The sequence below is a fragment of the Apus apus genome, chromosome 5 (assembly GCF_020740795.1).
Source record: "Apus apus isolate bApuApu2 chromosome 5, bApuApu2.pri.cur, whole genome shotgun sequence".
NCBI classification, from domain to species: Eukaryota; Metazoa; Chordata; class Aves; order Apodiformes; family Apodidae; genus Apus; species Apus apus.
This window is the reverse complement of record NC_067286.1, coordinates 57,012,391-57,073,478: the sequence shown is the minus strand read 5'-3', so window position 1 is coordinate 57,073,478 and position 61,088 is coordinate 57,012,391. Positions and strand designations below refer to the sequence as shown.

The 61,088-nt window shown below is 41.0% G+C and overlaps 2 protein-coding genes across 2 annotated transcripts; both read right to left on the bottom strand.

Annotated features, from left to right (window-relative positions):
- Positions 1-16,482: 16,482 nt before the first annotated feature.
- SIVA1 (SIVA1 apoptosis inducing factor) lies at positions 16,483-18,498 on the bottom strand. Its single transcript, XM_051622240.1, has 4 exons — positions 18,009-18,498; positions 17,648-17,860; positions 17,204-17,360; positions 16,483-16,713 (listed from the first exon to the last, which is right to left on the bottom strand). The coding sequence occupies exons 1-4, from the start codon at positions 18,124-18,126 to the stop codon at positions 16,656-16,658; spliced, it is 546 nt and encodes a 181-aa protein (XP_051478200.1). The 5' UTR covers positions 18,127-18,498; the 3' UTR covers positions 16,483-16,655.
- Positions 18,499-28,297: 9,799 nt separating this feature from the next.
- On the bottom strand, positions 28,298-56,685 carry ADSS1 (adenylosuccinate synthase 1). The gene is made up of 13 exons (XM_051621458.1): positions 56,430-56,685; positions 44,559-44,661; positions 43,044-43,106; positions 41,928-41,978; positions 41,537-41,603; positions 40,319-40,426; positions 39,884-39,965; positions 38,735-38,861; positions 37,417-37,571; positions 35,640-35,764; positions 33,647-33,744; positions 32,249-32,398; positions 28,298-31,549 (listed from the first exon to the last, which is right to left on the bottom strand). Exons 1-13 carry the CDS (start codon positions 56,610-56,612, stop codon positions 31,497-31,499), a joined length of 1,365 nt encoding a protein of 454 aa, XP_051477418.1. The 5' UTR covers positions 56,613-56,685; the 3' UTR covers positions 28,298-31,496.
- Between the last annotated feature and the right edge of the window lie 4,403 nt (positions 56,686-61,088).

Sequence of the window (61,088 nt, the reverse complement as noted above, 5' to 3'; positions counted from 1 at the left end):
GCCCTGGTCTTCAAAGTTTTTTGTGTTCCAGTCACTTGGGCCAGTGTAGAGAATATAATACTGCATTTTCTTTCTAGGGACTAATATTAATTGCTTCTCAGAGGTGATTTGTTATACAAGGGTGTACAATTGACTATACAAGTCCTTTTTCAAACAAGACGACAGAGGAAAAAACCAAGAACATCCAAGAACAACTGCAGTATGCTTCAGACTAAGCACAGAAGTCACAGCTGTAGTAAGCTGTTTCACACCTAAAACATGTTTGGGTTCAAGGAACAGGCTATAATCCCCAGAATTTACTGGACATTTTATGCAAGGAGGGAAGGTGAAAGGAGGGATCCGTGTCTCTGTAGAGGATACCTTGCACTGATGCTGGACAGGCTGTCCCCTTCCACAGGTCTGATCTCCTAGCACTCTCCATCTTTGCTTCCAAGCCTTCATCTGAGTTTGCAGCCAGCCCGGGGACAAAGTCCAAAGAACTCTTCTGCAAGTCTACAAGCCCTGACAAGTTCTGAACTAACACACTTCATGCATCCAAATACAGGCAAGACAAATGAGCAAAGGTTACCATAATCTGCCCCAGGAAAATCTGGTCTTTCAAATGCAGGAACAGACATGGATCAGGTTGTTCTGTTGAGGCTGATTATGTCTCAGAACAGTATTTTTCTGCCAGTTGTTGCTAATGGATTTTTGTTTTAACTCCCACAGATAAAGTTGAACTTAAAAAAAGAAACAAATAACAACTGCCAAAAAAGTCTTGAATTCTTGGTACTGTTAGCAACAGTGAGCTGTGAAAGCTGAATGTGGGGTCCCTCATTTAGCCTGGGATGTTTAAAAATGCCTTGCCTGTCTGTAATTGAATGAATGCCAGTGCTACAGCTGTCTACCTGCAAATGCAAAGGGTGTTCTTTAAATTTTGATTTAGCACTGGCAATGAGGAGCAGAAGATGCACCACTGTTAGCATCCTGTTGTCTTTCTGTACCTGTCACGGAAGTTTGTGACCTGAGTGCTGCTCACCTCAGACTGCTCTTGGACCATATGGGCAAAGACTGCTTAAATCTTGCACATTCCTTTAGCTCTTTATTTGAAAACCCCAAACTTTTTTATTTGTATAGCCAAAACCTCATTTTTCTTTCTGGCATTGACACATCATCTTGCTCTGGTGCCATACATCCCAGGGAAGGATGGTGCAGAGCCCTGGTTCGTGTGTTAAGGCCCAGGAGCTTGGTTGTTAACTCAGGTTGGGAGAAAACCGGAAAACAAAAAAACCTTTGCAAGAGCGAATAAGTAACATGCTGTTCTCTGTGTGCTCCTGACTGCAGTCAGAAGAGGAGGTCAGCTGGGCACTGGTCAAAATAGAGACACTGCTGCTTGTGCTGTTGTGGGTTAAGAGATGTTGGCAGAAGCCAGGTTCATTCTGCAAATTCCATTTTTATTCTGCAGTGTAACTAAAATGCCCGCTACAATCCCACTGGATGTGGCAGGCTGTTCTCCCTTCAAACTGTGGGAAGATCACTGTAGTTTATAGCATTCCTAACTCTGCACAAACCATGACCTCTCACCCCTCCCCCCCAATAACATAAACTGCTTTTTCTTCATTTTTCTTTCTGCACAATCACCCCTCCAGCAGGTTATCTCCACGTGCTTTTCAGCTGCTCCACAGCTCTCATGCAGGCCTCTAGTATCTCAGCTGCCATTTGAGTTTGTTCCTGGTTTTCTACCTGAGAAACAAATCATAATAGTTCTTGGAGGTTTGAGGGTAAAAACTTTGATTGTTTGAATGGGATGATCTTTGCTTTAAGTGGGGGTGAATGTTCTTGTCTGCTGCTTTGCATTGCTTATATGCTTTTAAATGCACAGTACAAGAGTGCTCATACTCCTTGTGTTTGTGGGGTTTTTTTAAAATCTTTGTCAGAGAATATACCATTTGCTTTTTACAGGGGATATGCTAAGTCAGATTTTCTTTCCAGTAGCAGGATTTAGGATGGTGTACCCAAAGTGGTCACAACCCATAGTGGGAATGCAAACTCCTGGAAGATGGAGTTGCAGAAGAGGAGCTCCCACATGTAAAGCACTTGTGGGAGTTGCAGAGGTTTTCTGCCCGATGAAGTTTGGGAAATTGTAATTTGGGAGAAAGGTTTGATTTGTTTCACTGTATCTAAAAGAGCTGCAGAGGTAAAAACACATTTGAGGAAATGGGTGTGTGTAGAAGGATCTTATTTATTCAGTGTTGCAAGTGCATTTGTTTTGTCTCCCACTTTTAGCTCAATTTTCTTAATAAGAGGGAGGTTAATTGCCACTAGAAGTAAAATGAAAAGAACATGCAGTGCCTGTAGCAAATGGGAGCTTATTACCCCCAGTGCAGCTGAGTGTACAAGCGTTTGGTAGCTCTATTACAACATATGTTGCATTCTAATCAGGTGATGACTAGTTGCCCAGTGTCTGAAATAATTGTAAACAAAACCCATTTTATTACAGTAATTCTTGCATGCCACTGTTATTTGCCCTTTTGTGTGTGTGTGTGTTTGGTTTAACAAAAAATTTAAACCATCTTGGTTTTGTGACCACAGTGGGTTCTTCCTTGAGGACCAAGTAGCAGATCAAGGATTGGTTTGTGAAAACACTACTTTTCCTCTGTGTTGGATTTTTTTCAGCATGCATGTAGCTTGGTTCTTAGTTTCTCCTTCACCGAAGTCCTGCTTCATGTGGTTGGCTGCCTCACTTCTCACTAGCTGTTTCCTCAGGAATGGGCTTTGTGAACTTCTTCCTATGTTAAATGTAACGCTGGTCTATGCTAAGATTCCATTTTTATGAATTATTCACACTTGATTCTTGATGTCTTGCTGTAACTGCTTGTATTTTGCATCTTCATCAGGTCTTTTGAGTTTGTTTCAGGAAGATAATGGCTGCACAGACAGCTGTTGCTGTATTTTCTGAATTCTGAAGGTCTCTAAAATTCTGCACATTTAAAAAATATTATATGCTTACACCCCACAAAAGACACTGTAGTGATTCTGAGTGAAGGTTCTTCACAGAAGCAGAGGGGATACTGTCCTACCCCAAATGTTGTGATCTTTAGTTATTTTAAACTCTGCCGTATCTATTTCCTTGCACTGTTGTGTTCTTACAGCACTGATTCTGTTAGCCAGAAAACTGTTGTTAAGTACTGACAAAACTGTATCAGAATGAAAAACAGTGATTGTCTTCAGCACAGTGCCTGGGAATTCACTGAAATTTGATTAAACGATGAGAAAATACATGCTTAAACATTACACTGTTTTGGGAAAAAAGCAAACCCAGCAATACTCCCCTTCCTTCAGCTTATTGAAGTACAGCAATTGCAACAAATTGGACTTCTCTGGGGAAGTCCTGCTGACCAGGCTTGCAGCAGGGGCGCTGGGCCAGGTCATCTCCAGAAGTCCCTGCCACCCTCAACTAGTCTGGGATTCCATTTAGTGGTCTAGGTCCTGGATTTGAGAGCACGAGCTTCAGTGAAGGAGGTTCTTCATGGGCTTTTTCTGTCTCTGGTATGTATCTATACTTCAAGACTGACAAGATGTGTCTACCACTTCCATACAATCTATATGAATCAGCACCAGCCTTGCTTTGAGATGCTTCTTGTAGTACAGATGCTGAATTTTTCTCGTTTTACGTCAGTGGCCCCAGTCATCCCAAGTTCACTGTACTTACTGTTTTAAGCAGTTTGTATCTTTGTTAAATTGCACTATTGTTTTGTAAGCAGTTTTTGCAGGGATATGAAGAGTGCAGTGTATTCTAGTAGATTGTCCCCTACTGAAGGGGTGGTGTCAGTACATCCCTCTAAAGCAGGAGCACCAACACTTGCCTTTGCCTTGCTTGAGATGGGCACAGGCAGGCTGGATGCTCTACATTTCTTCCTGGCATAAGCAGGGGAGTAACTAGGAGAGAAAACCCCAAGCAATATCTACTCTTTCAGGTGAAGGATGCTGTCTGTTTTGCATGAGGACTTGCACTCCAAGAGAATCCTCTGGCTGGCTGCGTTAACAGCATCACCACCAGGCACTTTCATCTCTGGTTTTGGTGGTTGCAGCTTTTCCTTCCCACAGTGTCATGCCCAAAATAGATTCCTTTCATGTTCTTTTCACCCATCTGATACAGGTCACTCGGAACTTGTTTGCAGCGCACGCTGGAGCCAGCAGCTCCCAGAGGGTGGCTGGCACCTGGAGCTGTGCAGCTGTACCCTGTGGATTTGCACAGGCTTCCAGTTTGCTGAATGCTCTTGATGATCAATGCCAGTTTGACTTGGGTCTCCTGAGAGAGCAGAATCCAGCAGCTCACCACATGTCTGATGCTTCCATCAGGAGCCCCAGCATGGCTGAGGGCAAGGTCTGCTCTTTAGAAGCTCCTTAGTCTGGAACTGGCTTTTTACTTTTCCTTCAGTAAAGTGCAAATATGCCATGGAAGAAGAAATGTGACACCTTTTCCCACACACAGGCCTGGCACAGAAGGATGATACAGCATTTGGGTGACTTTTTTTAATAGCTAATGAACTTTCCTAATGTATTTGATAAATTGCTCCAATGATTATTTTAAAGGCTTTCTGGAAGTGCAAAAAGATTGAAACCTAAGCCCTTAAATGAACTTTAATAATGAAAATGGAGTGATACTATTCTTAAGATGGTTGCAGCACCCAGTCAGCTTTCCATACACTATCTTCAGCTGCTGCAGGTTTTGCTTATTCTGATATTATTGGAGGAAATGAAACAATGCAGGAGGACAGGAGTAGCTGGTACAGACCAGTAATGAGTATAAAATGGAACTGAATAAAAACAAAGTGGAAAGAGCAAGGTCACTTGGTGCAACTGCAGACTGGAAAGTTGCAGAGGAAAGGAAGTATAAGAAAGCAGAACAAAATGTACTTATTTACACAGGTGAGGTTGTCATAAATTTAATGTGTAACTTAGATAAAGGGATTAAACTTAGTATCTCCCTTTACTGATTGGAAAACTTGAAATCATGTCACCTTTTCAGAGTTTTACTTTCTGTGCTCATTTGCTCAGCTGTTAAGGAAGTGGAGATCAAAGGTGACTGCTTGTTATTTAAAACGGAGTTATATTTTTTTTAATTCTAGTAAGCAACTCTCAGAGTTGGATGAGAGTGATGCTTCCTGGGCTGCCCAATAGTTTTCCAGGTAAAGCTGACAACCCGGTCTCAGCTGTGCTTTGTTGGAGGTATCCTAAAAAAAGGTATCCTGACATTATAGGAAAGGACTGAGATGGACTGATGGAGTCAGTGTGAGTGAGGCAGCAGTGTCTGGGGGTCTCCTGCGCTGAACAGTCATGTCAGCTTTCTCTTCAGATCAGGGCTGGTGGCCCAGCTCTTACTAGCAATCTCTTGACAAATGAAAAAAACAAAACAACACAGGCATATGTTACAAGAAAGGAAAAGTCAGCAAGGATACTTTTCAACCATGGAGAAAACCCTGGATACAAATACATCTATTTTTGTAAAAGGTTCAGCTGAATTTTTCCCAGTACTAAGAGGCCTGTGTGCACGGGTCTAACTAGCATATGACACAGGTGTGCAGACTGGCAGAGGCCCCAAGCACTCGAGGGCTGCTGGAGAGGAAGGCTGTAGCAGCACAAAGAGGCTTCCAACTCCCCATCTGGGAAAAAAATCCCCCACAGGATCACAAGCAATGGCAATGCCATCTGTCTTTCTTCCACAGAGCGGATCTCCTCTTCTGGGAGCAGGAAAAAAGCTGGCACATAGAGGTGAGCTTTCACTTCCCTGCTGAATGGAGGTTGGATGCAGATTGCAGGGTGTTACCTGTAGAGAGCAGGCTGCTCTACTCCATCCCCTCTCCCTTTTAAAAGTCAGTTTTGTTTGAATTCTACTTCTTTTTATTTTACCTTTTGACTTTACAACACCTTCCTCCTTCCCATCTCTTCCCAGCAGACAAGAAACAATGGATTTCTTCCTCCTTTTCTCCCCTGCCGTTTTTCATTCTTTTTCATGCTGCCTTATCCCATTTCTTATCTTCTGCAGCCCCTTCTAGAGCATGTGCCATGAACCAACTTATCTCATACATCTGGGCAGTGTCCTGATGCTGGATGCTCCTTGGGTCACTATGGAGACTTCACAGACCTAATATACAGCTAAACTCCCTTTTAAATGGTAAAAGGAAGCTGCAAGACCCTCTTTCCTTGGTGTCTCAGACAAGTGCAGATATAATGAGCAAAAGGAGGTGCAGTGGTATTTAAAACCTATAGTGTAGTCCTTTCTCCTCCCAGTCAGCACTTCTGGTGTGGTGCATGAACTGGGAGAGTCCTGGCCCCAGCCTTCAGCACAGGTCCGGTCTGTGCCCGCTGCTGGTCTGAGCATGGTGGCTTTCCTGGAAGATAGAAAATACTGAAGATAACCAAGTATTTGACTATAGGGATGGCTATATTAGCTGTACTCTATCAGTGAAATCTCTGACCCAAACCTAAAGGACCTATTTACATTGTGTATATAAACCTGCATTCTCAGCGTTTCCTGCAGAGTCTTGACTGATACATTATGGCATGAAGTATTTCGCTTACCAAAGAAAAGAGCCTATTTCCCACAGAGTTTTAAGGTGATTTCCTATTTCTATTGCTATTTTTCACAGCCTTTCTGCTGCAGAAACACAACTTGAAATCACTAGGGTAAGAAGAGGAGATCACTGCCCAGAATCTACCATCACACACTCCTATTTCTTTATGGTTGTCTTCAATAAAAAGGAAAGAACTAGTCATCCCTCACTGGTATCCATTTCTCTTTCCAGGGCATGCCTAAATTAGGGTGGTTTTCCAGCTGGTGAATGTAAGAAACCTGGGCAAAGCAAAACAGAGTGTTTCTCTGCCCTATATCTAGCTTATCTTTTCATTGTGGTATGAACTATCAAGTTTAACTTACCCAGAGTTCTCTATAAAAATACGGTTAAACCCCTGATAAGACACTGAGTTAAAACTGCTGATGGAAGACATTTATGTATTTTCTTTAACTCTTTCAAACTCTTGTAAACTCTTAAGAACTCTAAAACCTGGGAAACCAACACCAACTTCCTTCAGCATCCTCAAGTTCACTGCCTCAGTCCACATCCTGAAATCTATTTAATCCTCTTTTCTAGTGATGTGGAAGGTTTGTGGTCCCACTCAACAAAATGGATTAAACTCCTGGATATGAGACAAGCATGTCTTTTCCCATCCTACTTCTGCAGAACCACTGAGGCTTTATGTTTCTGGCACCCATTCCTCATTATCCCCTGGGAACCAAGGGGAAGTCCTGCCAGGCAGCTCTGTGGAAGTTGCCCAAGAAGTTTCAACACCCTATTCCTGGATGATACTGTCCCATCCTATAGTTACCCTGCTTGGCTCCAGCTAGTCTGCAGATGCAGCTTCAAAATCAAATCAAGACAATATAACCTCCATATTGCTCTTTCCCCCCCTTATTTAGGTAGCTAAAGGAAATACAAACATATGGACTCCACAAATTCTTTTGTGAATGGCCTTATGTTCAACACTCAGCCGAAGCAAACAATGACAACACCAGAGCCTAACACAAATGATCTGCAGGACGAGCTCCTCAGCTGTGTAGCTCAGTTTGCCCAATGACACTTGGCTGATTTACACCAGCTCTTTGGGCTTGGTGTTAGTGCAGTCAACTAACCAACAAGGAATCCATGCTATCCCTCTCACAAACCTTAAAATAAACGTTCTTGCAGCTTGCTAAACTCTGAATGAAATGCTGGTTTGTAGTGTTTGCACTAGAACAGTACATGAGAGCGAAACTTTCAGTAAACATGCAGCATAATCAAGAACGTACCCACAGCTAAACAAACCAGACTAAAACAACTGAAATAAAATACTGCTGGAGACAGGTTTAAATATAGACTGGCTAAAAAGCATGTGAAGAGCAGTTCTACTGCTGGGGCAAACTGTGTGTCAGTAGTGCAAAGTGCCATAGGGAATGTGTCAGAAGTTTGCTATTAACACACATGCACATGCCCCCCAGCCTATTGAATATACATTCTTTAATTAATGGTAAATTCTTAAGTACGATCTAGGTATCCTCAAAGCTTTCTGAACAGTAATCAAAGTTTAGAGCACATTACATTAAAATAAGTATCAAAATAATTATCTTCAATTTATATCACACCTTCTGAGGAGTTCAATACCACTTTTGCTTGTGTGGCATCTGACCAGATTGTCAAAACCCATTCTTAGAGGGTGCTGCAGGGTACTATAACTTAAGTGATTCATGCATGCAGCTGTTGGAACTGCTTGTTGGGTTGTGAAAAAGCTCAAGGTGCCAAGTGCTGATCTAAGAGAACTCAGATCTCCATCAGCCGTCTTGGCTGTAAGTAGTAACTGAACAACAGATGGTAGCATGAGTTAAGCAAACTAAGAAAATATTCTGATTGGAGGACTAAAGTTAGAAGCCTCGCAAGAACTGAAATTCTCAAGAAAATACAGAGAGCAAGTATTGAGGTTTGAACTAATTTTCATGCCCAAGTGGTGAACCACTGAAGACTAAAGGGTAGTCTCATGTCTGACAGTGTTTCTGAAGCACCATTAAGAAAGTTTTCATTTAACTTGGGCAGAAGACACAACTTGTGAAATTTACTGACCTTTCAGAAACAATGGGAAGCCACAGCTCTTGTGTATTAAACTATACTTACACTGCAAAACACAACCAAAGACAGTATCTGGCACTAAGGAAAAGATGAAAGAACCCCAAATAACATAATTTTGGAGTAGATTACAAGCACCAGCAGCAAGGACATGATGAGCTTGGACAATCTTCAGCAGAGCAAGGACAGCACCATGCTTCCACAAATGGAAAGCCTCCTAGTGTTAAGGAGAACAGAAGTGCACAAGCTCTTGCTGTATCCATCAGCACAGAAGGGACAATGTCAGTACAAGATGTAAGAAAAAAGAGTTATAGCAATGATCCTAAACACAAACACATGGACACATAAAAGTGCATGGAGTAAACTAAGAGTGGGAGACTTGTACCAGTGAAGAGGGAAAGTCCCTCAAACTTGGTTTACAGTAACTTCTAGTTCTTGGTCTCACTGAGACAGCGGAGAGGCGAGGAACAAAGATATCTTCAGGATTTACGGATGCCTGTGTTGAACAGTGCTGATATGAACTCACATGGATGAAGCAGTTTTCTATAGAACTCTACTAGCTTAGGAAAGCTCTTGCATTCATGTGGAAGATCAGACCCACCTAAATACACAGGCATCTTAAGCCAGCTCTGTAAGTAGTAATGCATGTGACTACGCCCATCTGAGAACAAGTTTCCTCAGAGGAGTGAGAACTTCCAGAGCAACATGGAGTTAAACCACTCAGGAGACTACGAAGTAAGTTATGAAAGAAGTATTTGAGCTGGCTTTCTTAACATTTTTGAGGAGAATGAAAATTTGCATATGGACTATGTATTTTCAGCCTTAGATTTTACTATACTTTAATTCCTCACACTGTTCATCCAAAATGACTGCAGTCCCAGGTTTCTAAGCTTGTTTTTACTGGGTTTAAAAATACTTCAAAATCTAGCTTAGAGCAGTAAACAATCTTGCTATCATGAAAAGAGAAATCAGAACAATCAGATTACTCATTTAAGGAGGTATTACTCAGTACAAGAAAGCGTGGGAGAATCAAGCTCCTAAAACGAAACTTGGTGGGACTGAGATAAATAAAAGTGCATTAATTTTTAAAATGTAAGTTACTTGGTTGAAAATTTAATTAATTTTTTTAGGCTCAGTCATCTATATTCTGCAAAGTGCTGCACTTTACAGCACAGCCCACCAAAACACTTGAGGATATGAGTAAAGTTTCATCATATCAGTAGTTCTAGCAGAGTAAACAGGATGCAAGAGTGGACACACTCAGACCACACATCCTTTTACCAGTTCCTCATTTCTGACAGCCAGCAGTAATCAATGCTTAGGAGAATGGAGGAAGAATGCAGCAGGTCTAGGAGTGCTGAAGAGTTTCAGCAGTACTATAAATTCTTAAGTGTATTCAAGAACACCACACTTGAAGACATAGCCTTCGAATCCCTAGAAAAGCCATAAAGTACTTGTGCTTCTGACACTCTGAAGGCCACAGACATGCCCCATCTGTGAGCTGGAAGTCACCAGGCTTCCTGTCAATGTTGTCTCTCTGCACTTTTAGGGTCTTCAGGACAACTAAAAGCCTCCAAGTGCAGCAGTAACACCTCTGCACCTCACACAGGCGGGTCCCCATGCTGCTTACACAGCCCTGCATGACCTTTACCATGGCAAGGACACGCTGTGCCTCAGGTGCAACACATTCCCCAGGACACACAGGTTCTTTTCTGCAAACCTGTGTTCTAGTCAGTCAGCACCCAGCCTGGACTGTGGATGGCATGGCTCTGTCCCCACAGCAGGACTATGCACTTGGAGACCTCTCCCAACCCACTTGTAGGGCTTGCTGGGACTCCTGTGCTGACCCCCTTCAGGTACTGCCCCCAACCCAGAATCATCAAGGGCTGGCTCAGGGCCTGCTCTGTCCCACCATCCAGATCATTAGCTAAGACATCCAGTAGCATCAAGTTCCAGTAACAACCCCTGAGCAATGCTACTGGTAATTAGCTGCTGATTGGGTTTATCCTGGCCTGTCACAGCTCCTTGTATCCAACGGTCCAGCAAAGCTTCTACCCGCCTTACAGTTTACTTGTCCAAACCATACCTTTCCAATATACCTCCTACAACAGTACTGTGGGGGACTGTGTTGAATGTCAAGGTGAAGAACATCCATTTTTTTAATCTGGTGATGCTCACTTAGCTTGGTCAGACACAATTTGCCCTTGATAAGTCTGTGTTGACTGTTCCCAATTATGTTATTGCATTTCACGTGCTTGGATGCAGTGCTGGACACAGCTTTTGTGAGGATTCACATGACAATCCTCCTGTGGAAGTCCTATCAGACTGACCAGTCCCTAATTCCTCAAAGAGCAGTATAACCCTCACCTTTCCTCAGCCATCAGGACCATCCCCCAAGTGCAAACTGCCATCCAAAGGTCGGATGGACAGCAGGCTGCTAGGGATGACAGCAAAATGGTCTATTTTAAATTTCAGGCTATATTTTATGAACAGTGGTAAGTATTCTGGATAAAGTCAGGTTTGGAAGCACTTGGTTTTGACCTACAGATTTAGGAGGGCGGTATTTTAAAACAACACCCCCAAAAGTAGCTGTCCAATTGTAACAGTATCAACCAAGCTGTGAGGAAGTGAGAAAAAACTAAGAACTTGGGTAACAATCTACACAAAACTAACATGGTGATGCCACCCTGTGGCTGCAAGATGAAACTTCTACCGAATAAACAGGATTTATGTTTTATCCTGTCTCTGATCAGACTAAAGTGGATTTGTACACAAGAAGCCACTGGTAGTTTTCAGTACTTCAGACCTGGTTTAAGAGTATATGTATGTAGAACAGATCAAGACAGTACCTGCTGAAACACTGTTGATTTTGACAGTGCTGTGCAGGTTACCAAGTGGATATTCTGGCTCTACCACCTACAAACATGTTTGTCAGGGAAAGAAGAAAAGACAAACACATCCGTATCTTATGGAGTAAGTGACAACAGGAAAACTGAGAAGGGAATCATGACTTCAACTATCACATTTGAATAAAGTCATGTAAGAAAATACAATTAAATATATCCTAAAGTCTAAAGTAAATCCCACAACCACCAAATGTTTCAGCCATAATAAGCTCTGAAAGAGATAAGTAATATAACATCTGTCCCTAGATTTCAATGGAAATCACAACCATGAGAACTGAAAACTTTTAATAAAAGTGTAAGCTGTAATAGTTTGCTTCCAGCTGAGGCTTTTCCTTAAGGAAAAAAAAACAAACACAAAAGCCCAGAATACACAACACTAGCAACTATCATTAAAACTTATATTACAAGGAAAGCAGTTAAAAATGCAATCAACTATAAAAAGTATTGTATTTCAATATCTTTAGAAATAAAGTATCTATACAAAAGAAGTTTTAAGTATAACTGTGATAATTATTAAAATATTAGAAAGCAGTATTTTCCCTTTCACTCTATTGCAATTTTATGAATGTAATAGAAAGTAACATTTTAGAAACGTTTTCTTCCATCCACAAGCAGTGTTGATCTTTGCATTACATAGCTTTGAATTACATTGTTTTCTGAAACCTCTTGTTTACTTTTAATAGATTAACCAACATGCTTCAATACAAAACGGAAGTTCAAAACTTTGCTACCTTTCCCTGTAAGATTCAGTAATGAAAAACCCTAGAGACTGGAAGAACCAGCACAAGGAAACTCAACATCACATGTCAGAAAGATGCATGGTCTTTCTGAGCCTTACCTGTCCTCAGGCAAAACCCTGCTGGAAAAGAAATGCTCTCTTGGAAAAGCTTCCCAGCAACCCTCTCACTTGGCTACACAACCTTTGGGCTGCTGCAGCAGTTTTGTTCTGCCCATCAGCAGAGTGATTCCCTTGGATGGTTTGAGGCTTTCTTCCCTTTGCTTGGACAACCCCACATGTTTCTACAATAGCTTGGGATCTCAGCTTAGTCTGACAATTGATGGCAAGCCAGTGCGTAGAACAGAGGACAAGCCTGACACATACAAAATAAACTGCCACATACATAACATGCTGCTACACTCCATGCTATCTGGAGTTCTGCCAAGCACTGAAGACTTTATGGCTAGGTAGTCAGCACTACTGGAACCTAGATGGAAGGTAAACGTGGAAAGTGCTAATAGTTGCATCATCTGCCATGATGAATGTTACAACTAACAAAAAATTAGAAGAGAACAGTATATCTAAGTTTGCACTCCTACAGCACAGGTGAAAGTTTAATAAGTTAGTTTTCCCTAGGGTTCAGTTTTATAATCTCATCTGTTCTTATAAAAATGCAAAACCATCATGGAACTGCTAGTAGGGTCCTGCATGGTGAAAGAGAAGTGGTGGGAGTCAACATCCCTGAAGGTATTTAAAACACACGTAGATGTGGCACTTAGGGACATGTCTTAGTGGTGGACTTGGCAGTGTTAGGTTCGTGGTTGGACTCAATGATCATATCACCATAGTCACAGAACAGTTTGAGTTGGAAGGGACCTAAAGGATCATCTAGTTCCAACAGACCTGCATGGGCAGGGACACCTCCCACCAGGCCAGGTTGCTCAGAGCCCCATGCAACCTGGCCTTGAACACTTCCAGGAATGGGGCTTCCACAACTTCCCTGGGCAACCTGTTTTCAGTGTCAGACATTATCTTTTTCTTACACTTAAGTAACTTGGGGTTTGTGCTCTGTCCTGAGATAAAATACAGCTGCATCTAGTTATCACCAGCCCAGAAAGAAGAGGAAAAATACCCAAAATGACAGGTAGGAGTAGGCTACAAGTCAGAGTCTAAATGGGGAGGATGCTAGAACAGAAGGGGAAGAGGCTTAGGTCCTGCCTGTTTTAAAGAGGTACCAATCACACAGTGGCACTGGTTAGGAAAGATTTCCACCCCACTCCCCTTTTTGTAGGGTGTCTGGATATCTGTGCAATGGCTCACTTTGCTCTTAGAAAACAAGCAGGTTTCTGAGCTGTTAAGCAAAACATACAGGAATTGCTCATTCATGCACACACAGGACTAAGCTTATTTGTGTAACCACCAAATCTCATCTCTCACCAAGAACACAACACTACTACAAGGAACACATGTCATGGATAAATGCCATTGAAGGAGATAACCTAAGTGCATTTCATATTTTTACTCAAATTTTTCAGAATATTGTGTGGCTTTGCTCTAATGCAGACTGGAGTTATTTACCACCTTAAATTGTCCCTAAAGGAACATTTGGTATCACTGAAACCACATACATTTCTAGTATTTACTCACATATTAGGGTAAAAGGAAATGGTTTTATCCTGATCTTATCAGTTTACTTCCTTTCAGACATAAAACTGTGTTCTCTGAGATTATTTCACCAGTAATAACACACTGATCTCAGAACAAGTTTCTCATCCATCTGTAGAATCATTATTGCAGGGTATTTTCACCCATCAATACGCTGGCTCCTCAGAAGATCTCCTTCCTTCTGAACACCAGGCACACTTTGGTTTTTGACAATTTGCACTGAATAGGTGGGGAGGAACATAGGATAACAAAACCAAAGCATAGTATAAAAAACAATTTCCTGCATAATTAATAAGCCAGACAATTTCTCTGGCTCTCCTACACAGTCCTAGGAGTACCCAAAGTACAGTTCTATGACCAGTGACAAGAGACAAGGCCTTGTGTGTAGGAGTTAAAAAACAAAGAGAAAAATCTTGGCCCTCTCACCCAAAGATTCTTCCCTTCCCACAGGTTTTCTCTGTAGGCAATATAGATTCAAAACCAGTCCCCAGTCCTACCTCCCTTTATTCATGTAAGAACCACAGGCCTAGAAAAGGAACTTCCCTCAGGAGTGAGATTTGAGTCTTTTGGGAGATACAAGCACATGAGAAGCAGTTTTTCCCACCTTCTGAAGCCAGAGAAGCAAATGAGCTGGTAACCACTAAAAAAAAACATCTCTTAGATATACGATGCACCACCCTGATGTATGAGCTGACCACACTGCTCTGTGCTCCTCCTGCCCAGCTCCTCCCAGCCTCTAGACATTCTCTTCAGCCCTCAGGCTTTTTTCTTCTCCCAGTTCTTCACTCTGCATGGGATACCTGTCCTAATGAACCACCTTCCAAGGGGCAGGCTAGAGGATAAGTAGTAAGAACTTTTAGGTATTAGATCCATGTTATTGTTCACAGAGGATGGCCTTCTGTGGAATGCAGCAGTGACTATACAAGCAAAAAAACCCCATCAACTGCTTTGAAACATAAATCATTTGTAAACAATATGTCTCATCTCTCCAAAAGCCTAGAAGCTAAACAGTATTTTCAGTCTCTGAAGAGAGAAGGAGAAAAAGCAGATACACACTTGAAGGTTTCAGTTTGAAAAACATGCCTGAAAGAAAAATATTTTTGTCCACTGCTTAGAGCTTCAAATGAAACAAAGCCAAGTTTTTAAATTATTTCCTAAAACTAACATTTAAATGCAGTAACCCACAGATTCTTCCCATTCATAAAACTCAGCTTTGTTTTTAAGAGGATTGCCACAGGAAGAACATTTTTATCTGCTGATGTACCCAAAGCCAAACAACATGAAGCTACGAAGTACTGTTCAGCAATAGCTATGGCCCCACCCTTTGCTAAAGCCTTCACTGTTGTGTTTGGTTACTTGCAGTATTCTGAAATGTAAAAGTACTCAGCATGTTTTCAACAGCATGTCAAATAAAGATGTCCTCACAAGAGTAGAAACTCTCTCAACTTGTATTGCTAAGGCCTTTCAAGTCCTTCAAATAGAAATTGCTAGAGGGAAAAGGAAAAGGTAAAAAAAAAAAGGGGGGGGGGGGGGGGGGGGAAGGGTAAAAAAATAACACGGTAAAAAAAAAAAAGGGTGGGAAAAAAAGTTACTCCACAGAAAACATACTAATCACAGTAGGGAGGACTGGGAATAATTTGGGAAAAAGGGCATTGTCTGAGTGCCATGAGAATTTCTTGTCTCTCATATCTGTTCCTTTTTCCCCTACAGTCTGAAATCATCCACTTAAGTAATAATTTTCCTGAATTAATGAACACTTTGTCTTATGGTTGTTTTGCAAGGTGAAAAGTCTGGTGTTTTTTCATTTTTAGAAACATAGCAAAAATAGTAAAACAAAATTACTTTGAGGGGCTTTCCAGAAGTAGTATTTAATGAAAGTCTCGCTCCTACAGCACAAATAATACTAAGCAAACTGGTCTCTGTTTGAGATGAGGACTGACCTAGTTAGTAGAGACATATACTTGAGTGCTGACAGTTTTTCAGACCACTTCTTGAGTGATTCTGGAGTGGGTATTCAGGACAATATGAAGTTTATAGGGTAAGTGATCACTTACACAAACAAGCTGCTTTCCCAGAAAGACCTTGCAAGGAGAGTCCATCAAAATGGTCTTTGACACTTAACTTTTTGGACAAGCTTTTTTGCTCCAAGCCTAGTATACTGTTGTCCTTTCTATCAAAGTTACTATGGCATGAACGACTAAAACCATTACAGCTAACAGTAACCCTAAGAAAGAGAGCAATTTTTCAAAAAAATAATCAGAATTCAGCTAATTCTCTATTTGAAAAAGCCCTCAGGCCAGGCTGATTTTCCTAGTTAGCTCACAAGAAAACAGCTGTATGTCTAGAATAAATTTACCCTCCCTTGAAAGCACACAAGGAGCAACTCATCTATTCTGATCCCACAAAGCTGTGTCCTAACATGAGCAACAAGTGGAGAGCCACTGAATGAATATTCTGAATTCTGTATCACATAAGGAACACAACACAAAGTGGTCCCTCCAGACAGGCATATCATGACTAGTGAAAAGGAGAAAGCTGACTCAAAATAATCTAGAAATCATCAAAATATAAAAGTTTATTTAGCGACAATATTAAAAAGTACAATATATAGATATAAAACATAAAAATTCCATAATTAATTCACACACTAAAAAGATTAACTGATCAGCCATAAGGAAGAAACTTCATGAAATTACGGACATCTCAGCCATAAAGATAATTCATCAAGTTTCAGACTGGAAATATTGAACAACCATTGCAGAGAACTTGCTCTCCCACATCACCGTAACTAGGAAAAAAGAAAAAAGAAAAAAAAGACCAAAAGAAACAACATCAGTTTGTTAACTGTTTCTGGAACACAATCAAGAATGCCATCCTATTCCATTATCAGTGGTAACCATGGGACTCCAGCATGACTCAATGCTCATATTCCAACAACACTCAGTATTTATTTATATCACAGAACTGTTATCAATGCTGGCAAAAACTTAAGATTACTCCCTGGGTGTGTATTCACTGTCCATCATAATACATTGCTGGCAGGAAAGCAAGAGGATGTTTTGCCTTCTAGAACATCTAAACTAAGCCTGATTAGACTACTACACGTAGGCATGCTATTCTCCGTGTTTCAGACAGCTTTACTGCTGCTAAAGCAACATGGGGAGCTCCAAGTCCACCAAGTGGATAAGCTAGGTATCTCCTTGGGTCTTCGCATACTACAGCCAAATTTCAGGGCATATATGACTAAAAACAAGTTCAAAGACTCAAAAGGCACTTACTCAACAGTGGAGCAGAAGGAACAGGCGAGCGCGTTGCAGGAGCTGCAGAGCCTGCCGCAGTCCCGGCAGACAAACCGCTCGCACTGCGCACACGCTTCCTTAACGTCAGCGGTTCTTACACACGAGGAGCAGGCTTTGGAGGCTCCCGCGGGTGCAACTGCGAGGAAAAAGACGCAGCTTCAGAAGAGAAGCCCTTCACGGCAGGACGCGCGGGGAACTCCCCCCGCGAAGGGCAGAGCGCGGCAGCCCCGCCGCGGCGGGCCCGGCGGGCCCTGGGCCCGCCCCACGGCAAGACCACCGAGGCAGCCTCAAGCAGGAGCTTCCTAAACCTACCGGTGACGCTCAGATCTGACCCTTCCCCCCCCCCCCCCGAGGACAACACGGAACCAGGGAGGCTGGCACACGCCCACAGCCCGGCTCGCCCCACGGACCGCGGCCACTCACCCTTCCCGGCGGCGGGGCCCTGCAGCAGCTTCCCGCCCTGCCCGATGACCAGCTGCCCGCTCCACCGCCGCCCCGCAACGCCCTCCTGCTGGGCCTCCCCGCCCGGCCCCGGCCCCGGCCACCGGGCGGCCGCAGCCGTGGCGGCGGGGCTGGCGGGCCAGGCGCCCTCCATGTACGCCCGGGCCCCCCTGAAGAGCAGCTGCCGGGTCCTCTCTGCCGGCGGGAGAGGAGAAGAGAGTGAGCGGCGGCTTCCCCGCCGCCGGGCCCGGGCGCAGGCAGAGGCGGCCGGAGAGGCCGCAGCCCAGGCCCGGCGGGGCGGCGGCGGCTCCGACGCTTCCCCCCCTCCGGCTCCCCGCCTCACCGTAGATCTCCCGGCGGTACTCCTCGCCCCGCACACCGCGGCTCAGCTCCCGCAGCCCCACGCGGGTTTTCAGCTGGAGCGGGGCCGGGCGGCTGAAGGGGCAGGAGCGCTTCGGCATGGCGGGAGCGCCGGGCGGTGGGCGGGGCAGGCCCCGCGGAGCCGTCCCCTGCGGGGCTGAGGCGATCCGGGGCAGCTGCTGCTCGGTTCTCTTCGCGGGGAACCGGTGGCTTCGCCTTCGGGAAAATCTCGCCCGCCTGCGGTGCCCGGCCGGCCCTGGAGTCCTGCTCCGTGCGTCGGGCCCTCGGTGTAAAGCACCCGGCAGAACACAGCAGAGCAAGGCTCGGAAGCTCCGGTTCGTCGATAAACCCTCTTTCCCCCGGTAGCGTGGTCAGGCTGCTCCGTCTTTCTGCAGGTCGTGCGAGTCACGTTTGCGTTCGGACTCGCCTCGTCCTTCCTCAGGCTTGAGCTGCCTGCAAGTTTCAGCTGTATAAATGCAACAATTAAAAATGTGTGCGAGGGCAGGAGTTTGTTTGGGGTTTCCTTTTTTTTTGTTGCTGTTTTTATAAACCAGCAAGGAGGCTGGAGGACCTGCGGTGGCCAGGGGTGCTCCTCGGCACCCGCCAGCAGCAAGGGAGGACCCAGCACTCACCTTCGGGGGGGGCTTCAGGGGCTGATCCGGTTGTTTCCAGTAAACCACAGAACTCCTGAAGACCTCCTGCCGCCGTAGCGTGTGACAAGGAATGACTGCAAGCCATTAGCTGTTTTATAGGTAAGTTGTTGCCACACGAAGGAAAAAAAGCCGGGTGTGTGAACAGGGTCTGTAGCTGTAAGATCAGTGGGACACAGATATGTGGTTGAGGGGGACCCTCCCAGTAAAGCCACGGGATTTCAGACTACAGCCCCCTTGCTATCCAGCAACCCTCTTATGCAGGAGTGGAACTTGTGGGGGTCTTTTGTCCCGTGGTTTATGACTTGAGGATCATGTGTGTTTATATGTATGACTCCTTAAGCACATCTGTGTGTCCCACTGTCCTCGTGAGGCCTGCTGTGAGAATGGATTTACAAAGTGGCAAATACGAAGTAGTTAGACATAAAAATGTAGGGTAATTTATTAAGGCAAGTTCGAAATACCTGTTGATAAACGCACTGACTACAATAGTGCTACTAATAGATGTTAATACTGCTAGCAATGGATGCTTTCACCCCTACCCTACCCAAGGAGGTGTCCCTGCCTGGGAGAAAGAAAGAGTGGATCAGGCCCATCAACCCGTTCCAGCAGAGGTGCTCTTCTCTTCCCAAACAAAGGATCCAAGGACTAATTGAACATCTCTTGACGAGGTGGGACTTGGGTCATAACAAGTGTACTGATTGGTTCTTAAAAAATTAATTATGTTTATTAATTTGGGAGAAGTTAAGGGAGACTCCCAGTGCTCGCTCCACATGTAGCTTCGATAGCGCCCAGGGCTCACTTTGCGGGCAAATCACCAGGTGAAGTCACACAGGCTTGGATCCTGGGTTTAACCCATAACCTCTGGCCGTGGAGCCTTCGTGTTGCTTCACTTGCAAACCTCTGGACTCGTGCCTGATGATAAGTAGCCAGAGTCTTGGCCTTTATCACAAGACCTCTGACCACGGAGCCTTCGCTTTGCTTCACAAACTCATGCACAGACCTGCCACGTAGGCAAGGACAGTGACATCTCCCTTCCAGCCAGGCCTGCTCTCCCTAACAGACATCAATCAGCCTATTTGTTGTGTCCGAAGGTCTAACACCCAACCAAGCACTGCTTCTCTCCACTCCTCTGCACTGGTCCTTCCAAGAAAACTAACAAACTAAGCACTATACAAGTTCTGTTTTCCCACAGCTGTCTGTAGCAGTCTAGGTATTGTTTTATAGATTAAAACTGTCATGTTCAATTCCAAGTAGTAGTCAGTCTGGTTACTATGTATATTTTGAAAATACATTGTTTTCCTCAAGGCAAATGAGATGTTTAAAACTGGTGTTGGTGTTCCTGGTGCAATGCTTTGCTGCATTAGTTGAATGTGACCAGTCACAGCAGTTGCATTTCTTCCAGAGAGGTTTTTGAATTCAAACCTTCACCTGTATGTGTGCTAGGATTCTGGAAGAAACAATTATCAAATATAGGAGTGATTCTTCTATCAATGAACACCAGACTCCTGCTTCCACTGGCTGCTGACCTGCTACTATTTTATAGGTATGACCACTCTGAATTCATACAGCTAAATGCAATTTATTTATTTTTTTCTGTAGAGCTGATCAGCCCAGCCTTGTGGTCTGTAGAGTGGAAGCTGCAGTTTCAACGCACAGTAATTCACAAAAATCTGTTCTGAGCTGCAAAATCTGACTATTCTCACTCTTTCTTTAGCTGCAAAGATTTCTAATTTGACTTTTATTGCAAGTACTTGCAAATGCCTACTTAAAGATGTTCAGTGGGCCATTTTCCACCTCACATTGAAAACTCATCATATTTTCTTTCCCTCTAGGGCATTATTTTGTAAATATTAATTAAATATACACTCTGATGTCCCTGAAGCTCTCTGGGGAATATGGGTGAATCAGAATGTAACCCTAGTCAGACAAAGCCCAGTCAGGAGAGGGGGCAGAAGATCACACATTTCATTAAAATGGCACAGGAAAAATGTGAATGGAACTCAGCTGTCTGAGAATTGTATGAAATACAAAGAAAAAAAGTTAAAAGTGCTGTTCTGCTTGTGAAGTGCTCTGAAACACTGATCTCAGAATATGGAGTAGGTTTGAAGGTGAGCAGTGTGTGTTGCAGCAGTTCTGCTGGTGCTATTGCCAAAGGATAAATTTGAGCACACTTTCATAGAATCTTTTGGGTTGGAAAAGACCTTTAAGATCGTCGAGCCCAACCACTAACTTAACTCTACCAAGTCTGGTACTAAACCATGTCCCTAACCACCAGATCTACACATCTTAAACTCTTCCAAGGATGGTGATTCAACCACCTCCCTGGACAGCCTGTTCCAGTGTTTGATAACCCTTTCAGTCAAAATGTTTCTCCAAATATTCAATCTAAACCTCCCCTAGTACAACTTGAGGCCATTTTCTTTTTGTCCTATCACTTGGGAGAAGAGCCCAACCCCCACCTTGCTACAACCTTCTTTCAGGTAGCTATAGAGAGCAATAAGGTCTCCCCTCAGCCTGCTTTTCTCCAGCCTAAACAACTCCAGTTCCCTCAGCTGCTCCTCATAAGACTTGTTTTCCATTTTTCCTGAGGGCTGATTACAGATTACACTTGACATGTGCATCCCCACTGTAGGGCAGATGCAGAAGTCTTTTTGCAGCTGAGTCAGCCTCATGATGGTGGTGACACCTCTTAGTTGCTTTTCAGCCTTAACAACATCTGTTACTGATCAGCTATTTCCTATCTGTAAACTATGATGGAAAATAATTCTGTCTCATCTGTACCAATGTACCTTAGCATCCTATAGGGAGTGAATTGGTTCATCTGCCAGCCCATTGGCATGTTATCCAGTAGAATGATTCACAGTATTAGTTTCACAGCAGTAAGCATTGAGGAAGAGTCACTGGGGAGTTGGAAGTAGAAGAAAGTCTGAGATCTGATCTGGCAAAGCTTGCTGGCATTAAGCATTCAGGAAAATAAATGCTGACCATTTCCCAGGTTATTTAATGAGATTATGTGGCATGTTTCACAGCTTCTGAATGTGGAAAAGCAACCCAAACAAATCCCTAACCATTAATGGTGATTGTGAAATATGAGGATTTTGGTTTATCCTTGAAACTATGTTTGTGGGGAAAAAAAGCAGAGAATAAAAATGGCAGTCTCATCCTAGCTATTTTTCTTCTCCTTTGCCTCTGTGAATATTACATATAATTGTGGTTTACTTTCAGTTTGCTGCCTGTTAATTTCCTGGGGTGTCTCCTGTATTTGGTTTGGGGTTTTTTTTGTTTGTTTTTTTGTTTGTTTGTTTTGTTTTACATAATAAATAACCATTCCCTTTTGACTCTCTGCATAACATCTATGACTATAAAGATGTCTGTAATATCCTCCTTCATCTTTTATGCAAGCCAAAATATTTTGTCATGTTGAAGCACTGTTTTGCAGTGTATCCCAATCCAGATCAACTGTGCCACATCCCAGTGCACAACATGGGAACCCTGAAATGTGGATTGTTGCTCTGGAAATGGCCTGGGCTGGGAAGGGAGGGAGCCCTAGGTACCCCAAGAGCTCTGCATAGCAAGAGATTAAGTGACCTGGCATACCCAAGCTGCAGGGTAAGACGGAGCTGAACAACAGTAGACTTTGCCTACAAAATATGTAGATTTAGGTTTTAGACACTCCAATAAACAGTAATGTTTTTTTCTGATCCATCTGTAGCATAATAATGGCAAATGCTTGCCTGTCAGCCAGTGCTTCCAACTACTCCAAAATATAATTAGAAATAAACAGGTAGACTGGAATAAAAATCACAGACAGTGTATATCACAGACATTGCAAATCAAGACTGGATGCTTTCTTAAAAGGAAAAGAACTTCCAAAGTTGGAAAAGAGCAAACTGAGGAAAATTTTGCCTTCTGTTAAAGACAAAGTCAGACAAAATATCAGTGATGGCTGATTTGGCTTTGTGAATCTAAATAGTCATCAGTCTTCTTCCTGTCTATGCCTTGTTTTGCAAGCAACTTTTATCCATTTACAGTAACAAGTGTTCCATTTTAGGAACAGGTGGCAGATGAATACCAATCCAGAAAATTATACGAGCTTTTAAACTGTTTCAAATGCCTAATAGTAGGTTCCCATTAAGCACTGGAGGGCCTGAAAAATACCGTGTCCTTCTCTCCAGCTTCATTTATACCAAAGCCCTCCCCTCCACGTGCTTGTAGTAAAAATTCAACACCATTGATTCTATTTTTTCATTATTAGGCTGTTTAGAATTAAATTGAAACACATTAACTAGAGGTGAGACTCTTTCAATAAAAAAAACAAACAAAAAAACCCCTTCAAATCAAGTGTTTAATTAACAGTTTCTCTCGATTTGTTCTAGTATAAAAATAATGGGGTTTGCCCACCTCTCTGGTTCTTTTCTAATATTTTAATGATGAAACAGTGAAAAGAATATTCTGGAGATGCTTTTAAGTGGAATATATATTGTAGCAGCTGTTCTAGTTGGCCGTGTGCCAGCGTGCAGCCGGGGTATCGGGAGGCACACACATCCTCTCTGAGGACTGGAGTAAAGCACTGTGCCCCATGCACCCAGTCCCACCATTCCCTTCTTTCTGTGCTCTACAATATGGATTTGAAGATAAAAAACCCACCTCCTTGAATAGAATGGCTCAGGGTTGCTTCCTTTCTTCTGTGCCCTTTCCTTTTCGTATCGTAGCACGTCAGCCTTAACAGACAACATGTTTACAACTCGGATCAAAGGGCTACATGCAGTGCAGATGTTATCTGTTCCCGAGTGCCTGTCGCTTCACTGTGGCTTGTTAGCAACAGAGTTCATGCCCTCATCTTGATGAGTTGGTTCACACATCAAAAAACATTTGATAAGCCAGTGATGCACAGCATTAAGGGTTGGCTCTAGAAGTATGCTGCTGCCAAGCCAAGGTTCAGCCCTGGTGGCACAGCAGCCAGTGCTCGCTCTTAGATTAGCATTGGTGTGGTTGAATTCCATAGCATGTTACTGTGCTGCCAGCTAGGAGATACACCAGTTCTGCTCATCTAGATCAAACCACTCAAATGTCCCACTTACACTAGAGGGCACTCTCAAGACTGCAAATGGTTACTGCTAGGAAACCAAAATGGTTGGATGGGTGTTACTGTTCTGCTGACAGCCATGTGCAAGGTTCACAAAGGGGCTGCTTTCTTCCGGTTGTTGTTGTTTTTTTTCTGTGGTTGTTGTTCCTGGCCTTTCCAGTTATGTGCTTTCATTTCTGCTGCACATGGTTGCCTTTTGTTTTGCCTCTTCCCAGACTATTTTAATCTATAAAGAAAAGAGGAAATTGAGCTCTGGCAGTGGTAACTGCCCTTCCTGACCTAATGTGGTGCCACGGTGCTCTGACCTCTTGCTCTGCGGGTGACAGTATTTTTCATTTAATACTAGGTGATTGTCCTCAGAATTCTTTACATCTGTGTCTAAAAGGTGCTATTCCATAATTTAATGTGGAATTACCTGGGAGAGGCAATGGGTACCTCTGCCGTTGCACAAGCCCCACACAGTACAAAACACCCTCCACTTCACATGGCATGGGAAAGACTGGGCAGAACCTGCTTCACTCCTCTCTGCAGCTGCATCCAGCACTGGTCTTGTCATTTTGCTGTGGAAATGAGCCTTAAGAGCTTTTTATGTTGTTCATTGCATGCTGGCCTTTATTCACTCCCCAAAGAGCAGTTTTTCTGGAATAACCCAGAGTACCTCCATTCATCTGGAAGGGACTATGTCAGCACATGCTGGCTAAGAAATTGGCTCTTTGCACTGCCTGTATCTAACCAGCAGCTCCCCAGCATCAGCCCACGAAGTGTGTTTATTTTAAATGTCTGCCTGTATTGTCAATGCTGGGTAGAGAGGATCTCTGTCCAGAAAACAGGAGTTGTTCGGAGTCAAAGTGAGCCCCTGAACGTTGCCAGGATAACATGCTACAGCTACAGGGACCCTCACTGGAGCTAATGTGGACATTTTCTCAGTACAGCCTTTTCAGTTGAAATCTGTTTACACTGGGAAGTCTTGAAGGCACTCATTCTCTTTGCTCTCTGCTGAGCAGTTTGCATGAGTAGTGTGCTGTAAACTGTAAAAGTGATGTGCAGTCCTAGGCCTACCATCCAGGGAGCCAATTAATAGAATGACACTTGTTTGTGATGCTGGCATGTTTCCTCTGGATGGAAATCAATGATACATTTTGTGTATGGCTCAGACTTCCATCAATACCTGCTTTGGGATTTTAATTATGTCCTCTGGTGCAAATCAATCTCTAATAGACAAAATGTCTTATCCCATTTTTAACACCTTAACTAGCTGACATCTTCTTTTTCTTCCACTTGACCTCTTTTTCATGTATAATAAAATGCATTATAACTTATTCTATATATTTATGCTCAGTACATTCCTGATATGTATATTAATTTTCCTTTTCTTTTTTTTTTTTTTTTCCCCTTTCTATTTTTTTTCCTGCATGAGACTTTCAGAGAAGATAGAGATGTGACATAATCATATCTTCTTTTCTTCTCTGTATCTTTCCTGTCTTCAAGATTTGGAAGATCTCCAGATTGATGGAGAAGGTGTTCAGCATTGCCTCTGTTTTTAATACTGATTCTTTATCATTACCTAAACTTGAGGAAGGACTACCTACATATATATATATACATATGTGTGTATACACACACACAAATATATCACCACTGAAACTGGTGCAAATATAAAACTGTAATACTGCCATTGAATAATTGACTAAATTCCTCCCAGCTCTTCAAAATCCATAGCCCTCCAGTGTTTGTCCCAGACACTGGTTCTTCTTTTGGATGAGTTCAGCACTCAGCACTGCTGTGCATGGACTTGCTGCCATTTAATTCCAACTTCAGCTCTTCTGAAAAAGTTGGAGATGCTTCTTTGTCCAGCACTCTATTTCACTACAAAGCACAGACAAGTACAGATCACTGATCATTCTTATTTTGTCTGCAGAATGTACATACTTAAAATCAGTGGAACAAATCCTCAGGAAATGGGTTTGATGTATGAGTTACCTTTTCCAGTACTCTTATTTAGAAGATATAGATAGAAACTTAATGCTGTTTCAGAATGACAAGGCAAACCTTTAGTGAACTTACTCAATAAACATCTTCAAACTATTTTCTCACAGAGACATGATTAGGGCCCTGTTGGTACAACTATAAACTGCATTCCTGAACTGCAGGGATTGCAGGGCAGTAAGAAATACTTCTAATAACCTTTTGAGTTGAGAGTGGTATTGTATTATCTGAGAACTGAAAACCTAGTAATTTAAAACTGAAAACCTAATACTTTAAAGTGAGGCAGTGAAAAAAATGTAGCTGACAACAGAGGGTTAATCATAGACCATATCAACCATAGGGTAATAGTCTAAATTCAATAGTTTGCAAGACTTCAGCAATGTTTCCAAGGAAAGGCTCACTAAAAACATGGAGGTAAATGCAAAATGGGATAAAATGCAAAATGCACTTAAAAATAGATGGCTCCTGAGTATCTTTGCTAATAGCTGATTTTATGAACGAAGAAAATGCAGTGGCTATAATATACTTAAGACTTCTTTAGGCATTTGATATAGAACCATACAGGGTATAATCAGTTAATAGTTAGGGATTAGTAGAAAGTGAACAAGTAAGTGGATAAGGGGAGATGGAACAGATGATGTTCACAAGCTGTGTCTGTATTAGCAGGCAGTGTAGACCTACAGGAACAAATAAGTAAAGCAGTTGGTGCTCAGGAGCCAGTCTGTACTGTAGGTGGATTGTTGCTTCTAACCAGTTTTTGTGTGGTCCCGTGGACTGAAGTCTGAGAAGCATCTGGAGCATTACTGGAGAGCACCTTTGGTTCAGTTCCATACAAAAGGAATTCAGTGTCCACACTGGGTGCACCTCTTCATAGTGCAAACCAAAGTATGAACAGTGATAAAAGTCACTGTAGTGAGGGATGAAGCCTCTACAACAGCACAGCCTCAACGGCTGGATCAGCTGAAGCAGCAGAAAATTACAGTCCAAAATGCAAAGTTCAAAATTGGAACAGCATTGCCTGTTTATGATGCTGTAGGATGCTAAGTAAGCAGTAAAGTTGTAAGTGTGGAGCTGACGCACATGACTGTGCAATGGGACTGTAGCTAGTCTTATCTGTAGCAAGGCAGATTCTTGAGACAAGAATGTCACACTATCTCCTCAGTTTTTCTCTTCTTATTCACTCCTTTACTAAGGACATAAAACATGCCACCACAGCAGACAGCAGTGAACATTTAGCATGAATCAGTGGTACTGCTCACCAACATGAGTAAAGGGAAATGCCTTCCCTCCATCTCTTGGCCACTATTCCCCTGGTATAGCCCAGTAGGCCATTTGCTTTACCACCACTAACAAACTCCCTTAATTAAGTATTCAACAGCTCCACAGGCTACTCCCTTCATGCAGTGCCTGTACTCCAAACAGGGGCCTCCTCTAAAGACAAGGTGGTTGGAGTTGGGTTTTTATTGCCTGATGCCTTGTTAAGAGTGATGTCAGTTCATCCTTTTTGCAAACATCCAGCACTTAAAACCAGCTGATGGATATGACATTACTGTAAAGGAAGCTGGGCCTCTACCATGAGGACTAAGGAGTGGGCTAGAGCTTGACCACATGAAAAATATTACCAGAGAGGGCAGGGGCAGCAATGTCTGCTATTTATTGCAGCTCTCCAGAGGCAAGACAGGCACATTGTTCCCATTTTTACCAGGCTATCATATTCTTTTCTCCCTTCCAGTCATAAGACTCAGCTCTCCAGCTGGCAGATAACAGACAGACCATTAACCAACCAGCATCTTCCTGGTGGGTCATTTCAGCAAAGGGAGGCTCTCTCAGTTTTGAAGTGTTTTTGCCTTTGGCAATGCCAGTGACACATGGAGTTGGATGAAACTTCTTCAGCTACCAAAGACCATTCTACATGAATGTACATACATAACTGATGCAAAGGAAATGAAGAAACAAATTAATTAGCAGACCAGTTCTCATACAGCTCTCAGACACTGTCCTGAATGGTGTATTAACCTGCTGTCATTTACTGGACAGGTGATTTCTAGGAAGGCTTCTGAAAGCCCTAACAGTATTTGTGTCTGAAGTCCTCCCACATTTTGGTGTGATAATGATGTTATCTGAGCCAGTATCTACCTTTCCTTCCTAGCACTGTGCTGTCGATAAAGAGCTACATGGAGTTCACATCAGTTGCTCTGAGCCAGTTGGTATGGCAAATACATTTTTGCATTAATTAGATGGGGTTTTTTCTTCATAAAACCATTGTTGACTCAGATGAGCTAACTAAAGATGACTAACTATGAATCCCCAGTGGTGAAGGTGGATCCCTGCTCAGTTAGTAAATAGGAAAGTGTGACAAAGTTTATAGATGATGTATTACAGAACAGACCAAACACTGAGAAGCTGTAGACTGAAAGAGCCATTCACTCAGTAAAGCTGGTAGTTATTTTTTAAAATCTATGAAATACTGAACCAGGTTTTTGTATGAAGTGTATTTAAAAAGAAAAAAAAAAAAAAAAAAGTAGAGAAATACAGACCAAGCACTGCTACTTTAAATTTGGTTTAATGTGTATTTTAGGACAAAGTAAACACTGTGGATTCAAAATTCATCTGAAAAAGTCTGCATAAGGTTTAACTATAGTTTGCACATTACTATGGAAATGCTTAATTTTATTTCCTGTTATAAAGTGCATTATGCCATAACTGTAAGACCATTTATAGCCAAATGAAAAATTACAAAAGCTTCAGAATCCTACACTGCAAGTGTTAGGAAGTACACACCTGACTATGAAGGCCACATCAGACAGGTGTCAGAAAGTATGTCAAGTGCATTAATGTGCATGAGTGAATCTGTAACTGCTACTTTTTTAAAAAAACCATAATCTTTACCACAAATTATGGCATTTTGGAAGATGCTTACCCTTATTCTTCCATCCAGGTATCTCACAGGATGGTACACCAACCAGTTTTAGTCATTATTATCGTATTTGGCTGGAGAGAAAGACGTCGCAGTGATTTGTTAATAAAATGAAATTCCAAACAATACAAAATAATAAGTGAAACAGCCAAAATGAAAGCAAATTTATATTAAAATGTTCTCTTAAAGATTTGTGTCACTCAGTAGATTAAAGAGCTTTTCCATAAAAGCCTCAACTTATTCACATTTAACTCAATGAAATTCAATAAAAATAGAACTGTCATTAAAAAAATCCATGCTATGAAATGAAATGCATGATCATTTTTTTATGGTAACAGAGTAAGTCATGGCATAATTGCCTATTACATCATGCCCATTGACAACATCACTGGGCTTTTGATAAATCTTTTAAAGCAAAGACAGGCAATGTGGATCTAAAGGAGACTTAATGGAAAAATTATGTAATGGAAAATAAAAAGATTAGGTGGACAAGAGAAAGTAATCCTGTGAAAATTAAACTATAAAACCTATTTTTTTTTCAATATGTCAAATACTTCATTTAGAGTTGATCATTTAATCCAGTTATTCAGCACACCACGTGGCTTGTTAGTCATTGTGGCCTTTGCTCATAAATCAACCAAAGCCTAAATATAGCAGCAACCTCCTAACACAACTGCACTGATGGGGCCAAGAAAAGGAACAGTTCTAGATCATCTAGTAGGAAAATGTCACAAGGTTAAGCCATGTGAAAAAAAAAACTTAATTACTGTATCTCCAAGCATCTTTATGCTTAAATGACCTCATATAAATGAGGCACACTTCACAGTGCTTGTAATAACTAGCACTTATCAAGCACCTTTCAGGAGTGCTTTGCAAACATCAGATAAGGTCAGAAATCTCATCACTCTCTCATTAGAACACCCATAAATCCAACAGGGAGAGCTTCCTCATCAACATCAGAGCAAGGACTGCAGGGCTTGACCCATTAATACCCAAAAAACAGTTTAAAAGTGAGGCAGTATTCCTAATGGACATTTTACACGCTAATCTCCTTGCTCCTGTTTTGCAAATTAGTTGGAGCTGTAGTTGAATTAAGGATTCAAGGCATTGGGCACTATGTTTGTTTGTTTGTTTTTAAGAGATAAGTAATTGATAGTGGGATAAAGCTGATGATGACCTGGGGTATGAAGAGACTGCACTGCAGCCAGAGGGTAAGAATTCTGCCCTACAAGCAGGAATACATCTGTAAACAGGTAACTTTAGTGCCTGCTATGTGCTCGTATCAGTGCTTTTGTAACTACTTCTTGACACTAATGGGTTTGAACATCACCAATTATTTAATATTGAGTGAGAAAAGACAAAGGGGATGAATATGACAAGATATGCCAGATAGGTTTTTCTTTTTCCCCATCTCTGATGCAAAGAATGTAATTTTGTACCCTTAGAGTTCTCATCTCAGAAAAGGGACATTTTCACACACTACATAATGGCATTACTGGGGTTGAGATGCCATTTCAACAGCCCCTGGGAATGAAACAAGAATATTGTTATAGCTCTCTGGGACATCTATAGAAAAGCAAGACTTTATGTGGAAAATTCCACAGTTAGGGAATAACTATTTCTAGTGTATTGTTTTTCCTCTACAAGATGCAGGCCTTTTTTTGAGAGCTCTTGAAGTACAGCCATTATAAATCAGAAGATCCATAAAGAAATCCAAGTGTATTCTTGAAGGTTCTGGGACCTCTCCATGGCTTCTACACATCCCAACCCAAGCTGCCACATCACCCCTTTCTATAAATAACCATTACATTTTGCTGAGGGAGGTCAAAATGGGTGAGGGGTGTAAATGCTGCAACAGTCACCATGAAGTCATGTGTTGATTTATTCTTGGAAACCTAGAAGCTGTGGAAGCAAGTGTGCCTTCTGGTGCTGCAAGTCCCAAGTTCCTCAACAGATAACTAGAGTAAAACTTTGGAAATTACAATAACTCCATTAGCAGGAAGAAATGTCTCAGGTTCACTGAGAAAACACAGCATGCTGTCTTGGCTTCATTCTCCCTGTGTGTTTTGTACCCTGAGGACCCTCATTCTCCCCCCTTCACTCACTCCCTGCCTACTGCATAAAATAAAGACAGCACACCCAACAGACTCCACCGGGATTGTCTGTTAGTACACAGGGTATTTGAAAGAATCCTTAGACAAGTCAACTTTCTACAGATGTTATCTCAGTTACTAGAACAGGGTGTGATAAAAAAATACTCCAGCTGCTCTCCATTCATTTTAGTGGGCTATTAAAAGTCATTATATAAAAATTAAATAATTGTTTTTGTTTTGTGCAGTCAAAAATACCTAACTTCACTGTATTTTAGAAAACAAAAACCTGTATAATCCAAACAATTTAAGTGTGTATGTCTAATTACTGCCAACCCAGATACATAGACATTTTAACAACTGAAGTTGAAAAACACATCCAAGCTTCACAATTCTAAAGCTGCCCAGTAACTACTGGAAAAGGCTTAAAACTGGTTTCAGCAAGGAGAATAACTCTATATGGATGTAAAACACTTTCAAATAAAAAAAATATTTTTCCCTTATTTTGTTAAGAATACTTTCTTGATTTTTTTTATGATGGCCACCAGCAAGATTTTACACTGAATTTGCAGAGAACTTAAAGATAAATAAAAAGTTACAAGACAGAATATATGTTTTGTTTCTATTCAACTCCTAGAAGAACATGTTGGTTTTAATTAGCATCTCCATTTAAAGTGGAAGCAGTAAGGAATAGATGAAGGCTAAATTGTGCTTCTCATCACTGAAGTTCTTCATTTGTTTAGAACAGCTGGATCATCGACTCTCTTGACTTTCCAACTCCGACCCATTTAACTAAGGAGAAAAAAACATCTATTAGATCAATTACTGAGAGAAAAAATTATAATCAATGAACTGGAATCATTTTCACCTTTCATCACACTTCACTACAAACCAGCCAACTTTGTTCTAAAGCACAATGCTAGGAAGCATTACTGTCAAAAAATCACTTTCCTCCTGCTGCACTACCAAACTAGAAGAGCAACACATTGAAGTTTGAAGGCATTAAATAATTATGCCATTGTAGATGGAAGGCCTAACAGAAGGTCAGGCATCTTCTTTGCAGGTTTGTCACTGTCTTGAGTGATAGAATGTCTAGCTAAATCTCTGCAGAGATGAAGTGAAAGCTCTGACAAACTGTGAAATCTTCTTGATGTGGACCTGGAGACAGTGATGCACACATGCTATAATATTGTTAAATGTAATGCTGCAACTAAAAACATTATTAACAGCCACCCCAAATACCATATTATAATGGTTCCACTGCAGTTTTTATTACCCATGAATACCACAGAACTGACTGCAGGTAGGTCTCCCTCAGCCATCAAACCCCTCAAGACACCTTGCCTTCACACTGAGAAGCAGAGAAATAAAGTGAGGGGAACTTTATTCATCTATCCCACAGCCACTCCCTGACTAAAGAATGGAGCAATTCTACAGAGCTGTTCCTGCCTACTGTGACACTCTCATATTCACATCTGCAGAAACATTTACCTGGCACCCCAACATGGTTCTCCACACAGCGGATGTAGTTCTGGGCCTTGGGTGGGAGGTCCTCCCATTTTCGTGCACCAGTTGTGTCAGTCTTCCACCCAGGCATTGTTTCATACTCTACTTCCACCTTCTGTAGTATCTCCTGATTAGCTGTGGGAGAACAATTTTTATCACAGTTGGTTCTAGCTGGTCCACCTTAAAGAACACACCTATGGTTCTTGACCAACAAAATCTTTTGACAACATTTAAAATCCGATAAACAAAACAAACAGTATTTTTATTGGTTGGTTAATTAATTTCTCTTAATTTCTGTTACTGAGGAAGAGAACTCTTATTCAAGAGGATCCAGTAATCCAGTTGCTTCTTGTCAAAACCCTAGGATTTGCTCTATGTTCTCAGAAGACTATGGCAGTATTTTTAAGGAAACAAATTACTTGAAGTTCACAGTAGTTCCACTTTTTGATTTAGATTTGCACATAATAAAACAGAAATTCTCCTGTCAACAAGGCACAACTTTTGCATAAAGATTTTCACCTTCATGGAACAGAATTAAAACAAGCTTGCTAAAAATGTGTATGTCTGCAAGCTTTTCCCCACTGGAATTCTCACTGTGCTACCATCCACTGCCAGTAACTCCCATCAGTGGTGGGAAAGCTGGTTGCTGTCAGCCCTCCCTGTGACTCTAGAATCCCTTATCTTAAAGAGAACAAACCCCTCCATGCTGGCATAGACTGTCACAGGAACATCAAAAGCATCATTCATGTATGAAAATTACATATTACTACATCTTAAAAGTAATCTGAAGGCCAGGCTGGATGGGACTTTGAGCAACCTGGTCTAGTGGAAGGTGCCCCTGCCCATGGCAGGGGGGGTTGCAACTAGATCTTAAATTCCTTTCCAACCCAAACCATTCTATGATATTCTTGAGACGTTGTACATTTTTATTAACCAGCAATGCATATTTTTATTAATCACAAAGCTGCCTATGGTAGCCCACAGGCAGCTTTACTCTGCTTGTATCCCTCTCATTTTTGCACAGCTTAAGAACTGATGTGATTTTTATTTTAATTCATCAAAGGCTATTGACAACGATACACAGACACTGACTCAAACCTTGCTGTCTTTCAGACCCCTTGTGTTGTCAATAAAAAAAAAATAAAATAAAAAATCTAATGGGAAAAGACAGAGGCCCTAACACAAGATTTTATTTGCTCTGAAGTTCTTGTCATCATACAGACAGATGCAAGGTCTTTATAATGATATCACAGTTCTGCAAATTTCTACAGAAGGCCTAGCCAAAAAGAAGTCAAGCCTGATTTTAAAAAGCAAAGAGTCTTTCCCAACAGGTATGACTTAACATGCAGGAAAGAGAAAAATGAACACAGATATTTAACATACCTGGAAAATATGGAATTCTTTTTCCACCCAGTTTGTAAGCAACACCAATTTTTATCTCATCCAGAACATCAAGAATATCCAGTTTTGTTAATGCCAAACTGTACAGAAAAACATTGGTTAGTTACACATGTGATAAATCTCCTCTTTAAAACTTTCTAACTGTCTTTCCCCCCCCCCCCCCGCCCTAGTTTTTTATTCACAAATCCAGCTCAGGCAACCCAGCAAGCATAAATACAGAAATACATTAAACTATGAACATTGTTAATTGAATTCACGTCTCTTGGATGACTGAGTTACTAAGACATTTCCAAATGCCTGGCTGCTCATACAGGTGCACAGTGTTCAGTTCAGCACATGAAAATGCAAAGCTCTGTACAATGGCCCTCACTGGACTTGGTTTGGGTGTGTATGATGGCATGTCATTTTACGCTATTAATCACTATTAGTGATTATTTCTGTTATTCCTACTGATTCAACAACTATAAGACAGATTTATTTACTGAATTACACTTTTAGAACAGATGTCACAAGCATAATTTTGCTATTAAAATCAGGTATACAGTTAATTAGGAAAGATCCCAGCCTGACTTCCAGTGCACAGAATGTGCCATCAGGGTTGCCAGTTTATTGAACCTTTTTCATCTTTTGAATGAACACACTGGAACATGACAATGGAACCTCAAGAAGACACCATAGTACTCACTGATCAGAATACAACTGCATTTTAAAACTAGTAAAATTCTCTAGAAACAATATGGCAGATCTTACTTGGTAAAAATATGAGTAGCTAAAGATTTAGACAGGTATGTGTAATATTCCATGCTACATGTTCTCAGTATAATGAATGCAATAATTAAAAGACCTTTTTGGAAAGAAGCAGCATAGAGCCAGTTCTTCGACTTTTTTCCAAGTTTTTATCTCCCCATGTTTTTTAACTGTCACAGTTACCAGACATGACATAGTTTTGTTGATACAATAACAGTAACATATAGAACTGAAATGGAAGGAAACATAATGCCCTCCTAATACTATTTCCACATAAACCAGCTCTGTGGAAGTCACAGCAAAATATAAATCCAAGTAAAAAATATTGTAAAAATCCCTCTGATAAATTAATGAACAAAGATCTTTGTTCCTCTATAACATTAGCAGCATAAACAAAATTAAGTCTTAGTTTATAAGATTAAAAGGGGCAGGGTCATGCGTTTGCATGTATGAAGAAGTTGTCTGAATGCATGAGTGAGGCTACACTTCTTATTACAATTTTGTTCATATAGGTTTTGCAACTTGTTCTGACATACAGATTGGTAATTGGTTATAAATTAACGGCTTGTGATAGTTACTAGCATTTTAGCATTACACATAAGCTAGCTTGATGACATTATGGCCTTGAAAAGTTCATTTAAACAGCCACTTTTCCTTTAAAATGTCAATTTAATATATATTTTGAATTACAAAATAACTTACTAACCAAGTAAGTTACTCAGTCCCAAAGAAAATAATACTCAACCCATGAGAAGCAGAATTTATAGTACAATATTAGACTACAGTTTTGTAACTAAATTAACCTGTTGGGACCGGAATGAAAGCTGTGCCAGTTGCTGCACAGTTTGTCTCATCCCTCTTATTTCACTTCAAGAGATAATTGTTTCAAATGATGCAGAATGGCTCTTACAAAGTATGATCCACTAGACTCAGCCAAAGCTCAAAACCAGTGAGTTTTCTACATGGGCCATCTAAATTAAGTAAAATGGAAATACAGGAAAAAAAAAAAGTCACTGCTATGACATGATACAAATCACTTGATCTGAAAGAAAAAGTCAAAGGGATTAGATTATGATGAGCATGAAGACAATTCTCAGTTGCCCGCTGTGAATTATTTTATTGCTTAAAACGTAACACTACTGGACTGATATTAATGTTACCTACATATTTATTCTGCGAAGCACAAAATTATCACTTCCAAATGTAGCTCAAAATCTGTGATGCTTACGCAGTGAATCCGTTGATCATATGAGCATATTTCAAAATGACAAGATCTAACCAGCCACAGCGCCTCTTTCTGCCCGTCGTTACTCCCCACTCGTGGCCACGGTTCTGTAAAAGATCTCCAATTTCCTAGAAAGGGACAGAAAGAATGCTGATGGTATTTCACTGAGAAACATCAGGCAAACAAATGGCAGCAAATATGGATGAACAGCAAGAAAAATACAGTTGTTCAATTCCAAGGCTTTTTGTAGGAAGGAAAAAATAAATGAATTTTCTTAGGAGGGAACTAATGCAGAGAATGAAGCCCCTCATGCAGGGGATTTCTGTATTGCCAAAATACTTGTTTCATATTCCAAGAAGATACTTTTCTTCCTTCTTCACTGATAGGAAAATCTCCTTGACTATTAGGCCCTGTTTTTAATTTTGTCTGCATTTTACTTTCTACATCTGGTCTTTTGGCATCTCTTATTTTTGGGGACAAGACTGTAAAAGTCTGGGACAAGCTCAATGCCTGTACAATGTCTAGGTCAACAGACTCCTCGACCATGCCTAGGGCTGCTAGGTTCTGCCACAGCATGGGACTGTCAATTGTTCCCTTCAGGCTGGGAGCATTTATAAGAAGTTAAAAATGAAAACAAAAGAAACTTTACGTTCACAATTCATAGCACTAAAAAGTATCACCAATTAATTTGAGCCATTAGAGAAAGGACTTTAGGGATTCAAGTTAGATTCAGACCATTGAGCTGAACATTGCCCTGTGCACAGGGCACAATCAACACCCTGAGCTTTCTAGTTTCTTGAGAATGAAAATACAATAGATAGTTTAGAAGTATCCAAATCTCTCCCCTTCTTTTTATTGATCAATTTGTGCATGACTGGCTGATGCACACTCTGCATTTTTTCTATAAATGACACAAAACACAGGCTGTTCAGCACAGAAACTGCACCTTGTAATTTAAGCTTTCCTGCAATCCTAGAAAGCTTTGTTTTGGAAGGAATCTTAAAGATCATCCAGTTCCAACCCCCCTGCACAAGCAGGGACACCTTCCACCAGACCAGGTTGCTCAGAGCCCCATCCAACCTGGTCTTGAACACTTCCAAGGATGGAGCATCCACAACCTCCCTGGGCAACCTGTTCCAGTGTCTAACCACCCTCACACTAAGGAATTTCTTCCTAATGTCTAACCTAAATCTCCCCTTTTCCAGTTTTAATCCATTACCCCTTGTCCTTTTGTTACAAGCCCTTGTGAAACATCCCTCCCCAACTTTCCTGTAGGCCCCCTTCAGATACTGAAAGGCTGCTCTGAGGTTTCCCCAGAGCCTTCATGCTTATTTATTTTGGTTTGGATTATGCAGACAAAAATGACATGTAACGCTATTTCAACAAGGTTGCTATTTTGCACGTAATACTATATTCAAATATCCATAAGCATAATCATGAATGGTGTTCAACTGAATCATAATGCACTGACAGTTGCAGTTGACAACAAAATTGCCACTGAAATGCACCTAACAATATTACATAGAGTTTTGAAACCTGTTTTCACATCATTCATTACAACAGAAGTGTGGTCACTGCAGTATAACACCACCACACTTGTGTTTCCTTCCTCTAAGGAAAAATACCTTTAATTTATAATGTAATTCTCCTCTCTTTGGGAGTGTGATTGCCTGGCATTACTATTATGGTGCTTATTTATGGCTGGTATTACCCTTATCCCATTCCATTGACGTTATGTTTTGGCAACTGCATATATGACATTTTGTAACATTAAACCTACATTAATCTGCTCAGTGGGGAAGGCTCCAATTCCCACCCGGGTAGTATAGGCCTTCACCACACCATACACATCTCCAACATGCTGGGGAGGAACTCCAAGCCCGGTGCAGACACCCCCTACGGTGCAGTTTGATGAAGTCACAAAAGGATACGTGCCTGTTAGGAAAACACAACAGAACAACCCTGTTTCAGCGTGATAAGAAACAAAGACTGTTTTTCCTTTATGAGTTGAAAGGATATTTTCATCTCTGTTTTCCTTTAAAGCTAAACTCAACAAGCAGGGCAAATTCTTTTGGTTGCCTAACCCCATTTTGTTTAAGGGAAAATATTAAGCTGTTCTCCGAATTGCTTCCTCCTGTGGTGAACATGTATTTAGATTTCTAAACCTCCACAGAAATCCCTCCAAAATGAAGGATTTTTTTCCACTCAAATAGCTGACCTATCCTGGCTATTTGTATAAGCATATTATTAGTGAGCAAAATATGAAAATATACTACTTTCTTATACTTAAAGAGGTATCAAATAGGTGTTATCTGTTCCAAGGTGTAAGCTCTTCTGCATTCAACCTTTGCAATTTTCACTAAGGATTACCCACAGGGGAGAAATTTAAAGCATCTCAATACCACTTCCATGAGGCACTGGATCTATTACAGGATGTTGCTGCTCTGTAAAGCTTTTTTCACTGTCTTGTGTATCACAGGAAGTATTTCCGCAGCATCCATGGAAAGCCTGGTGTAAAGGTAACAGTCTGACATTCCCAGTGCCCTACACAAGTTGTTCTGAGTATCTGCAGCAAATTTTCTAAGCCCCAAAAGGTTATTTATGATCCTTACACTGTGACTCTGGATTGAAGCATCTGGTTCTTTGCTTCACCTTCATGGAGTCCTAAGTAGTTTAATTAGACTTTTGGTAGGACAGCAGAGATCAACTGCAGAAGCTACACTTACAAGTTATGTGCACCAGTTTCATCTTCCCTCCACTGCTGAGGAATTACTTCAGCAGCACTGCAGTGGGTGCCTGGAACGTGTGGTAATGTGCACACTCATTTAGAAGTAATAAAGACAAGAATATCTGGAGTGAAATTTCAGCTTCACTGGAATAAGCTTCAGTAAAAAAATCAATATTGAAATGCTAAGCACTTAATCCTGTTAATGATACAATCTCTGGCTTACTCTGCTTTACTTTTGGGGGGTCTGTTCCTATTAAAGGAAAGACTATTTTGTTTCTGTATTCTCCTGCTCTTTACAAAGCTGGTAAAAACACAAACCAAAATAAAACTCATCTCTTAGGAGTTGAGTTGATCTTATTATTTGACTTACCAAAGTCAATATCAAGTAATGCTGCATTGGCTCCTTCAACAAGAATCTTCTTTGGGGAGCCATGAAGAGCTTCATACATAAAATACACACCATCTCGAACCATGGGTCTAATTTTTTCAGCATATCCCTGCAAATTTGAGTAGATACATCAGCTTCCCCAGACAACAGCACGAAGCAGGGAACACTGTGTTCACTTTTGAAACACAAAACATACAGATAACTCTAACACTCCAGATTGAATAAATGTGTTTTAGCTGAAAAATACAACCATTAGCTTATATGATACTGAAAAAAAAATCAATGTATCAAACCACTCATGAAAGAAAACTTGACTTGTTATGGCATTTGAATGCCACAATTTATGATGCATTTCTAGTCAGAGAGATGTTGTTGAGACCTGCCTCATTTTGTTGATATAGTCTCTATATCATGTGTCTGTAGTCTAGACACACTGACAGTGGGAATAAACTACTGCAAGCTCCAACATGAAAACAACATTATTTAAAAAAATATATATATATCACTACTCACAAATACTAAGAAATACCTTTAAAGGCAAGTAGCAGCTCTGAACAAGTTCCAGACAAAACTTGGGAAAGGTAAGAGATCTTTTAGTAGCATTCTGTTTTCTTACATATTCACAAAAGATGTTTCACACCAGTGGCTCTTCTGAATTTATTTATAAAAGCATATTTTTCTTGTAATACCAGGATCTTGAAACACAGTTTCTATAAACAACTCTTCACTAAGGATGGAAATCTTGCAGACAAACTAGATCAGTCATGGATGGAGACTGCTAATTGTAACTGTCACCCTATGTTCCCTGGGCTACTTTAATGCAACAGTTATTTTATGTCAAAAAGCAAAATATTTTAGAATTATAGAATCCACAGATTATATGATTAATATTTTATATATTTTTATATATTATATTATTACATAGTTATTTTAATGCCAATAATAAGATAACATTCCAATACAAAGCACAGCTACTGCTTATTAAAAGGTTTTATATTAATTAATATATTAAATTCATTCATTATTTTAACAATTCGTAGTTCTGGTAACTCATATTTCACTTTTTAAATTAAAATAAATATAACTGTTTCCTTCTCTTTGTTTCCTGAAACTGAACTGTTAAATCCTTACCTTTAGTTTTTTCAGTTGTCCTTCTATATCTACTTCCAATGTGGGAAACATCGACTTGTATTGCTGTGCCAGATTTTTAAATCTGTAAAATATTGAAACAGTATCTATGAAGAACACTCTTGAGTTACTGTTCATAGAACCTTTGGCAAGAACTCAGCTTGTGTTATACACAGTATATACTGAGAGCTACAGGGAAAAAAATACCCAGAACTTGGATACCTCAACCAGGGCATTTCCTAATGCACAAAATTACACTTTAAATTATGAGAGACTCTGAAGTACAGAAAATGCACATTCTTTCCAGCTTTCTTCTCCTTCTAGACAACTTATATACAAAATTCAGACACGTATTTCAAAACATCTCCTTAAAAGCAAATCTGTCAGCCAAAATGTATTGCTCTTTAACATAATATTTAGAAATGAAAATGGTTGTACCTTGAAGAAAATTCATCAAAGTCAGAAAGGAGGTCACAAATTCGAAGGCCTGTTCGTGCAGCTTTGGAAGAATATGTTGGTCCAATCCCCTTCTTTGTTGTGCCAATACTAATTAAAAAGAAACCCCCCAAATACATATAAATATATGCAAAAATATGCTTTATGCTAAGCAATTTGGTTAAAATTCTTCAATATACCGTATGTTGGGCAGAAGATCTGAGACATTAAAAAAAAAAAGACTAAAGTCCTGTAATATTAAATATATAGTAGCTTTCATGGAATTGCATAAACATTGTTAATATTAATCATATGCAGTAAGGCTCAGCCAAACTTAATTGAAAGTATGTGTATATATAGACTATATTATACAGTAATTATGGTTACTATACTATCTTGTGGTAGTAGTACTATTACTACTAGAAACAGTAGGAAAGAAATGTCATTTTCACAGTTGCAGCACTATCTATGGCTGTAAAGAACCACCAGTTCTGTGGGTGATCAAACTGGCTTCCTATGGCTTTGGCATTATTCACACCATCTCTGTCCCTAAGAATTGTTGCTGCAGCCTTTACCTTGATATAGATAAAAATTAAACTGTTTCCCTACCCACAGGCTTAATTTTCATGCCCATTTTTGAAACACACTAATTTTGAGATCGCTATTTGTATGTTAAGTTTGGCTGAAATTGTCCAATGGAATAAAAAACTAACAGACTAACAGACAGAAAAATAAAGCCTTCGTTTTTTCAGGAACCAGAATAATGAAGTATGAATAGTTACATACTGTGCTTAAGTATAAGATTAAAATTAAAATAGAATCTAATATCTGCATGAAGTGTGAGTGAATATACAAGAAACAATTGGAAACTAATCACACCAACACTTCAGACTTGACTCAAAAGAGCATCAGTAGTCTGATATTAAACTGGATTGGAAACATTTTAAAGGGAATGAGTTTTGAGGAACTGGTAGGCATTTCAAAATGTTTCTATATGTTTCGGAGAACTGGAGAAGGGAAATGTGTAAGAATTCATACCTGCCTGCTTAGTAATACCTCTTGAGTTTGTTCAGTAACGTAAGCAGGGGCAGAACAGAACCACAGAACCAGGAACTTCAGTAAGGCTCTTCAGAGATACATTGCATTTCTGTTTTCCAGAATTACACCCCATTTTCAACTTTGAGTAATTATTAATGAAATTAGGATGCAGAAAATATTTACTTTTTTCCTTCTTGTGCTTGACGTTGCACTTCCTGGAGCCCATCTACTGCCTGGTGAAAGTCAAACACTGCAATGGAAAACCAAATTGACATAGTGGGAGACCAAAGGAGAAGAACATTGTTTAAATCACAGATATCTGTAATTCCAAGACAAAGTTTTTCTTGCTAGTGTACAGGCCTCCTCATGTGAAAACAGGGCTAGCGTTCCCTAAAGATTATGAAAACAAACCATCACTCTTTAGCAGATACAAATTTCACTACTACAGATACACAACACAGAAAGAATCCTTATTAGATCAAATACATGCCTGCCCTGTGAGTAACAATGTAGTTTAGCACCATGAGCTAAGCAATCATTTGTGAGTGTTTCCAACCCCTCAATCATTACTTACCTATATGTGCTCTATCTGATATAATCAGCCTCTTCTCCCAGTCTTTTAAACCTGTTAGAAGATGAAAAGAAAAGCAGGATTTCTGCAGTGCTGACTGGTGAAACTTTGAGATTTGCTTTCAGTTTTTCTATCTTTCTCTTCTAGTTTATACAGCCTCTTGTTAAGAGGACTGTAGACAAAATGAATAAAATGTTAGTGAATATAGAGACATTGGAAGGGCCCTTAAAGGTCATCTAGTCCCGACCCCTTGGCCATGAACAGGGACACCTCCCACTAGGCCAGGTTCTTCAAAGCCCCATTCAATCTGGCCTTGGAACACTTACAGGGATGGAGTATCCATAACTTCTCTGAAAAACCTGTTCCAGTGTCTAACCACCCTCACAGTAAAGAATTTCTTCCTCAAATATAATCTAAATCTACCTTCTTTCAGCTTGAATCAGTTTTCCCTTGTCCTCTCACTACAAGCCCTTGTAAAAAGCCCCTCCCCAACTTTCCTGTAGGCCCTTCAGGTACTGGAAGGCTGCTATAAGGCCTCTCCAGAGCCTTCTCTTCTCAAGTATCCAGTTACAGCAATGTTTCTCTTAGCAAATTTCTCTCACTTTTTACTTTTTCAGCTTTCTCATTTTGGTATGGACCAAGACACTCACTTCTTCTTGAGGCCAGAATGTTGTGGCTTACACACAATTCTCACTTTAAGGAAAGACTCTTGTTTAACTTACGATATGATACATCACTCATTCCACTGGTACCTCAGAAAGCCTCGCTCAGGGCAGAACCAACTGAGTTTATCCTCGGGCACAGAAATCGGGATACAGAAACTCTGGGTTAAACCATCTCAGTCTGAGGCCAGAGTGTTTTGCCACACATTTTAGGATTTTATTTTCTATCTAATGTGGTATCAAATTCCATATAACTTCCTGAAAATCCATAAGAAGATTACTTTAGAAAAATCTGTCTGAAAACTACAACACTATTCCATACTTTAAATAATGTTTTCCTCATTATTTAAAATCCAGAACGGTGTTGCACTGAATATTTAGTCAGAAACAAAGGCTAAAAAACCCCCTCCACCTGGCTCCTAAGGTAAAGAAAGGTTAAAAATTACTTGATACCAACCTTTCTTTTCATTCTTTTCAGCTTCTTCAAACAGGCCTGGTAAATGTATAACCACTCCATTACCTTTGGGAACATAAATTATTTCTTTTAGAGCAAGAAATAAAATACTCATTCTTAGGATGTAAGGCATGTAAACACTTGCTCTCCAAAATTTTGTTTCAAAAGCACAACTCAGTTGCACACATTTCTCACCATGTGATCTTGAGAGCTTTTTGGATAAATCCTCAATTTGGGTAAGTGGCTACAAGCCTGCTAAAAATCAGAAAAAACAGAGCTTGCTTGTTTCAGACGTGAGTGCAGAGCCTGCTCTGAGGCCAGCTGAGGTAAGCAGATTCTTGACTCTGTTTGTGGTGGACTTTGCACCACCACTTCAGCCTCCATTGTTCACTAGTAAAAGCTCAAAGTAGTCCATGACCTCACAACACTGAGAAGTCTGTGCAGCAGTATTTCAGTTGTCTTCAATATTTCTTCAGTATTTGTTTTAAGCTCAGCTCCAACTATGCTGTAATACACTAGCAATGCCTTCTCCCTGCTTTTGAGCTAAAATATAGAATCCACAACCAATGCAGAGTATTACTGATGAGACATGGAGGATTAGTGATGTAGTGGGCTGGAAACAGCTGCTGCTTCCTTCTTGGGAGCATCAGAAATATCAGCAAGAGTCTGTCTCAGCCTAAATTTAGGATAACTTAAGTTACAATCTTTACTGACAAGGGAGTAAAGTGGAAAGCAAAACAATACAGCATATTTAGCAGAGAGGAAAAATAATAATATATCTTTCATCTTTCAATCATCCATTTGGAAATTCTCAAGTGGAACAAAACTGCAACTACAGTTCCATGACTCACCAAAACTTACACTCATTGCTTATACTGTCTGTATGTGTTCTGTAAAAAAAAAAAATAAAAATCCTAATTTTGGACAAGTATAAGATTTAAATTTGCCTAGCACTTAAATATTAGTTTAATGTCCAGAAAGCAATATGAACTTTGAAATGCCATTTGCATCAAATAACTTTACAGTGAAATATATCATCACCTTAAACAGCTATAAATGTGAACAAAAATGAGATTGGATGATGACCTTCCCAGTAGAGCTCTGTATCCTGGGGCCTAATTCTGGAAAGTCAGGAAAGAGATGCCAGTGATAAATGATGGTATTTATTTCGCCTAAGTGCTAGGTTTTGTGTCCTAGAAGTATAGAACTTGTATTTCTGAATGTATAAACAGAGCGTACAAGTAGAGAGGGGTATCCAAACTTGTACCGTAGAGTATAAGTAAGAATAACACAGAAGAAAGAGGGGATTCTTACTTTGGTTTTATAGTAGCAGACTCTAAAGTGACACTGAACACAGAGTAACTCATGTTAATTTGAAAGAAAATACAGACAGCTGACACTAAAACAAATTTGGTTGACAGTCACCTACACATTTTTCTGTCTGCTACTATAAAATATGGTTGCAGCTACCCACCAAGTAATGTTACTTTATTATAGCAAGTTCCATAATTGTCTTACCAATAAAAGAAATTGCCTTCTGATTAATGATGCCACTAGGAAACAGGTGAAAATCATACTCTTTCCCATCAACGACCACAGTATGGCCTGCATTATTCCCACCCTGCAACAGAAACATCAGGAGATTATTGGTTTTATACCAATGCTCTAAACTTTCAGCAGATGATTTGGGCAGATCACCTTTTGTTTATTCACACATTCACACCTTTTGTCACTGTTTTCTCCACCTTACAGTTCGAGGCACAACAATATTGTAAGAAGGGCTCAGACAGCACAATTTGGGGGCTGAAGGATTTCAGGAGGACTGTGTAGAATTAGGAAGCGGAATGGTATTCAGAGTTAAGGAAAGACTGTAGCAGAGCAAGAGTAAACATGGGAGTGGTGGCAGAAGCTACAAGCAAACTGAAGCTTTCTGGAAGCAAAACTAGACTGAACTACCACCCACCAAGTCCTGTCTCTGACATGCCTACACAAGCCCACCCTTTTGGGCATCTTCTGTGCATGATCATTTCTTTAGGATTGAGTCTACAAAGCCAAATATTTCCTTTTGAATAGAAGCTCTTCCTGCCTGTTGCCCCATGAACAGCTACTGCTTCTCTAGGTGTTCTACACGGAAGATCTGCATAAAGTTGGGAGCATGTGCCAGCCTTTGCATGTTTACAGAATCTCCCTGTTAAGGGATGATCTTCCAGTTATCACCACCATCCCTTTATGGAGTCTACTACAATTCACACTTTATATGAACATCCACCAGATCCAAAGAATGGGAGCTGGTATTTTCCTCACAAAACTGGTTTTCTGCAAACAGCTTTAAAAGAGAACGATGAGACAACACACAAACTTGGGAAGACATGAGTAAATCAAGGTCACCAGTCTCTCTGAACAGAAACAGTAAAGAGCTGTAAAAATTACAGGTCCAGTTTTCTCACCAGGCTTAATATTTGTTGCTCTTCTGTCAGGATGTAATTTTTTCTCTGACTGACAAGGTTGGGAAATCTGACTACCTGTTTACCCTCATGCTACAAATCTTCAATTTTTAAAAATTATTACAAATCTTTGATGTGAGGTCTGAATGATGTAGAAGTATCAACAATGAGGGCATTTACTGGAAGGAGAACCAAGACTGTCACTGGTTATTTGCAAATAATGAAGTGTTGGCTGAATGAGTGGAGCTGTTACAGGACAGTAATTTATAAAAATTAATAAAGTAACACATTCTTCCCTAGTTTCATTTACTCTTAATTTACTCATTTGCAGATTTGTTTGCATATAACACATGGGCAAATGGCAACCAGCATTTCTTTTGAAGTGTGGATATAACCTGAAACACAGCATTAAGAAAATAAAAGCTATTTGTTATAAAAAAAAGTAAATGCCAATTTTTTTAAGCAGTAGGGTGGAGGAAAACATTAAGAAACATACCCTTAGATACAACACAAGTAATTTTCATGTTTTAGAAGATGTGAGCTCAATAGTGAAATTTAAACAGATAACCTGCAAAGAGAGCTGAGTAGGAGCTGTAACAGGAAAAACTGGTGCACACACAAACTTCCTCTGACTTAGTAAACTGCTGGGTAGCTCACCCTTGGGCTGGCAAGGATTTCCAAGTGTCTTGCTAATGCAAAGTTATAACTTGTCTGAAGAATCCTGAAAGAAGCAGCACTGTCCTGGATTATTTAGCTTGCAACCTAAATACAAGCCACCAGTTGTAGGAACCGGGATCTAATTAAAGGTACTGATTTATCTAGGAGGCTAATATATCATGCAGGATATATGGTATTCATATGGTATTTAAGAGGTCTGAGACTGGATGGATTGCACTGGTTGACATGCTAATTTACTATAACAGTATCAGGCTTAAGAAAGAAGCTAGCAACTTCTGAGACAACCACCTTTCTTTTTCTGCTTGCCTATAGATGACAGCAAGATGAAGAATGAACTCCACGATTTAACACTGATTTAATATCTACTGCAAACAACAACTTTCCCATTTCCTGAGAAAATGGGGAACCAGGCTCCTTCAAAAGCACTTGTCACTAATACTACAGTTATATTCTGCTTTTCTTAATCTACACGAACATGAACAGAAGAAATCAGGTTTCAGGGTTCACAATCTGAGATAACAGCACTCCGAAGTTATAATCAGAAGTCCCTTCTTGTATCCTAAAATTCTAGAAACTGGGATAGACCAGTATGAGAAGGTTTATGAAAGATAGTTTATGCTTTTGGAAATTTTCCTGAACAACAGATACCCAGACAAATGCTGTTTCTTTCTTTAACAAACACTTAAAAAGGGACATTAATTAATCAGCTGTGAACAAGCACAGAAACATCAGCAGATATGATGCAACCTTTAATTGCCAGAATCTCTGAATCCACTTTCAGTTCCACTGGACAGACAATATAAATCAATAATTCAGTGACAAATTTTATAAAACACCACTTCTCTAATTTAAAGCTAGCACTGACAGCTCTAGAACTGTTTTTGTGCACTGCTTACGTTGGTCTATGTTTCCTAAACAAGTGTCTTCTGATTATGTTTTTACAGCTCAATTAATTACATTTTTAGAACTGTAATTAAAGTGGTAGCAGAGAACTTCTATTCAGAGCAGCCATGAGGCAGTTCAGTACCCGCAGCAGGAACTCATTCCTCCCACCCAGCCTTATGATACACGTTTGAATACAAATGTGTCCTGACGCTCAGATGTGTTTCTGCCTGCTCTTCCCAGCCAGTTAGTGCACAGGAGACTGCATTCTGCACATGTGGGAGGACTGTTTTCAGGTGCTCAGCTGGCTTCCATTGGTTGCATCTTTCATTTGCTCACTGCTTCCCACAATGCCCAGACATAACTTAACAAACTAGACTGATATGGGCGAAAAAAAATAAGTCACATATAAAATGCCTTGAAACCCAATTATAGTTTCAAGTTATAAGCAGAAGATGAACACAGAACAGGTATATTTCTGATGGATCCCACAGCAATCAGTTCTCACCCCTTTTTGGTTAGCAATGTTAATGAGTGCAATGGGGAAAAAAACAAACAAACAAAACACCATACCAGAAACTCACTGTTAAAGATCTGCAGCTGACACAGCCATTGTTTTACTGGTGTACCACCAGTATGCAGCTGGTATAAGCACTTAGCCAACTGGTATAAGCACTGAATGTATAAAATATCATGACCAGGTTTAGAATAAATAGAAACAAAAAGGTAGGCAAGATTTTGAATGGGAGCTATCTATGCTAGGAAGTGTGTGGAGGTGCCTGAATACAGTTTCAATACAGGCTGATATGCCCAGTGTGAACTTCTCATGTATAAATGGGAATATAAGGTAGGAGTACAGAGATTGTATTACCTCTCCTTTTGGCAGTGGTGCAACTGCTACTAGAATTCCATGTCCTTGGTACTCGGAAAAGATTACAGCGTCATCCCCACCCCTCCCAATCTATGAACTTTTAATCTATGAATTCTATGAATTGGAATGCCAGCTACAAATCAGTAGTTTGTGAAATCTGCATTTGAAAACACAGATGAACCCTAGCCACCTCTTTCATTGTAAGCGTCCCAGCTCTACTTATTCCACCCATCAATGGAACAAAACATTTTCTGAAATTCAACTGCATCTGGGAGCCAAATACCTCTTGTCATATTATGAAACAGACTATCTGGATTGAGTAATTTTCTTCCATTTATAGCATTTCATATGTGGCACTGAACAAACAAGAAGGAGCATTGTTACAGAAACTGTTTCTTCTTTCTCTTGACATTTAATTAATGATGGCTATTTCTAACTTACTGTAGCAACTGCCTGGAACTAACTTGGATAAATGTAGCTAGCAAGTGTTACCAGCACAACTGGCTTTGGCATGAATTTTGTAACAACATAGAACCACTGCCTTTCATGGTATTTCTCTGAATTTACACCATTGCAAATAGGTTTAGAAAATCACTGGTTTAAAAAATAAAACAGTCCAACACAGACATTTAAGTGCTTGGAGCACTCAGACCCTTAGACAGAATGTGACAAAATCACCTCTGTGAGACAGCTTATGTCAGATGTCTGGAAGTACTGTACATTTTGGTTGACTGTTGCCACAGGTGCTTGTTATAGTTTTCTTTACTGGAAGTCTTTTGTTGCCCATTTTTCCAGCTAAGCTATGGCCTGATAGCACCCAACTCACCCCAACTCAGTTGCCACAAGCAGATCATAACTTTTCTTCCATTTTTTTTTAACCCAAGCAATAGGAAAGAGTTAAAGAATAATCAGAAGTATACTTTGACCAGAAGAACTGAGAGCAGCAGTGACTTTTAAAGCTACAGTGATGACAAAGTGTGAGTTTCAAGTATTTATCTCCTGACACCAATCATTATCAGCCAAGTCTAGTTTGCCTTGCTCTGCTTCCCAAAAAGTATGTTTGCAATGACAGTCTGGAGCAAGAACTCTGCAGAACTGCTCTGGTTCCTGGATGTGTTCAAGTGTATTCCTGCTGCTTCCCTTTTCACTGTCTCATAGAACAAACAAAATCCACAAGATTCTACCTTCCCAATTAAAATAGTGATCCCTTCAAAAACTCCTGAATTCCCATGAAAGGAGACCTTTGAAGGCCTAATAAGATAATGAGTATAATTACAGACACAAACACTCTTGAGAAGAGCTGAGCAAAACTTTTAGCTTTAAAAAAATATATAGGAAATACTTCCAATGCAATTATCCAAAACTGAAGCTTACGTCATATTTTGCACTAAGAATGTAGTATTTTTCTTTTACTACAAATGAAAAGTGACCCTAATTTATATGGGTACCTTGGTCTTCTTAAGAATTTGAAAAATACAACTGGAAAAGCCAGGTCTAATTCATTCAGGTTTTAAACAGCAGCCAGTGTGGGCAAACTAGACATTGAAACTAGTTATTTTCTCTCAAACTGAATGTAAAGATTTGTCAACTGTGTGAAAACAATCTACTGTGACAGACCACTGCAACAAAGCACACACTTAAATCCAAGAGAATATGTAAGGAAAATCATCAACTCAAGGTATATTGATAAAAAAATGCTATAGTGGAACAAAACATTCTGACTGGTGTTAGCAGAATCTCAAAAGAAAGGAAATTGAGCATGAAAAACCTAGATACGTCTGCTCATCTTTAGTCCTCTCTTGTGAAGAAGCACAGTCATGTCCCTGTGGGAAGGAATATGATCCAAGGATACCTACACAGCTTTTCTTATATCTGTAAACAAGTTAACAACAGCTAACAAGTTAAAGCAGGAACAAAATAGAACAGATGCCATTTCACCTTAATTTTCAGCTGCTTTCCTTTAGTGCTTGTAGAGGATAATAAGTTTATCAGGCTTTATGAAAGGGATTGAAAATTAAGCTTGCTTTCTTATGGAGATTTGGAAACTTTAAACCTGACCTTCTCACACAGTATTTATAATCCTGGTGGTCCTGAGATGATCTCCCTGATGTCCAAAGCAGAGGCTAGTTTAAAATAGCAGTGTCACAATGTTGATCTAAACCCTAAAACGATACAGTGTAGCATGTAAGCATGCCTAAGCAAAATGAAAGGTAAAATTGGATAAAATATCTTACAAATGAAAGACTGGTTTCAATTTTGAAAGGGTGAACTTCTTTATTACAGCTAAGGAAACCGACACTCAAACTTAATGAACCCTTTCCTGTGTCGAACAACAAGATAAAACCTATTTGCTTTTAGCAGGAAATCTTGCAAAACATTACTTACAAAGCAATCTGCCTTTATGAATGTACATGTGCATACAATGGGATTCTCAACTTTCCCAAGAGATACAGAAATCAAAAATGTCAGTCCTGTACTCACTGCACACTCATGACTCCAAGGTCATTAATGTCTTCACTAAAGATCATCAAGCACTAAATCATTAAAGTCTCTACATGCTACTTTATCCTGTAAGGAGAATACCAGGGTTAAATCCCACTGAAAGGAGTGCAACACATGATACATACACACAGAGAAAAACAGTAGCCAACAAGTCCCTGTAACTCCACATCATAGTCACATCAAACTGTCCTAATTTAATCCCCATTGCAAACAGTTCAGCATCCCATGATCAACAGGGACAGTCATAACAACATGTGGCTGCTTTGTCCTGCCATGTCAGCAGCACAGCAGAGGGAAAAAGGAAAGTGCCCTGTCTCGCACCTAAACCACCCAGAAAAACTTCTGGTATGGCATTTCTGTCACGTTTGTTTTTTATTACGCAATCACTTGCCCACAGAATTTTGCCTTGCATTTCTCAAAGTACCATTTCTAGTATGCTTGGTATTCACATTGCATTCATTAAAACACTAGAAGAAGGAAACAGACAGTATGTAAGTTATTTGTATAGTAAATGTTGTGTACTACCATTCACCCTTTCCTAGGCTGTTCCCTCATTTTGCAGGCAAATCTCATACCCAAAACTTTCTTAGGCTTTCCTTACTGGTTAGCCATTCTCAGTCGCGTTTGTAAACATCCACTACATCAAGAAAACTAGAGACTCAACATCCTTGGTCAAATCACTTTGTTCTAAATGACTGCACACTACGTGACCACAAAAGACTTTTATGGCAAGTTTTTCTGGTACCTTTTCCAAGCTCCTTAGCTTTTCTTCAGTATCAACATAAACTGTGATATTCGTCCATCTGTCTCAGAAGATCAAAAGATCCCTTTTTAAAATGAAAGCAACTCTTAACTTGAAAGCGTACTGACCTGGACAGAGGAAATGTTTTAGAAGTGACTGCATATTTAGTGACAAATAAAGGCACATTAATATGAGAAGCTTAAGATATCTATTAACAGCTCTTCTTATTGCAGTCATAATCCTTCCAATTGGATGCCAGTTCTTAAGGGAACGCTGGTAACATCAGGTAGTGCTTCCAGACTTTGAGAAGGCACAAGCACCATAGGTCTGACACATGCAGGACTGGCAGGGGCAGCACTGGAACAGCAGCAGCAAACGAAGGCTTGAAAAGTCTTAAAAACTACCTTGAACCAGTCCCTGTTGCTGAATCATGGTCACTGGCTTCAGTATCAAGACAGGCATTCATGTAGAAACTGTTTTACCAGCCTATTCAGTCACTGAGACCAAACCCACTGCATGTAATGACTATCATCACAGGGGCTCTACCAACTTACTAGCAACATTTTCTGTTATCTTTCTCTTTGAACTTTCCTCCCCTTCAATTTTTTTTTTTGTTTTAATCCAATTATTTATGGGACATTTTCCCACAGTGCTTTTGGATGTTTTGTTGAAAAACAACTTATTGCACAATAAAACTTCATCAGGAAAGGCGTTAATTGTTTACTCTTCATCACAGCAGGAGTTACTAGACATTCTTGGCACATGCCTAAATTGTAAAATGTCTCATGAGCAAGTTACCATTATTGGCAAAGATGCGTGGCATTTGTGTCATATGTGACCATGCACACTATTTCCTCTTCCTTTCACACTGATACAAAATTGTACAGTAAATATGTTCAGTGAGAAGTTATTTTTACAAGTGTAGTTTATGTAATCTCAGCTTAAGGTAACAGCTGCAACTGTATGACCACCAGCTGTCCTCAGTTAACTTACTACAGCATTTCTATATATGACTTTTTGGGAACAGGTCTAGTAGTTTAAGGGGTGCCTCTAGAGGCACATCTCCTCAGCAGTTGTGACAGTAGACTATTGGCTTGATCATGCTCCAAACCAGATCTGAGAAATCATCTCATTAAAACCCAGGTGGGTAAAACCAGACACAAGCTCTAGTTTTGAAGGTAGCCATGCAACAGATGAGGTGATGTGAAAAACATGCAGCTGGAATGAAAGCTGCCATTGAAGAAATCACAGTTTGAACCCAGATTCTGAACAACACCAAGCCTCTCTCCATTAGTATCTTATACATATCCAAACTGTTTAAGCTTACATTAGGACTTCTTGTTCTATGGCAACATGCTAAAAAGCTAGTGAATTTCCCTCTTTATAGCTGATATCCTATCAGCTAAAAGCTGTAAACAAATGTGCAAAGCCCGTTTTTAAAGGACATATCAAGATGAAACATTTGCAGTTGAGCTCCCTGATTGTACCCTTCTCTGAAAATATACCAGGGATTAAAAGTATTGCACAGCCTAAAGTCACAGTTCTATGCCCCAGGAAGCCACAGCAAGAAAGAAATATTAACCTCCATCATTCTGCTTCTGAATGCCTTTGCCTGCTGGAAGAGCAATTTAGAGGAAGAATGTTCTTGATGTTTTCCATTAATAACATGAACTTAGACAAACCTACTCAGTTCCTTAACAGCCCTAAACTGCCTCTTGTTATTAATTTCTTCAGAAATACCTTTTTTGTTTTTATAAGGGTATGTGTGCCCATGTATCTGTTATTTTAGTGAAAGCAGCCCATGACATGTTTTGTTCAGCACCATCTACAATAACATACAGAGATCTTTTACCCTTATTGAAACATCCTCTTTCACCAAGAATCCTTCAAGCACACAGGCGCAATGAAACCAATTATTTCAGGTGAGCCAAGACTTCATATTTAAATTATGTCACATATTTCAATGTTGCTAATGTGAAAAATTAAGTGAATTATGGTGTGTACCTAATTTGTTCTGACTTCGACTGTGTATAACCTAAATACTGAGAAAGACTGAAACAACATGATCAACAAATTGAGACTCTGTAGTTCATGCAAAACTAAATTCAGAAAACTCAAGGAAATTAAAGAGGCCAGTGACTTAATGCAGAATTTTCTTTATTTAACATATTTTGAAACTTCCCTTGTGCCTGTGAAGAACTTCCTATTCCCATTTGCCTACTTGCCTTTCTTTCCAGTATCCCAGGAAATACCATTTCATTTCCTCTGTAGCAATCCAGCTGTCACAGATTTTTCTCAGAAAATCAACACACTAAAAATACTTGAGAAACATTTAATGAATGCTGTTCCCTTTCATAGAAACATTAGGGAACTACTAAGTTTGAAAGGTCCCCCACCTTTTAAAAAAAGTTAGCTCAAAGAAAATTCTACTGTGATGAAGAATTAACCTAGCTGAGACATTGTTTTAAAAAAGATAAACATTCCCCTTTCAGACAATCATTTTCTAGATTTCCCCTTCTCTCATTTTGTTGAGGACTAAAACAAGCTGTTGAACACTGTTTCCCTCAAAGTCTCAGAAAACAGAGTGAACAAGACATCAGGAAATAGCCCTGTCAGTCACCATATTCTAAATGACAAAAAATTCCTGAAGGAACTTTTTCTGAAATTTTGTCTAAAGCCTCTAGCAAGAGAGCAATTCAGTTTTCTTGTTAAAGCAATCTCTTCTAACACACAAGTGCTATTGCACTAAGAAAGCTTTTCTTACTTTCCAGGAGGAATGTGAAACAAGGAAGATTCTGATCCAAACACTGAAGTTTTTCATGGCAGTACACAGCATTAATAAAGTCCCTCTCAAATCAGTTACGTCTACAAGTTGATGACCTACCATTTTCCCACTGAGAGAACTCATCAGTATTGTTCACATGCTCAAATGTGTGTGTATCTTTACTAAACCTTAATAGTCACATCTGAGCTGTAACAGAGAAAAAAAAAAAATTACATGCTGCTATCAAATTGTGTGACTGGCTTTGAAAGTATGAAATATTAAATTACCAAAATAGCATCTCTTTACAAAGCATCCTCAATACTGCCAGATCTGTGAAACCACTATTAGAGAAAACCCACTTCTCACTTAAGTTGAATAATTTTTAATATTCAGGTCATTATTCCTTTTTTCTCTTTCAAATGTCTTATATTCTTCCATAAACTCTAATCCTGAAGATGCCTCCATTCAATAAGTGCATTAGTAATCCTGTTGTAGTCTCATACACATGGTGTGTGTGCTTGTATCAGTGAATACTATTCTGAAGGGAGCTCAGAACTCTTCTAGATCCACCTGCCTTCCATCCACCCCAGTTTCATCATCAGGCTACAGAAAGATGATCTAGATGTGCCCGGCAGCATTTTAAACCATCAAAGCCATCGAGCCTGTTGTTAACACACTAACCCCTCGAGCACACTCACAAACACAGTGTCCTGTATCCTCCAAAGGGTATTCTGAGGCTGCACCTGGGGGCCATACTTGCAACTTCATTCTCTGGATGGACAGCAAATCCATCTTAAAAGCAGCTTGAGGGTACCCCGCAGAAGCAGGTCTAAAAAAGAATCAGTATGACTTCTTGAAGTTAACTCATGAGACAGTCCTGTTTGATCAGGGCCTATAAAAAATGCTCCTCCTCAGCTAAAACTTTTAAATTTAGTTTTCTCACCAAAGCAATTATGAGACCTGCGTTTAAATTCCTAGCAACATGTTAAGGGGGGAAGGGGCAAATAAAGATGGAAAAAGCAGTTATAGACCTGATAATACATATTCATTAGTTAACTTTTGCAGGGAAACTTCTCCTCAAGGTGATTCAGGATCTCGGCAGTTTAATGTTCCAATTGAAAATACTTCCTTCACCTTCTAAATATTTAACTCCCATGACAACGTTTATTTACATAATACACTTAATGACACAAACGTCCTTGGATTTATCATCTCAGATTCAAGGATAGCTTTTTCAGTAGCTATCATGCATTTTAAATCAGAATAAATTTCATGGTACATACCAAGTGAGCTGAACTAAACTGACTACTTATTAATGGGGTCACATAGTTTACAGTAACAAGCAAACAGATTATCATGAGTATTGGTCAATTACGTTCATAATTAATGTTCAAAACCAGTTATTTTCCAAGTTATTACTATTATTTGGGATCACGTTTGTGACTAATTTGGTTTCTAGTAGGCAAATAGACAGTTTTAAGAATTCTTGCACTGCATTCAATGAAAACATCCATTTAAGCAAAGGCATGTAAGATTTTCCCTGTTTTCATCAAACCATTTAAACCTTGTTGTTTTACATAACCTGTTTTGTACTCGTGGTCCATTTAAAAACACTTTTAGAAAAAAAACCCACAAACTTCCAGGTGTTTTGCAAGGAATACAACTTGCCTATGCAAAGAACCCCCTGCAGTGAAACTCAGGAAAAGTCACGCGCATAAGCAGCCGGTCTGCAAGGCCGGCTTATAACGTGTTTGTAGTTTGTTTGGGTTTGTTGGTTTTTATTTTTTCCCCCGGAAAAGCAACAAGCCCGGAGACACCAACCCCCCAACAGGCAGCGGTTACAGCCTCGCAAGCAACTGACCCCACCCCAGGCCCTGGGACTTTGCTTCCTCAAGACAACGCGGCGCCGGGAAGGGCAGGAGAGCGGTTCCGACGGCCGGGTCGCCCTCAGCGGGCAGCAATGATGGGCAGCGATGATGGGCTGCACTGGGCAGCACTGGGCAGCACTGGGCAGCACTGCCCGCCCCGCCCCGCCCCAGGCTGAGAGCCCCTGTCCCCCCCGCCCGGCACCTCGGGATCTTGTGTCGCTTATCGTGAAGGGTCAGCTATTTATATTTATAGTTCAGGGCTTTTTCTTTCCCGGTGGCATTTCGAGGGGCAGCCGGGAAGGGCTGAGGGGTGTGGGGAGCACATGGCTGCCCACGGGGGCACAGCCGCGTCCCGCCGCTCGCTGCGGGAGGAAGAGGAGAGGGAAGGGCAAGGAGAAACCAACGAGAAGCGTTCTGCGAGAAACAGCAGAAGATAAAGGCAGGCAGACAGAGGGAAACAGAGCTGGGGAGGAAAAAGGGGAAAGCAGCACGGGAAAGACAGAGGGGACAAGCGAGGCAAGGAAGGCAGCGGGCCGAGGGGAGCGGGGGGTGAAGCGGGGCCGAGGGGAGCACGAAGCGCAGGGCGGGAAAGCTCCAAGGAGGAGTGGCTGGCAGAGGTAGCCCGGCCCGGCACCCACCTGGCACCGGCACACGATGTCCGACTCGGTGGCCAGCAAGTCGACCACTTTGCCCTTGCCTTCGTCCCCCCACTGCGCCCCCAGCACCACCGTCACTTTGTTACCGCCCGGCTCGCTGCGCGCCCGCTTCAGCCCGCCGCTGGGATGGCTGCTGCGGTCGTTGGACGCTCGGGTGCCCGACATGGTGGGTGGGTGCGTGAGAGTGTGGCCGGAGCTGCCGCCGCGCTCTGCCCGGCTCCCCCGCCGAGCCCGGCCCCTCCGCGCCGCGCTGCCCGCCCCGCCCCGCCCCGCCCGCCTTTAACGCCGCCGCGCCCGCCCCGCGCGCTGACGTGCGGGGCCCGCCGGGCCCGCCGCCCTCGCCGCGGCTCCGCAGCCACGCGCGGGGCTGCCTCACACGCAGCGAGTGGCTGCTGGCGCGTCCGCAGGCTGCTCGCACACGCAGAGTCTCCGGGCACGCACCGACCTCCGGGGCAGCGGCACCGCGAGGCACCCGCTGTCCTGAGACGTGCGTTTGAGGGGGGCACTTCAGAGGGACGTGGGCTTGTGTCACCCCGAGACGTGCTTCTCTGAGTCAGCCAGGCCCGTGGCACAGACAGGCGGACGGGCAGGCAGGCGCTGGGGCCGGGCCAGGAGGGGCTGCCCCGTCGCACGACGAGGCTGAAGAGCGCGGCTGTGTCGCTGCCGGGGGTCTGAGGGGCGCGGCTGCCTGGCAGTCACAGCGTGTGTCCAGGGTGTGCGGCTGTCACCGTGGTCTTAAGGGCCGTGGGGCTGTGTCATGGGGACACATGGGCGTGTGCTGTCCTGGGGTGCCTGACTGTCACCCTGAGCCACATGAGCAGTGCTGAGGTGTGTGTGGCAGTGACACAACACAGCGGGCACACGCGCTGGCCTTAGGGATAGGGGCTGTGTCACTGTGAAGACACAGAGAGTCCTGTGGCACGTGAGCCTGTGTCACTGCCAGACGGACAGACGTCGCTCCGAGGCATTTGGGACTGTTGGTGTCAGACACACAGAGAGTTGCACACACAGGAGCTTGACGTGCACTGGCACGCTCAGAGTACCCCGTGATACCTAACAGTCGGAGGGAAAAGGACAGGCACACAAGCTACTGCAGCACCCGCCGGTCATGAGACACAAACATCCACCCGCTGGCCTGGGAAACATGGGCTTTGAGTTTGACAGACACACACACTAGCCTAAAATACATGTGACTGTTGTTACTGAACTGGCACATACCCCGCTGACAGCCACACAGCCTGTCCTGGTGGTCTGAGACACACAAGACTCTTTCGGTGAGGCACACATGCACACCCACACATCCACTCGCACACTGACCTGAAAAAACAAAGGGCTGTCACTGTGAGACAAAGAAACAAGCGAGGCACGTGGAGCTGTGCCACAGGGGCAGATTGATGTGCCCGCTTCCCTGGTGACAGGCAAAGAGACGGTGTGTGGCATCCATAACCCCTTCCCTGTGCATGAGCCATACTCTAGGCTTGACTTTTTCTGTAACATGCATCCTGTATCTCCAGGCACGTGGCACCATGTCTTTAAAAAAAGCAGTTTGAAAAGTGTAAGCTTACAGACTAGACATGCAGCTGTGCTAGTATGAGACATATATTTGCACATACATGCATGCACACACACACATGCACAGAAGCAAAACAACAGCAGAATATACCAGGCTGCAGCTTCAGACAGGAACTGTATCAGCTGCTGCTTGTGCAATCCTCCTGGCAAATGCATGTGTGTGATTCCTACTGAGAGAGCAAGAGTCAGACATTCAGCATTTTCAAGCGACACATTCCTCCTCTTACCCTGTGGCTCAGATGAGATACAATTATATATATGAGGACACACAAACATGCTGTGTACGCAGCGGTCAAGATGCAGGAAGTTACTTATACAATCTGTTACTCTGGTATAAGGATGAAAAGAAATTACTGGACTACTCAAATGAACAGAGAAATAAAAATACAGCAGCATGGGCAGCCCAGTTCAAAGGGGCAGGTGTGGGCTCTGTATGTGTGCACGTATGTATATAGTCAAGCACACACCCATGCGTATACACACAGATATGTTTCCACTTACACATGTATAGAAGTGGTATGGAATCCAGACTCCAGCACCTTGTAAGCATTTGTGGTGGACAACAGAGTAGACATTTGCTCTACTTCATTTCTAGCATTTGTAATATTTCCTCTAGGAAAAGGAAGTAGGGAAGATGTAACACTGTGTATGCTCCAGATGAGTATTTAGCATTGATCAGTGGAGGTCATAATATTGGAGGAAAGAGAAGACTTTAAAGGAGCTCCTGGTGCTTGAGCCTAGCTTCCCTGCCTGCTGCAGTCAACTAAATCATCCAGCAACTCACTGTTCATACTGAATAACTGTTCCAGAGCTGTTCTAGTTATAAACCTCTGCTGATTTCCAGCCTTCTGGCCAATTTATATCCATATGTTCTCTGCTGATGTTGCCATTTAGTTTAAATACTTCTTCCTCTCCCTTTCCTGTGTATGTATTTATAGAAGGAATTACATCCAGTCTCTGGCTTTGTTCTGCTTGACAGAAAAATACAAGATTTTTTACTCTTCTGTAAAGACGGGCTCTCAATTTGCTGGTCATTCTCATCTGCCTGCTCTGCACCTGCTCTGAATTTGGTTCATGTTTCTTGAATACAAGCAGTTAGAATTGTGCACTATGGTCCATGTCAAGTTTTCTGCTGTCCTCTACGCAGGAATTAATGCCTTCTTTCAGCTGGAAATATGTCACCTAAGTCATTCCAGGACTTGTCAAGTTTCACATATGTGACAAAAGTCACTCCTTTCCCACATTTCTGCTTGTACCTCACACACTGAAATGCTGCTGCCTTTTCTTCCATTGGCACTTCTCATGCACCATACAGCATTTCACTTATGTATTCATAGCCAGATGCCACATATGATCTAACATGGCCTGAAAGACAAGCCTCCAGCTTGAGTTTGAAAACTTTGCATTACAGAATTTTAACCTTTACTTTTATATTTACCATGATTTCAGTTGTAAGGGTGGAAGGTTACTGTGAAGTCTTTTAAGATGTTTGATTCCTGTGGTGTAACACACACCAAATGTCTGGCCACTACTTCTCAAGCACAGGCTTTGTGCCAAACTCTGGGCTTTTTGCCCTGGTACCAACCAGTCTAGAGCTCCCCAGCATTCCAGACCAGTCAAGCTTTAACTTGTTCCACTTGACATGGAAACAGCCAGCACTGGCCATGTTTCTCTTCACAGGCACACATTGACAAATCATGGACCTCATCTGAATCTTCTGCACCAGTCAATCATCTTCTCAATAATTTTTAGCTGGCCTGGTCCTGCTATGCAACAGAAATTCTTGTTAATTACTTAAATTTCTCTTTACCTGGTACCTTAGCCCCTTTGTAATTGTACTCATCCCATACTCAGCACCACACTGAGTGTCTTAACAAAGTCCATGTCTGCTGTATTTGGTCTGTCTTGATAGTTGGCAAAGGAAACTGGAGCCAAGATGATGATGTTTCTAATCTTGCTCATCCCTTTTGTACTTTATCCCAGTTTCATTTCCCTCCAGGCTTTTCTTTAAAAATCTCCTCTAAAGCTTTCCTTACTGTTCCATCATAGAATCATAGAATCATTTTGGTTGGAAAACCAAATAAAATACCAAGCCTGTATTCAGAGTCAGGACAGGAGAAGCAGTCACTTGGGATCTTACTTGATAGCATGTGATTTAAAACAACTAATAAGCTTGACAGATTTGGGTAAATTTGTTTAGCTCTGTTTACTAAAATGCACATATACAAAAGTGAAATACATCCTGGATTACAAATACATCTTAGGAAATGTAGCAGATGTAAGTAAACTGTATTGAAAGTTGGACTGGTCCTTACTACAGTTTTAAAATCAGGCTTTAAAAAAGCAAATCCAACCAATACAACAGTAACCCACTAAGCTTTTGGCAGCAGAACATTTGCTTATTTCCTCAGCTCCTGAAGACTCAAAGCTTTTACTATTGCAAGACCAATTTATGTTGATGACATTTTATCATATATCTGTTTGTTACTCAGAGCCAAATGATTGAGTCTTGTGTAAGTAGAGACAATAAGAATTTTGCCAGAGAAAAGCTCTTGAGTTTGACACTGAATGTATCAATGTAAGAAATTGGATTTGGGCTTCTGCTTTCATAGTTTGTTTCTGTATGTTATGATGGTAGTTATGCTGTGGAATTCCTGCACTGTTCATCAACATTTACTTGCTCTTCATCTTTTAATAGCATTTAATTTTCTGCTACAGTTACAGTATTAGAGCAATACACATAAATTCTCATCCGATATTTAACTGCATGTTTTCCCTTTTTGTTCTTAAGTGTTTTTGTTGTGTTACTTACTCTGGATACTAGCTGCATCCCCCAAATTTGCATTAGAAGCAGCTTATTTTTCCACTTGGTTAGCTAAGGAAACCTCTATGTTATCTCTCTTGAAATAACATATAGTATTGGACTATGCAAGTATCTGATACGATTCTGCTGTCTGAAGAATTTAAATGCTCAGTAATGGAAGCTGCTGCAAGAGAAGCTAATGAAAATAAAGCTTAATTAATTATCATGCATGAAAAGAAATCTTAAAACATAAGTTAACATGTTCA

Coding starts and splice junctions, on each gene's coding strand:
- ADSS1 (XM_051621458.1), bottom strand. CDS start 56,612: ATGTCGGGCACCCGAGCGTCCAACGACCGCAGCAGCCATCCCAGCGGC. Junction 38,862..39,883: donor GACAACTGAAAAAACTAAAG/GTAAGGATTTAA, acceptor TCAAATTTGCAG/GGATATGCTGAAAAAATTAG. Junction 32,399..33,646: donor AAGAATTCCATATTTTCCAG/GTATGTTAAATA, acceptor GTTCTCCCACAG/CTAATCAGGAGATACTACAG.
- SIVA1 (XM_051622240.1), bottom strand. CDS start 18,126: ATGCCGAAGCGCTCCTGCCCCTTCAGCCGCCCGGCCCCGCTCCAGCTG. Junction 17,861..18,008: donor GTACCGCCGGGAGATCTACG/GTGAGGCGGGGA, acceptor TCCCGCCGGCAG/AGAGGACCCGGCAGCTGCTC. Junction 16,714..17,203: donor TCCTTCTGCTCCACTGTTGA/GTAAGTGCCTTT, acceptor CTTTTTTCCTAG/TTACGGTGATGTGGGAGAGC.